Source organism: Sciurus vulgaris, assembly GCF_902686455.1.
Source record: "Sciurus vulgaris genome assembly, chromosome: 19".
Lineage (NCBI taxonomy): Eukaryota > Metazoa > Chordata > Mammalia > Rodentia > Sciuridae > Sciurus > Sciurus vulgaris.
In genome coordinates, this window is record NC_136480.1 from 5,006,155 (window position 1) to 5,078,243 (window position 72,089).

The window sequence follows — 72,089 nt, forward strand, 5'->3', positions numbered from 1 at the left end:
ACATGCCATTTTTGTTACTATTGGTTTATAGTACAGTTGAATGTCTGGTATTGCAATATCCCCTGCTTCGCTCTTCTTGCTAAGGATTGCTTTAGCTATTCTGGGTTTCTTATTCCTCCAGATGAATTTCATGATTTCTTGCTCTATTTCTGTAAGGTATGTCATTGGAGTATTAATTGCAATTGCATTGAATTTGTATAGCACTTTTGGTAGTAAAGCCATTTTGACAATATTAATTCTGCCTATTTAAGATCATGGGAGATCTTTCCTCTTCTAAGGTTTTCTTTAATTTTTTTTCTTTAGTGTTCAGTAGTTCTTGTTGTAGACATTTTTCTATTTTTCTATTTTTAGTATTTCTCTCACTCTACTTAATCTTATCTATTTCCTTAGAGTCTCTTTCTCTCTTTTCTCATGCTAACAACTAACATCTTTTGACTCCAATTTCACTCCTCCTGTGAACTAGTAAATCACTTCTTACCTCATCAACATTACTTCCTAAACTCTCCCCATCCCATTTGTCAACCATTAGAAAATGTGGACTTTATTGCAAACCTATTGTCTATGCTGCAGTTAATATTCAAACTCATCATCTCTGTCTATTATGACAATACCATTAATATCTTAATAGGGGCTATTTGGGTTAAGACTGCATATTGTTTGCATTGTGTGCTGCTAATATTGATTTCCCCCTTGAAGGTGAGATATTGGAAACCTGCAGGGACACCATGAGCCTATATGGGAGAAACTACAATTCCTCAAATCCACAGTGTGAGACAGGAAGTCACATGATCAACATGAAAAAACAAGTGATGAAATTGTCCCAAACAAACCAAGATGCTTTATTAATAGAATCCAATGACAGCATGGTAGAGAAAATGTCAGAAAAAGTGTTCAGAATGTACACAATTGAAATGATCTGAGAATCGATTGATGTGATAAGAGAGCAAATGCAGGCAATGAATGATCGCACCAATAAACAGTTAAAAGGGCAGATGCAGAAAGCAAAAGATCATTTCAATAAGGAGATAGAGAATCTGAAAAAAGGAACAAATGGAAATCCTTGAAACAAAGAAAACAATAAACCAAATTAAAACTCAAAACAAAGCATCACCAACAGAATATCAGGTGGAAGACACAACATCAGACAATGAAGGAAAAATATTTACTCTTGAAACAAAGTTGACCAGACAGAAAAGAGGGTAAGAAATCATGAAGGAACCTCCAAGAATTATGGGATATCATGAAAAGACCAACTTTAAGAATTATTGGAATTGAGGAAGGCACAGAGATACAAACCAAAGCAATGAACAATCTATTCAATGAAATATCAGAAAATTTACCAAACCTGAAGAATGAAATGGAAAATCAAATACAAGAGGCTTACAGAACACCAAATTTACAAAATTATAGAAGGACCACACCAAAACATATTAAAATGAAAATACCTAACATTCAAAATCAAGATAGAATCTTAAAAACTGTGAGATAAAAGCACCAGATTACATTTAGGAGGAATCAAATACAGAAATCAGCAGATTTCTCTACCTAGACCCTAAAAGCAATAATGGCCTAGGACATCACTTTTCAAGCTCTGAAAGAAAATGGAGGCCAACCAAGAATCATATCCAGCAACCTTACCTTCAGGTTTATATTTTACTTATAGATTGAAATATGGAAATTCAAGTTTGGAAATGATGGCATACAGAACTCACAGCACCAAGAAACCAAGTGCTGCAAATGAAAACAAAATATGGAAGGAGCCCAGCACACACGGTAGGAAGAGGACCCTCAGAGCTATGGGGAAGCCATGGGTGGTGCCAAGAATCCCTCACAATGGGCAGCTGTGGACTGGTTTGGACTAGTTTGACTTTAGGGTCAGGATGAAAGTAACTGGAATTGTCAACAGGATTGGGACATGACCACAATGAAGATCCCTCTCCAGATGGGTCCACAAAACTTAGAGAAAAGTTTAGAGCCCAGTTCTCCCAGGAATGCTGTTATCCACCAGAGAAGAAAGTCAAATTAGGAGACAGGAGACCTGTTCCAGTGGGGAAGTCACAGTCCTGTGTTCTCCAGGGGGATCTTGTCACCTTTCTATAGACATTAAAATTAGAGGTCTAGAGATATAGGATTTACAAACATCCTTTCCTTAAAACTTACAACTGTTTGACCTCTTCTCAGCTGCCTGGAGGCCTCCACTGTCTCAATCACCTGGGTAAGTGCCTCTGTGTCCTCTGATGCAGAATTAGAGTGCAGGTTGGTGCTAGAAGGCTGTGGAAGGAGAGAATTTGAGCTACTAGTGAAGGTTGTGGTAGGTACAGAGGAAGTATCAGATTCAACATTCCTGCTGAGCTCAGGGGACTGTATTCTGCATGGTGAAATGAGGATATTTTCTTCTACTTTAATTTAGATCTTCCTAAAATTAATAATTTTTTCATAGGAAATATCAATTAATTTCTATTTTCCATTCATTTTATAAAATTTAGTAACTTCTAATTATACAACTTACATATGATAACTATTCTAGAGATGATATACCTTACTTATTTGGATACATATTATCAGAAAAGTCATACATTTTAATTGAATATTTTTATTATTTATAAATATTTTACTTCTCTCATCTTCATAAATCAAACAAAGTTATCTTTCATGTAAGAGACTTGTATAATTTGAATAATTGTAAGTATTCCAACTTTTAGAAGTACATGACATTTTATGTTCAAAACCTCATTTTCTAGAGGGGAAACTCACACTGATAAAAATATCTACTTGCATTTTCTCAAGAAGATTTTGTATCCAATTTAATTTTACAAATAAAAATTCCCTTGCACTGCACTATATCACTTGGGAAATGTCAAATGAGAGAACCAAGATGAAAAGGTTTGGGAGTACACTAAACATTTTTTAAAAATCAAATGAACTTGCTGGTAGTTTTCCATTCCTGGCTCCAAAACACCCAGGAATATACCTCATAATAGTTTGGAAGGAGAATATTTATGTTCACTAGTCCTTTATATTTTAGTCCCTAAAAAGAAATACTTCTTTTGATTTCTGTCAGGGGGAAATGTTTGAATCTGATTTTTTTACGGAGTAATTAGGTCAGTGAAATCCCATCCTGCCCTTGTAATCATATCCGAATTTCAGATTTTTCTTCAAACTCTATTTTACAAATCTTTAACATGAATAGATAAATGTCAACCTCTCCCCTTTTCTTGTCACTGAGACACAAAGAACAAGATGGCACAGGAAAGCCAAACCTACTGGGCAGGAAACAGGACTTGTGTCTTCCATCACTGCCTCAGTCAGGGAGACAGACTCTCCTGAAGGACGGTTTGCATTCCCCAGTAATAAAAGCTGAGGGCCTGTGAAGAACCTCTGGGGCTTCTTGTTTCTTTTTTAAAGGAACATTGTCTCTTCTAATAACTTTTCTCAGGAGAAATTTAAAATAGTGGAAATATGAATATTATAGTGGGAAGTGTGACTCCTGAGCTGTAGTTTACAACCCTGACAATTCACAAAATCAAACCGAAAATTCTCACCTCAATTTCTCACAAATAGCTGCCATTCATTTGCCAACAATTTGTCCAGGGTTTTGCTCATTGTATTGCTGCAATTTTTCACACCAGATGTGCTAACAGGACTGACATTGCTGGGTGATGATTTTACCTGCCTGTCATTTCTCATTGTGTTCGTCATAGATTTCCAACACAAGTAGTTCCACAAGGTAGAAAATGCTGCCTACATTGACCTCAATCCCAAGCCCCCTCACTTGAAGCCAGATCTATCTCCCCGCCAGATGCTTTTTGTCCATTTTTACCTTAGTGAATACAAAGGGTGGACAGGAGGACTGGCAAGAGTGGTGAAGCTGAACTGTGATAATGACAATCAAAGTATGTGAGTCTGCCCATGCATAGCTCAGTGGTGAGTAAGTAACACTATTCATCTGTCCTCTCACCTCTCAGAGGCAGATTGATGCTCACAGTATAGATGACAGAACACATGTGTGGTTCCTACAGTCCTTTACCATGGAATCTGCTCACACGGAAGGTCCTAAGAACACAAACTTGCATAAGAATCTGCAGAGGGGTGTCCTCCTGTAACTCTCCTCCTGTACTTCTGTCCTGACCTCCAGCTCATGTCCACTTCCTCAGCAGTTGTCACTAGTTTGGGAAAAATGTATGATGATGCATGTATCATCCAGCCACCCATGATTTTGGTGATTGCAGGATGGCACACTGTCCAACAAGACCACATTTTAAAGGGACTCTTAACCATGAGGATCCGCCAGGCTTCACTATCAGCTCTAACCAATGAAAGATCTGACATTTTTGGACATTTTCTTTTTTTCATGTGTGATCTCTGTTGCACTCATCTACTTACTTACCAGAAGTGGATTTTTCAAAAATGACCTATTTCAGAAACTGATGTTAGATTCACTTTTATTTACACATCCTTACACACAGAATGTCGAGTCTGGGGGAAGCTTAATTTCTCCAGTTCAGAAAGGACAATATTAGTGCCTGGTACAAGAGGGCATCCAGGTACCAATTTGGTAGCATCACCCCTAACGCCCTTATTTGAGGAGTGTTTCCCAGATCACCCCATTGATGGCAAAGAGCTTGTGCTCTGTCCCCTGATATTCTAGACTCTGCAATGCTAGGTGTGAGTGTAATTGGCAACTGGTAAGGGACACACCACAGGATATCCCTTAGTTCCTTTATGAGTGGTTCCCATTCCCCAGGATGCTTTCTAAAAATGGTGGTGCGTATGCATGTATATTAGTATAGAACATTTTTTACAGTATCACTATGATACATGTATATAATGTAATCATATATACTAGGTGTGCAGCATTTACTGACATGAAAATGATTTTCTTGGGCTATCTCTGGGCACTACGTGGAAAAAGTATAGTTTGGCTTAGGATTAAATCAAATTGTTTCCCTTTCTTTCATGTTTATATCAGGAAAGAGTTTAAGGTTTTACTCTTATTAATACAGAAAGTCACTTGGAGAAAATAATTTTCCATCAGTTTTAAGCCATGACCAAATGACTCCATGAATTCCTAATTATTGCAAATTCATGGCATCTATACACTCCTACTTTTCATTACTCCTGTTTACAGGACTGCAGATTCTTCCACCACAGTGAACTTATTGTCATCCAACAGCCTTTGGACACAGGTGATTAAAACATCTCATTCAATGAGTTTTTTAATGCTTGTTTTTGTAAGACTCAAATATTAAAAATGTATTAAAGCAGATCCTGTATTTCACTCTGATGACTTTTATTTTTCAATGTATGGCTGGAAATGACTTAAAATACATACCTATGATTTGAATTAAAGCAAAACATGGCTTGTACAGGAAATAGTCCATTAGCATATCAACATCAAATTTTCTGTATCAAGTATACATTTGTGCCTCTGAACTGAAAAATTGCTTGCTTCCTGGAGATGAAAATTGGAACTCTTTTGGAGGTACATCCTTCAGATATGGGTCAAATTCTTGTTCTGTATTTATACCCTTACAATGATAAAACTCAGATTATATATTAACTGTGACTTCTACTACTACCCTAATTCCAGATGACTGAGTAGAAAACATTAGAATATGTTTTTACTAATATGTGATAATTGGATTTGGCTCACTTAGGACAGTTATTCCGGTGATGATAATAACATGTACACAAGATGAATAGCTACACTTGGGATTCAAAAATAATCCTAAAATACCACCAAAGATCTTAGCAGAGATAGAGAGAAATATTCCAAAATTATGGAAATATTTTTGAGGCAATAAGAGAGATAGTTATTATTTAAAAAATATTGAAGTAAATCTCCCAGGTCACATGTATGAGGAACTGCATAATTAAAAAATAATTGCCAATATTTCCCAATGTCATTATATATTAGAAGCATCTTCATATGTGGTATTTCATCTTCTTCCACACATAATAGTTCCAGAATTCAGGTAATATTACTGAACATATTTTAGAGATAAGAAAATGAGAGGTTAGAATCTTAGACTGATTAAGATCACACTTGAACTCAATGGGAAATCACAGATACAAATTTGAACAATGTGTCTTAGAGTGTGTAATTTTCAATGTTGGTTCATTTAATGTATTAAAGATATTATGTCTGTTAATAAACCATAACAAGGATAGTAGAGAAATAATACACCCAGGTATACAACTACTCCATCAAGATTCATTTCTGAGAGAGAATTCGCTCTTATGCAATACTGCCTTTTGAATTCCTCAAAATTTGCAGAATTTTCAGTATGTACTTGAGGCTGATGTGAGAGAAAGATGAAAAGCAAGTAAGGCACTAGTCCAGAAAACCTCACAATGAGATTATAATCAATAACTATTTTCAATAGCATGGGGTAATTCTGAATGGACAGGAATCCAATATACAGTGGGAGTCCCACAAATGTAATATAATCCAGGTATGTTTTGGTGATAATAGGAAAATTCTATCTGGAGCATGTCAGAGACACTTGACTGGGGAAGTGGGAAGGGGAGTGGTGGGGTGAATTCACACATTTCCTGATGGTAATAGTATAGGCTGAAATTCATGAAGGTGGTACTACTTGAAATATAAAGTCTTTTTCTTCATTTTCTTCTAAAATAGACACTATTTGACCTTCCCCAAAAGATGAAAAAGAACAACCAACTGCATGATTATAGTAGCGTAAGAAATGCGTTTTTCTCTGAAGTGGGCATTGGGATCTCAGCCAACACCATCCTTCTTTTATTCCACACCTTCACATTCCTTCTCCAGCACAGGCTCAAACCCACTGACTTGATCATTGGTCTCTTGGCTCTAATCCACCTAGGAATGATGATAATTTTGCTCTACATAGTTACAAATAAGTTTTTGTCTCAGGACTTTTGGGATGACATCAAATGTAAATCAATCATCTACTTGTACAGGTTTTTGAGGGGCTTCTCCATTTGTGCCACCTGCCTGCTGAGTGTCCTCCAGGCCATCATCCTTAGCCCCAGAAGCTCCTGCTTGGCAAAGTTCAAACATAAATCTCCACATCAGATCCTGTGTTCCCTTGCTTTCTTGTGGGTCTTCTATGTGACCTTCAGTACTCATTACTCATTCTCTGCTACTGCCATCTCCAATGTGACCTCAGATGGCATTGTACCTATTACCGAACCCTGTAAAATTGTACAAATGAGTTACTTCCTCAGACATTTATTTTCTGTATTAGGTGCATTCAGGGATGTCTTTCTTATAGGACTCATGGCCCTCTCAAGTGCATACATGGTGGCTCTCTTATGCAGGCATAAGAGGCATTTCCAGCACCTTCAAAGCACCAACCTTTCTCCAAAAGCATCCCCTCTACAAAAGGCCACCTCAACCATCCTGCTGCTCATGAGCTTCTTCGTGCTCATGTACTGTTTGGACAGCATCTTCTCCTCCTCAAGGACTATGTGGAACAATGACCCTGTTTGTCACTATATCCATTTAATTGTTTCAAATGGCTATGCCACAATCAGTCCTTTGCTACTGATCTGTACTGACAAACACATTATTAACTTCTTCAAATATTATTTGGTGAAGATACCACATACTTAACTACTGGTGATAGATAAGTTCTCAATGTGCCAATACACTGGCTTCTGAACAGTAAATCATGGCATAGAATATATGCTGTCTGCATTAAGTGAATATGGACATATCCATGTTTGGTTAAATCTGCTACTTTGGGACATGAACAACAAATAGTTTATAAAATAGTCAATCCTTTTCATTTTGGACATAATGCAAAGGCCCAACATATCTTCTTGGTGCCTACAACAAGTTCCTATGAGGTGGGTTTCACCTTCATGGCTTGGGTTAGCCATTAGAAACATCTGGAGAGTGTACAGTACATTTTAACTAGTATTTCAATGAGCTGTATTTTTCCTTCAATAAATACATCAATATTTAATGCCATAAATTACCACCTGAACCATCAATTGACCTTTTAGCAATCTGTTCAAAAGAACTCAATGTAAGAACTCAAGTTACCATTTGTACACCAGTGCTCATAGTAGCATTATTAGCAAGAGCCCATGTTGGAAACATCTCAATGTCCAAAAGCCTATGAATGCATAAGCAAAACATTGCCTGGGCATACCATGGAATACTATTCAGCCTGGAACAAAACAATAAATGCCTAAAGATGGAATTTGTGAATTTTGAAAACATTCTTTCAAGTGACCTGTCAGAAATTATCAAATGTTCTAAGATTCTAATATATAAGGTGGAAATGAGAATAGAAAATCATACAGACAGAATATAGAACAGTTAGCATGAACTGAGGAAGAGGGTCAGTGAGTTCCTATTCGATAGCCACACAGTGATAGTTTGGGGAAAAGAAAAAATGCTGGAGATGGATGGTGAATGTTTTCACAATAGTATAAATGTGCTTGCTGCCTCTGACTGCACTCTTAGACAGCATCAAACTGTTCAACCAGAAGAATGGGACCAAAATTGTAATGGGTTGCACTCCATGTACTTATAACATGTCAAAATACATCTGGTGCCAGATATCTAAAACCAACACATGAAACAGAGCTGATGGAATGAAAAGATAAAGCATCAAAATGATAACTTTCTGTTATGTGCACCTTACCATAGCAAAAAGTGTACAATGACTTCCATTATGTTAAGTGAGATATGCCTGATACCGAAGGACAAACACCACATATTCTCATTCATTTGTAGAAAGTACTAAGTGAAATTAATAGAAGAGATTGGAATGGTGGTCACCAGAGAATGGCAAAAGCAGGGAGAATAATGTGGAAATAGTGTGGAGAGGGGGACCAGGAACTGTATGGAGGAATCACTTTAGAGACATCTTTAGCACACTTGGATACTTATAGGTTAAAATGACCAAAATTGTGCTTCAAAGTGAAATTCCAAACATATTAAAAAATTAAGAGTTGAAGAGATGAAAACGCTTATTAAGATGATCTGATTACTGCAACATCTATAAATGTACTCAGTTACCATAAGATATACCATAAAAATGCATGTATAAAAATATCTCTTTTAAAAGAGTTACCAGTAACCTTATAAAAAACTGTGAAAAAATCTGTAAGATAAAAGGAATTTCATATGTCATGATTCTCAAGATGCAAACAATACAATTGATGAATGGATAAAGAAACGATGGTGTGTATATATATATATATATATATATATATATATAATGGAATATATATTAATATATAATGGTATATATATTACCATTATATATATATTATATATATAAAACCATTATATATATATCTTATATATATATATAAATGGAATATTATTCACCCAAGAAGAATAACATTATGACATTTGCAGTCAAATGGATGAAACTGGAGAATATGATGCTAAGTGAGGTACGCCAATCTCAAAAAACCAAGGGATGAATGATCTCACTGATAAGCAGATGATGACACAAAATGGGGGTAGGAGGGGGCAAAAATGCAGGAGGAGGGACTCTATGAAGGGAAAAGTTGGTTGGGAGGGGTGGCGGGAAGGAAAATTAACAGAATGAATCAAGCACTACTACCCTATGTAAATGTATGATTGCACGAATGGTATGCCTACTTCATGTACAGAGAAACGACATGTATCTCATTTGTTTATGTTAAAAAGAAACTTAAAAAATAAATAAATACAAAATAAAAAAGACAATTCTTAGAGTTTTCTAATAGTTTAAAGACACTTTAGTGAATTGGGCCCATATCGGTTTTTTGTTTGTATGATTGTTTAGGTTTTCTTTTGATTGTTTGTTTGTTTGGTTTTTGGTTTGGCCAGGAAGTGAACCCAGCAGTGATTTAACACTGAGCCACATCCCCAGAACCTTTTATTTTTTTTTAAGCAGTGTCTCACTAAGTTGCTTAGACCCTTGTTAAGTTATTCAAGACTGGCCTCAAACTTGTGATCCTCCTGCCTCAACCTCCCGAGTACCTGGGATTACAGGTGTGTGACACCTTGCAATTTATCCAAATGAGGAGGCTTATTGTTATGGATTCAGTTCAGGAGCAGTCTGTGCTGTTCAATCTTTCAAGGGTACATTGCCTTAGGTAGCAATAGTTTCTTCAAATTCTACATAACGTTTCTCACGTGAGGTCAAAATGTCAGATCCAGATTGTAGAGGAACATGTGGAAAATGACTGGCCTTGGTAATTCATGCCATGAAAATCATGGATTTGTAGTATTGTTTAATCAGAAAAGGAAAAAATATTAGTGGTAATTTTCTAAATAGAAGTCAGTATTTTATGTCACTGAATATTTCAAATGATGAACTGTGGGAAATGCTGCAATGTCACATATCTTCTATTCTACTGCCTCATACTATCATTGCACTTACTTGGTAATTTTGCCCTTAAAATTAGGACCTAAGAAACAATTGAAAATTGAGGACTGGTTCAGGTAACTTGTAGACAGGTTGTATATGTATACCTTCTAAAAAATGAAATAATCAAAATGTGCATTAGCAGTACTTTAAATAATGGTCATATCCAACTAGTTAAAATGATGGAATATAATAAAGGGAATTAGCAAAGATGGCAGATTAGAGGGAGATTTCATTCCTTTTCCCTCCATATTTCGATTTTCAAGCAGAGGATATCTGTTTCTCAGTGAGGAAGTCTTTGCTGCTTATCGATTCCATGCTGTTTGCCCATTTTTCTAGTGGGAGCACCTGCAGTCTGCCAGCATATCTACTATTTTTTGAGTGCAGATTGCTCACTAACTGGTGCTTATCATCTGCTATCTTGCTGCTTGCCTCTTGCCTGTCTCTTGCTACCATTCAACTACCCATCACCCACTGTCGGAGTTTCACCTGCCCATCATCTGACAGCAGCTGGTAGACCAACCACACATGGCCGGTGGTGTGCCAGCTGCTTGCTGTTGCCTGGAAGTCCATTGTCACAGTGCCTGCAGGTTTGGTTACACAAGGCTGCCACCATTTTGAGACAATAGCCAGGACCTGTAGGACCCCTGGCCAGACTGACCAAGTCCCACCTCCAGGACCCCACAGTATGACCAACCACTCCCTGCCTCCAGGACCTCCAAACCAACTGACTGCTCCCCACCACCAGGAACCCTAGACTGACTGTGCCCCACATCCAGAATCCCACTACCAGACCCACCACACACCATCTCCAGGACCACTGCACAACTAACCACACTCTGATTCCAGGACCTTGATCCAATCATGCCCACACTGATATGCCGCTCCCCATTTGCCAAGATATTTGGAAGCCAGAGTGGCCATCTTGGATTATCCTGGAAGTCATAGCTCCCATCATTAGGTGGGGCAAATCTCATCCTGGGATACCTGCTGGAGCCTGAAAGCACACTGTCAAAAAAGGTTTTGGAAACCTGCAGGGTCACTACATGCCTATAGGGGAATCTGCAATACCCCAGATCTGCAATGCTAGCAGAGAAGATATGTGAACAACACACAAAAATAATATTAAAAGGGAAGAAAATGATCCAAACAAATCTAGATTCTATATTAATAGAATCCAGTAACAACATGGCAGAAAAAATGTCAGAAAAGGAGTTCAGAATATACATAATTAAAATTATTTTTGAAGCAAAGTATGAGATAAGAGAGCAAATGAAGCAATGAATGATAACTCCAATAAACAGTTGAAAGAGAAACTGCAGGAAACAAAAGATCATTTCAACAAAGAGATAGAGATTCTCAAAAAATACAAAAGGAAATCCTTCAAATGAAGGAAACAATATACCAAATACTAAACTCAATGGAAAGTATCACCAACAGACTAGACCACTTGGAAGACAGAACGTCAGACAATGAAGACAAAATATTTCAACTTGAAAATAAAGTTTCCCAAACAGAGAAGAAAATAAGAAATCAGGAAAAGAACCTCCAACAACTATGGGGCATCATGAAAAGACCAAATTTGAGAATTATTGGGATTGAGGAAGGCACAGAGTTACAAACCAATGGAATGAACAACTTATTCCATGAAATAAAATCAGAAAATTTCCCAAGTCTGAAGAATAAAATGAAAAGTCGAATACAAGAATCATACAGAACACAAAATTCACAAATCACAACAGATCCACACCAAGGCATATTGTAAGGAAAATGCCTAATATACAAACTAAAGATACAATCTTAAAGGTTGTCAGAGAAAAGCATCAGGTTACAAATAGCAGGAAACCAATACAGATATCAGCAGATTTCTCAGCCCAGACTCTAAAATCTAGAAGGCCCTGGAACAACATATTTCAAGCTCTGTAAGAACATGGTTGCCAACCAAGAATCCTATGCCCAGAAAAACTAACCTTCAAGTTTGAGGATGAAATAAAATCCTTCCATGATAAACAAAAGTTAAAGAACTTACTAATAGAAAGCCTGCACTACAGAATGTTCTCAACAAAACATTCCATGAGGAGGAAATGAAAAACAACAATGTAGGTAGGAAAAGGGAAGGACAACCTTAAAGGTAAAACCAAAGGAGAAACCAAGTCTAGTTAAAAACCAAAAATAATCCCAAGTGACTGGGAATACAAATCATATCTCAATAATAACCCTGAACATTAATGACCTAAACTCATCAATCAAAAGACATAGACTGGCAGAATGGATTAAAAAGAAAGACCCAACTATATGCTGCCTTCAAGAGACTCATCTCATAGATAAGGACATCCACAGACTAAAGGTGAAAGGATGGGGAAAAAACCTACTACACACACAAACACAGTAAAAAGCAGGGGTTTCAATCCTTATTTGACATGAAGTGGACTTCAAGCCAAAGTTATTCAGAAAGGATAAAGAAAGCCATTTCATACTGCTTATGGGAATCACAAATCATGAAGACCTAATGATCATAATAAATATTTGGCCCCAAACACGGTGCATCCCTGTATATCAAATAAATTCTTCTCAATTCCAGGAATCAAATAGACCACAACTCAATAATTCTGTGTGACTGCTGTCACCACTGGATAAATCTTTTAAATAAAAACTAAGCAAAGAAACCATAGATTTCAATAACACAATCAATAACTTAGACTTAATAGACATATATACAATATTCCATCCATCAATGAGCAAATACAATTTCTTCTCAGCAGCACATGGAACCTTCTTGAAAATGAGCCATATGTTATGCTTCGAAGCAGCCCTTAGGTAATACCAAAAAATAGAGATAATGCCTTGTGTTCTACCTCATCATAATGGTACTGAAGCCTAGGAGGTAAGTAACTGGAAATCTACAGAGACAAAATGAACAATATATTCAATGAAATCATATCAGAAAATCTCGCACATCTGAAGAATGAAATGGAAAATCTAGTACAAGAGGCTTATAGAACTCCAATATACAAAATTACAATAGACACACACCAAGGCACATCAAAATGAAAATACCTAACATACAAAATAAAGACAGAATTTTAAAGGCTACGAGAGAAAAAAAATTAAATAACATTCAGGGGGAAATCAATATGGATATCAGCAGATTTTCAATCCAGACCCTAAAAGCTAGAAGGGCCTGGAACAACATTTTTCAAGCTCTGAAAGAAAATGAATGCCAACCAAGAATCTTATACCCAACAAAACTTAAATTCAGATTGGACAACCAAAAAAAAAAATCCTTCCATGATAAACAAAAGCTAAAAGAATTTACAAAACGAAAACCTGCACTACAGAACATTCTCAGCAAACTATTCCATGAGGGAGAGATGAAAAACAACAATGTCAATCACCAAAGGGAGGAACTACCCTAAAGGAATACCCAAATAAATGAGAAACCAAGTTGTGTCAAAAAAAAAAAAAGCCAAATGACAGGGAATACAAACTGAATCTCAATAATAACCCTGTATGTTAATGGCCTGAACTCATCAATCAAAAGACATAGACTGGCACATTGGATTAAAAAGGAAGATCCAACAATATGCTGTCTGCAAGAGACTCATCTCATAGAAAGAGACACCTACAGAATAAAGGTGAAAGAATGGGAAAGAACATACCATGCACATGGACACAATAAAAAAAGCCAGAGCATCCATCCTCATATCAGATAATGTGGACTTCAAGCCAAAGTTAGTCAGGAGGGATAAAGAAAGACATTTCATTCTGCTTCAGGAAAGCATAAATCAGCAAGACATAACAATCATAAATATCTATGCCCCAAACAGAGGCTCATCCATGTATGTCAAACAAATCCTTCTCAATACCAGGAATCAAATAGACCACAACACAATAATACTAGGTGATTTTAACACACCTCTCTCACCACTGGACGGATCCTTCAAACAAAAATTGAACAAAGAAACTGTAGATCTCAAAACACAATCAATAATTTAGACTTAACAGACATATATAGAATATACCATCCAACAAAGAGGGAATACACTTTCTTCTCAGCAGCACATGGATCCTTCTCTAAAATAGACCGTATTTTATGCCACAAAGCTACTGTGAAAAAATACAAGAAGATAGAGATACTACCTTGTATTCTATCTGATCATAATGAATTGAAATGGACAGAATAAAAAACAGAAATTACTCCGTCACCTGGAGATTAAATAATACACTATTGAATGATGAATGGACAGAAGAAGACATCAGGGGGAATAAAATTTTCTTAGAGGTAAACAAGAACAAAGATATATCATATCAAAATCTCTGGGACACTATAAAAGCAGTACTTCAAGGAAAATTTATTTCATGGAGCACATTCAATAAAGAAGAAACAATCAACAAATAAATGACCTAACGCTAAGGTCAAAGCACTCAGCAGTGCTTAATGACTGAGCCACACTCACAGCAGTTTTTAGTTTCATTTTGAGACAGGGTCTCAATTATGTCCTTAGACTCTTGCTGAGTTGTTTGAGGCTGGTCTCAAATTAGCAATCTTCCTGCCCAGCCTCCTAATTCACTGGTAATACAGGTGTGTGCCACCTTGAAATCTACACAAAGGAGGTGGAGAAATTCTTGTTATGGATTAACTTAAGCAACATTCTGTGTGGCTGAGCCTTTCATTGGTCTGTTTCATTAGGTGTAACAGTGTTCTACTTTTCCTTTTCAATATACGTTTACTGCTTATTTTTAAAAGGACATGTTTCTCTTTTCCTCTTCCTTCTCTTCCCCTCCCTAACTGGGGACAGAGAACATTACCTTGAGTTATCTGTGCTCCCCAGGAAGATGTCATCAGAAGATCTAGGAAGTGACTATCACCCAAAGTAAAAAGTTCACTTCAGCACACCTTCAGGACTCACCTGAGACCCCCTGTCAGTTCACACCAAGAATATAGCCTTTAAATATGTTCTTTAAAAGCCCTCTGTTCTCCCTGATGGGAAGAATCACAGCTCTGTGACAGGAGTCCCCTGTGTTTCTCCTTGGCTAGCAAAGCAGTAAAATTTCCTTTTCCTTTTCCTCATAACTGTGTCCTCATTATTAAATTGGCATAAATTGGCATCAGGAAGACCTACTGATCATTTGGTAATGGAATTGGTGACCACACAGGGACACAATAGCAGTACCCGCTCTGGTTTCTTGGGGTGGGCTGGCACTCCAAACAATCTCATTTCCATGCTGAGGATGTGAGGCCAATATATTTTGGTAACTAACCACTACAAAGTTAGTAGCCAGGTGAGTGCGCCTCAGGTGGAACATAAGAAGCTATTTCTTCTCAGGGACGGACTGAGGGCTTCGCTAAGCTGTTGCCAAAACCTGTTTTGCTACAGGGAACTGCAAACTTTCTTCCATGAACAATATGACTTGCACCATCTTGGTCTACTTTGAGAAAAAGGAAATGGAAGGCAATAAATTCATGACCTTGTCCATTTTGTAAGTTCCCCAGGTATGCACACTGAGACCATTGATTCTACATAGCTAGTTCCTCTTTGTGGGGACATATGATCTCTCTTCATTGGGACATCTGTGGTGCCACTCATTTAGAAGTCACAGGGAGTTGGGGACTTGGGGAGATTTTCCCCTAGGGGGTCAGTTTTAAATATTCCCATCTGTCAGCCATGGTTTGGGAATCCTGGCTCTAGTTTTTTTTGTTGTTGTTTTTGTTTTTGTTTTCTTGTCCCTTAAAAAGGGCATTATTGTATCAATCCTATAAATTCTTTTGTTAGAAAGATCTTGGTGGAATGGGCCACCAACAAAGGTAAACCTAAGAAAAAGATGATGTTTTACTCTAACACTCGGCTCTCCAAATGGTTTTCTGAATTACTGCAAAATCTTGCTGTTCTGAGTTGATCTCTCAGAGATTAAATGAGTGAAAGTTTCTGTATGTATATGCATGTATGTAATTACAGAGTAAGGAGTCTAAAAAGTCAAAAACTAATTTGGATGCAAAAAGGAGCTGCCATTAATGCGCAAGTATAGTGGGATATAAAAAAAGGGATTTGAAAAAATTTTAATCCTTTCAACCAAGTACTGACGGTCACAGTACTGCTTCTCACCTTGGACCCAGGTAGCTGCAAATCATCCTGCTCTGAGTTAGGGAAACAAATTCTGTCATGAAGCAAAAGAAAAATCCCAAGAAATTCTCCTGATCTATAGAGAACAAGGCAAAGAGAAAGGGACCCCTACTGTGATTTACAGCCACTATTTTTATGTGGGAATAAAATCAGACTTTGAGAATACAGCTCAGTTTGCCACTTCTGCAGGCAAATGAAACCTTGTGGGCTGTTGTCCTCCCTGATTTTCTTGCTGGGTTCTCATCCCATGGGTTCAAAGAATGAAATCCATGGATGGTGGCAGAGGACAAAAATGAAAGAAACAAAATGAGGATTGAATCAGAGGAGAAAAGATGGAACTCCTGGCATTGTGTGGGGACAATGGCAGAAAGATTTCTACTTGAGTATACTAGTTTGGGAACTCAAGGCTTTGGGATAAAGGCATTGATCAGAATCCATACTTAACAAACATTCGAAAGCACTGGGGATAATTGTTAAAATCTATACTGTTCAGATGTTGGCAAGGTACCAATGAAACTGACATGGCTCATGACTTTCTATTTGGCTGCACCCTTTTAGTCTTTAAGTTTTAATTGTATGCATCCTCCATTTGTATCCACCCCATTTACATTTTCCTGACACTGGGACTAATGAGTTGAATACAATGCTTAATCACACAGGGATGCTCTTACATTTGAAAAAATCTTATTTGGGGCCCATTACACTCCTCACCTGACAATTAACTAGCCTATCATAATGGGAGTTAGGGAAAACAAACTGTCAATCACAATAAAAGGGGAATGGGTTTCAGTACTATGAAATTATCACATGGCAACAAAAGAGCCTCCCATTTTAAGATCTGACAGGATGAGTTTCAAGATGGTGAAGTAGAGGGTGACTGCATTCCATGTTGCTCCAGGACTCAGGATTCAAGAAGAGGAGATACTGAGAGACTCAGGACCAGCTCAAAGCTGCTGGGTGTGTCCTCCCTGCTGGGCAAGGCTCCCCAGCTGGGGCAGTAGTTCCAGAGGGCAGGAAACTTTGAGGAGCAGAGCTGCCTGGTGAGACTTCCCTACCAGGTGAGTCTTTCCAGCTGGGTGAGTCTTCCCTGCCCAGCAAGCCTTCCCTGCCAGGGCAGTAGAACAAAAGACCCAGGCCCAGACAAGCCAGGCCCCAGTCTGCAGTCAAATGCCCCTTCAGCTGGCCATCAATCACCACGTGGTGGCACCTCTGCCCACTAGTAGGAAATATACCCAACCTGGAGGCCACCACACCTAGACGGGCAGCTTCCTTGTGGATCACTGCATTATCAATTTTCTCCAAGAATTCAGGCTACTGAAGGCTAGGAGGTGCGTTATTGGAAAACTACAGGGACACTATAAGTCAATAGGGGAAAACTGCAATATCTCAGAATATTGCTACTAGAGGCGAAGATACCTGAGCGATATGAGAAAACAAGTGAAGAAAATGTCACAAACAAACCTAGATGCTACATCAATAAAATCCAAAGACAGCAGAAGAATGTCAGAAAGGCAGTTCAGAACGTACGTAATGAAAATGATCATAATGAAAATGAGATGATACAGCAAATGCAAGCATTGAATGATCTCACCAATCGCAATTGAAAGAACAAATGAAGGAAGCAAAAGATCATTTCAACAAAGGACAGAGATTCTGAAAAACCAGAAATCCTTGAAATGTTGGAAACAATAAACGACATTAAAACTCTATAGAAAGCATAGCAAATAGAACACCTGGAAGACAGAACCTCAGATATTGAAGAGAAAATATTTAATCTTGAAAACAAAGTTGACGAAGCAGAGAAGATGGTAAGAAATCATGAACACAACCTCCAAGAATTATGGGATATCATGAAAAGGACACATTTAAGAATTATTTGTATTGAGGAAGGCACAGAGAATCAATCCAGAGGAATGAACAATCTATTCAAAGAAATAATATCAGAAAATTTCCCAAATTTGAAGAATGAAATAGAAAATGAAGTACAAGAGGCCTATAGGACTTCAAAGGCACAAAAGCACACTAGACATACAACAAGGCACATTATAATGAAAATACCTAACAAACAAAATAAACATAGAATTTTAAAGACTGTGAGTGAAAAAAATCAAATTACATTCAGGGGGAAACCAACACAGGTATCAGCAGATTTCTTAACCCAGATCCTAAAAGCTAAAAGGTCTGGGAATTGCATTTTTCAAACTCTGAAAGAAAATAGATGCCAATCAAGAATTACATACTCAGAAAAACTTATCTTCAGATTTGATGATGAAATAAAATCCTTCCTTGATAAACAAAATCTAAAAGAATTTACAAATAGAAAGCTGGCACTTGAGAACATTTTCAGAAAAATATTCTGTGAGGAAGATATGAGAAACAATGATGTAAATCAGCAAAGGGAGGAACTAACCTAAAGGAATAGCCAAATAAAGGAGAAACCAAGTCATGTTAAAAAACAAATTAAGTCAAATTACCAAGAATACTAATCATATCTCAATAATAATTCAGAATGTTAATGGCCTGAACTCATCAATAGAAAGACATAGACTGGCAAAATGGATTAAAAACAGAGACCCAAAACTATGCTGCCTTCAAGAGATTCATCTCACAAAAAGTGCAAAAAAAAGAATCAAATGATTATTTTGATAGATGCAGGAAAAGCATTTGACAAAATACAGCACGCTTTCATGCTCAAAACACTGGGAAAAAATAGGAATAGTGGGAACATTCCTCAACATTGCAAAAGCTATCTATGCTAAGCCCATGGCCAATATCAATTCTAAATGTGGAAAAACTGAAATCATTTCCCCTAAAATCTGAAACAAGGCAGGGATGCCCTCTTTCACCACTTCTATTAAACATCATCCCTGATATCCTGGGCAAATAAATTAGGCAGACCAAAGAAATTAAAGGGATAGAAATAGGAAAATAAGATCTCAAACTATCCCTATTTGTTGTTGACATGATTCTATATTTAGAGGAGCCAGAAAATTCCACCAGAAAACTTCTAGAACTCATAATTTTAATTTAGTAAAGTAGCAGGATATAAAATCAATACTCATAAATCTAATGTATTTTTATTCATAATTCATGAACCCAGAAAGAGAAGTTAGTAAAACTACCCCATTCACAATAGTCCAAAAAAGGCAAAGAACTTGAGAATCAATCTAGCTAAAGAGGTGAAAGATCTCTACAATGAGAACTACAGAACACTAAGGAAAGAAATTAAAGAAAACCTTAGAAGATAGAAAGATCTCTCATGTTCTTGGATAGGCAGAATTAATTTTGACAAAATGGCCATACTACCAAAATTGCTATACAGATTCAGTGCAATTCCAATTAAAATCCCAATGATGCACCTCACAGAAACAGAGCAAGCAATCGTGAAACTTATTTGGAAAAGTAAGAGACCCAGAATAGCTGAAGCAGTCCTTAGCAGGAAGAGTGAAGCAGGTGATATTGCAATACCGAAACTTCAACTATACTACAGAGCATTGGTAACAAAAACAGCATGGTACTAGTATCAAAATAGAAAGGAAGATCAAAGGTACAGAACAGAGGACACAGAGACAAAACCAAACAAATACAGTTGTTTCATACTAGACAAAGGTGCCAAAAACGTACAATAGAGAAAAGTAGCCAATTCAACAAATTGTGCTGCGAATACTGGAAATCCATATGGAGCAGAATGAAACTAAACCCCTATCTCTCACTCTCCCCAAATCTCAACTCGAAATGGATTAAGGACCTTGGATTCAGATCAGAGACACTACACCTTATAGAAGAAAAAGTAGGTCCAAATCTTCATCATCTTGGCTTAGGAATAGAATTCTTTTACATGACTCCCAAAGCTTAAGACATAGAAGCAGGAATCAATAACTGGGATAGATTCAAATTACAATGTTTTTCTCAGCAATGGAAACTATCTGCAATGTGAAGAGAGAGCCCACAGAAAAGTCTGGGACCAGACGGGTTCTGAGACAAGTTCTACAAAACCTTTGAAGGAGAGCTTATTCCAATACTTCTCAAAGTATTCCATGAAAAGGAAGAGGAGGGAACCCTTCCAGACTCATTCTATGAAGCCAATATCACCCTGATAATTAAACCAGAGACAGACATATCAAGGAAACGAAATTTCAGACCAATATCCTTAATGAACATCGACGCAAAAATTCTAAACAAAATTTTAGCAAATTGCATACAAAAATATATCAAAAAGATAGTGCACATCAATGAAGTGGGTTTTATCCCAAGGATGCAAGGTTGGTTTAACATCCAGATATCAATAAATGTAATACACCATGTCAACACCATTAAAGTCAAGAATCACATGATTATTGTGATAGATGCAGAAAACAATATTTGATAGAATGCAACATTCCTTCATACTCAAAACACTAGAAAATATAGGAATACTGAGAACATTCCTTAACATTGCAAAAGGCTTCTACGCTAAGCCCATGGCCAATATCATTCTAAATGGTAAAAAACTGAAAGCATTCTACCTAAAATCTAGAACAAGGCAGGTATGCTGGCTTTCACCACTTCTATTCAACATGATCCTTGAAACTCTAGCCAGAGCAAATAGACGGACCAAAAAAATTAAAGGGATATTAATAGGAAAAGAAGGACTCAAACTATCTCTATTTGCTGATCACATGATTATACCTTTGGAGGAACTGGGAAATTCCACAATAAAACTTTGAGAACTCATAAGTGAATTCAGTAAAGTAGCAGGATATAAGATCAATGCTCATGAATCTAGTGCATTTATATACATAAGTCATGAATCCTCAGAAAGACAAGTTAGAAAAACTACCCCATTCACAATACCCTTGAAAAAAATACTTGTGAATCAATCTAACAAAAGAGGTGAAAGACCTCTACAATGAGAACTGCAGAACACTAAAGAAAGAAATTAAAGAAAACCTTACAAGATGGAAATATCTCCCATGTTCTTGGATAGGCAGAATTAATATTGTCAAAATGGCCATACTACCAAAAGTGCTATACAGATTCAATGCCATTCCAATTAAAATCCCAATGATGTACCTCACAGAAATAGAGCAAGCAATTATGAAATTCATCTGGAAGAATAAGAAACCCAGAATACCTAAAGCAATCCTCAGCAGAAAGAGCGAAGCAGGGGGTATCGCAATACCAGATCTTCAACTCTATTACAAAGCAATAGTAACAAAAACGGCATGGTATTGGTACCAAAATAGACAGGTAGATCAATGGTAAAGAATAGAGGACATGGACACAAATGCAAATAAATAAAATTTTCTCATTCTAGACAAAGGGGCCAAAAATATGCAATGGAGAAAAGATAGCCTCTTCAACAAATGGTGCTGGGAAAACTGGAAATCCATATGCAACAGAATGAAACTAAACCCCTATGTCTCACCCTGCACAAAACTCAAAATGGATCAAGGACCTTGGAATCAGATCAGGAGACCCTGCATCTTATACAAGAAAAAGTAGGTCCAAATCTTCAACATGTCATCTTTGAATCAGACTTCCTTAATATGATTCCCATAGCACAAGAAATAAAAGAATCAATAACTGGGACAGATTCAAACTAAAAACTTTCTCTCAGTAAAGGATACTATCAGCAATGTGAAGAAGAGAAAACAGGGTAAGAGAAAATTTTTGCCACTCATACCTCAGATAGAGCACTGATTTCCAGAATCTATAAAGAACTCAAAAATCTTTACACCAAGAATACAAATAATCCAATCAACAAATGGGCTAAGGAAAATAACACACACTTCACAGAAGAAGATGTACAAGCAATCAACAGATACATGAAAAAAATGTTCAAGATTTCTAGTAATAAAAGAAATGCAAATCAAAACTACCCTCAGATTCCATCTCACTCCTGTTAGAAGAACAATAGTCAAGAACACAGGCAACAATCGGTGTTGGCAAGGATGTGGGGGAAAAGTACATTCATACATTGCTTGGGGGGGCTTGCAAATTAATACAGCCACTCTGGAAAGCAGTGTGGTGATTCATTAGAAAACTTGGAATGGTACCATCATTTGACACAGCTATCCCACTCCTCAGTCTGTACCCAAAGGAATTAAAACCAGCATACTAGAGAGATACAGAAACATCAATGTTCATACCTGCTCAATTCACGATAGCCAGATTGTGGAAACAACCTAGATGCCCTTCCACAGATGAATGTATAAACTGCGGCATATATATATATATATATATATATATATATATATATATATATGAGAAATTACTCAACCATAAATAATAATAAAATTATGGTATTTGCAGGCAAATGGGTAAAGTTGGAAAATATCATGCTAAGTTAGATAAGTCAACCTCAAAAAACCAAAAGACGAATGATCTCACTGATAAGCAGATGATGATACATAAGGGGGGGTTGAAGTAGGCAATAACGGAGGAAGGAGGGACTGTATAGATGAAAAAGAGGGATGGGAGGGGTGGGAGGGAAGGAAAAATAACAGAATGAATCAAACACCATTACTCTATATAAATGTATGGTTACACAAATGGCATGCCTCTACATCATGTACAAACAGACACAAGTTGTACCCCATTTGTTTACAATAAAAAGAAAATTTTAAATGATGAGATACTGTTCCACACAAGTTGCAGAAAATGACAAGTGGAGGAGAAAAGGAGACCTGAAAAGATCCTTCACAAAACAAGCTCTACAAACAGTATGAAGACATCTGAACGGATGCTTCACAGCACATGTCACCAGGAAATAAAATTCAAAATACAAGAAAATCCTACTAAGCATTCATAAAATGCTCACACTCACACAAAACCCCATAGTGACAAATACTCATTGGATGCAGTGACCAGGAACTCTCCTTGATTGTTGCTGGGATGCCAAATACAGTCTTCTGGGGAAGGAGCACTCTGTTTTTAAACCTTAGTAAAGTTACCATGTGATCCAGCATCACACTTCCAGATTTTGCCCACACTGTTTGTAAATCGATGCCCACAGAAATGGTGTATGTTACTGAAAGCTCAGTCTTTGTCCCTAATGCCCATTTAATAATGAAGACATGTTTTTAAGCATATATATATATATATATATTTATATATGGTTATGAATGATCCTTTTTATTTATTTATTTATGTGTGGTGCTGAGAATCAAAGCCAGGGCCTCACACGTGCTAGGCAAGCCCTCAACCACTGAATCAATCCCCAGACCAGGGGAAATAGTTTTGAGAAATGTGAAAAGCAGGCATATTATTGCTTTACTAAGAAAGTAGAAGCACAGGGGACTCTAGTACCAGAGGCTGTGATTCTACTCATCAAGAGGGAAAAGGTTTTTGGTTTTGATTTATTTATTTATTTATTTATTTATTTTTGGTATTGGGTATTGATCTTAGAGGCATTCAACCACTGAAATATATCCCTATCCCTATTTTTCATTTTTATTTAGAAAGTTTAGAAAATCTGAGTGGCTTAGCACCTTGCTTTTGCTGAGGCTGCTTTTGAATTCAGGGCCCTCCTGCCTCAGTCTTCCAAGTCTCTGGGATCACAGGCATGTGTCACTGCACCTTGCAGAACAAGGGTTTCTGTAAGAAGCTATTCATAGGTTGCCTGCCAGATACCCCTTGTAGGGGAATTTTGATTCACTTATTAATTTTGGAGACAGCCATTCCATAGATCTTCTGGTGCCATCCCTGAAGTCTGAATTACTTGGTTCCTCTGGTGGGTGTGGGCTCAAAACTGTCTAGATCTGGATGGGAAAAGGTAATCTTGTTCCCTGCCCAAGATTAAGGAGTGGAGCGGGAGAAGAGGAAAAGAAAACATGCCTACTTTAAAAGAAGCCTCAGTTGCAGAGTGGCATGGGCTATATTCAAAGCATGAGGTGGACCACTGCTACATACGCAGGCGTGGGAGCAGCTTCATTTGCTGACACTGTAAGTTGGAAGGAATACAGACATTCTTTTGAAATTAATGGAGAAGCATATGCACTTCCAAGAAATTTCCATTCAACAAAAAAAAGAGTAACGTTTTGATTACCTCAACAACAAAAATGAAACAAATGCATCATACTAAGTGAAAGCATTCAGGATGCAAAAGGTACTTCTTCTATTCCAACTAAGAGAAATTCCCGAGGCGAAAATACATAGTAGGTGTGAGACTACTGGTTTTCAGGGTTGGACAGAACAGCAGATCTTGGATAAGAAGTGGATGTGGCATGGCATCCTGTGCCTGATGTCCCAGTTTCCCAGGAGGCTGATGCATGAAGCATAAGCCCACAAGTGTGAGACCAGACTGGATATCTCAGCAAGACTCTGTCTCAAAAGCAAACAAAATCTCCCAATAAGAACAAACAAAAAAATACTGAGCGCACTTTCAAGGTGAAGGAACTTTTCTGTACTATGCTGGAATGACACATCAATGAAAGCATGCCATTTTTCAAAACCATGGAATTCATTTTACAAAGACTGACATCTCACATGAGGAAATGAAGAGAAAAGCTTTAAAAATGCAGTTTGAGGTGGAACTTATAAGACTACAGATAACATCTGAGGTAAAACATACCAAAACTGTATTCTAATCAGTAAGCAAGTTTGTTCCAGAAATATTAAGAATTCATAAACTGCACTTAGAATGAAATAAATATGGATCTGGTGTGTAGTGGGCACTGGGTTGTGTGCTGTTGGACAGCAAAAAAAGGTCAAGAAAGAAAGTCTAGACTGAGCCTGCTGTACTACAACATGGACAGAAACAGCAACAACATGAATTTGCATAGCTTGATAATGTTATACAGAATCAAAGATGCAAGTGTCTAAATGCCACAGCTAGTAATTATACAGATATGGCACCCAGTTCTGTTGAGATGATCCAGAGCAGTGACACCTAGTGCTCATATGTTCCTGCATTATATTCATTGAGAATGATTTAGTGAAAATCTGTTTCAACTAAATTGTCCCTTTTATTTTCAAAATATTGCTATATAATGCCCTCTTTTCACAAATATTTTAGCAACCAGGTGTGTGGTGCCCAACTTGCAATCACAGGTACTTTAGAGGGTATAGTGGGAGAATCACAAGTTGGAGGCTAGCTTTCCAAATATTCAGAGGATGCTTGAAGAAAATACATAAAAAAGATGTGGATTAACTCAGAAGTAGAATAGTGCTGGGGTCACATCTCTGTACAACTGTGTGTTTGTGTGTGTGTGTGTGTGTGTGTGTGTGTGTGTGTGTGTGTTTGTAGTAGAACTCAAAGGGCCAGCAGCATGCTAAACAAGTGCTTTGCCACTGAGCTACATCCTCAGCTCCCCATGTAGCAATGTTTTTTAAATAAATAAAAAGAGATACCAGTTCAAGTCTACTAGAACAGCTCAATTTTGAAAACTGAAAACAAAACAAGAAAAATGGCTAGAGTTGGTGATGAAGTAAAGAAATTGGCATTCCCATAAATTTCTGATAGAAATGTGAAATGGCATACAGAAGTACAGAAAGCAGTCCGATGGTTCCTAAAACGTGCAACATGAATTATCACATGATCCACCAACTGTACTCCCAGCTCTATACCTAAATGACCTGAAAACAGACGCTCAAACACTTGTATGTGAATGTTCATAGCAGCATCATTCACACTATAAAAAGGTGAGGACAACCCAAAAGTCCATTAACAAATGAATGCATAGGTGTGTGCACACACATGACATAAAATCAAAGCAATGCTGACACATGCTACAACATAGATAAATCTCTAAAATATTAAAATAAGCAAATCAGAATGAAGAAAATCATATTTGGTATAATTATATTCATGTGTAACATCCAGGACATGGAAACTCAGCAACTGAAAGTGAAGAGGTTGTCGCCAGGGTCTGGGAGGACGTGTGAGAAAGTGTTTGCTTCATGGAATCTTGGCTTCCTTTTGTAGTGACTAAATGATTAGGAAGAAGATAAATGCAATTACACAGCAATATCTCAGTGTCACTAGATGGTGCATTTTAAATGGTCACTATTATCAGAACTTAACCTAACAATAATCAAAAATATGACCACACACAACACTGAAAGTCTACTTCATTGCAATGGATACCACCTCATCGTGGTGAATGACAGGAAGTGGGGAGCTAGAGATTTCCCCATGTACGCTGCACTCCAGACTCAAATCTTGACAGGTAACTCTGGCTTCTAGGAGTTTTGAGCCTATATGTGTCAAGCCTATTCCAGATTCTTTATATACTTTCATTCTTACATTTCCCCAAGGTTTACACTCTGTGTGGAGGAATCCTGATTTGATTTTTTAAATTTTATTTTGGTAAAAGGGATTGACCCAGGGGAGTTTAACCACAGAGCTACATTCTCAGCTCTTTATAATTTATTTTCCTTATTTTGATAGAGAGTTTTCCTAAGTTGTTTAGGGTCTCACTGAGTTAACAAGGTAGACCTTGAACTTGCAATCCTCCTGCCTCAGCCTCCTGAACCAATGGGAGTACAGACGTGCCAACACAACGGATGAATCTGATTTTACAGATGACCAAATTAAGGCTCAGAGACAGACTGTTCCAAGCTCACCCAACATACAGACCAGGGATATGACTACTCTTTTGAATCCCAAATTTATTCTTTCATCTATGATAATAAACCTGTTAGTGGTTGTTTCTGGATGGAGGAGGCAAGAAGCAGGAATTTCAAAGGGGCACCAGGAACCTATTGGGCGTGAGGTCAGCATTCACTCCCTTGATTGTGGTCATGGTTTTATGAAGATATATATATGGCAAAACAATACATTGTTCATTCAATGTGTATAATTTATTTTAACTGAATAAAGTTGTTTTCTTAAAATTAATGAATGCTCTGAGGAGACATCTCAACCATGGAAATAAATACATAATAAAAAACACAGTAAAGGATGCTCAACATTATGGATCATAGTGAATTTCAATTAATGCATCCATAATCATAGCTAAAATCCAAAAATTAGACAATTTACCAGCCAATGACTGGTAATGACAGAGGAACAACAGGAATACTTCTTCATGTGTGGGATCACAAAACTGTGTAGCCCACTTCACTTAGGAAGAGAGTTTGGCACTTTATTACTAAGCTGTTGTTTAATCATATATCTACCGACCACATCCTAGGTGTTTATCTAATGGAGTTGAAAACTGATCTCCACATACAATCCTGCATGCAATGTTGAATGATAACTTCTTGGGCTGGGGACATGGCTCAGTGGTACAGCACCCACTTAGCAAGCATGAGGACTCAGGATCCATACCCAGCAACACACACACAAATCTTTCTAGCTTTTATATTCATAATTACTGAGAACCCATAAAAGAGTAATGGGCTAACACACATGAAAATTCAAGGAGGTCTCTTACATGCATCTTGCTTAGGGAAATAGTTGAGATGAAATACCATATCTGAGTGATTCTAAGTCTCTGACACCATGGATAAGGCTAAATAACAGACAATAACAAGTTCAATGATTGCCAGGGATTCAGATGGAATAGGAGAGGATGGAGAGGTAAAGATTTGGGGTCTTTGAATGCTTAATGTTCTATAAGATACCATAATGCTGACTGTTTAAGACTGTGCTTTTCCCAGTACTTTAAACAACAGCATAGCCAGGCATGGTGGTACACACCTATAATCCCAGAGGCTTGGAAGGCTGAGAAAGGAGGATCATGATTTTAATTCCAGCCTTGGCATTTTATTGAGCTCCTGAACAATTCAGTGAGACCCTATCTATAAATGAAATATAAAAACGGCTGTGGATTTGTCTCAGTGGTTAAGCATCTGATACACTGACACATCTATACTGATATATTTATTTACACCAAATGTATTGTACCATGCATTATAGATATGCAAGATATAAACCCTAGGGGAAACTGTGTGGGGGAGCAGGCATACAGACACAACATAATAAACCTCATTTTCTGGAAACCTAAAAATGCCTTAAAATATAAAGTCTCTTAATTATAATATACGGAACAGGGTTATGGTTTTCCTTCCTCAACCACACCTAATTGAGGACTGGCCCAAGAAAATCAACAAACATGTCTTTCTTTTTGAATTAATGACCCAGAGAAACCCAATCTTCATTTGATTCTATTTCCCTGTGAGGTCTCACTGGTCCTTTCTTATCATTTGGTCAGCCAAATTCATTTTTGCAATTTTATTTTCTGTTGACACAACAGTGAACAAAGGACTTCAGGAGGATACTGGAACCTTATATCCAAAAGGTGTTCCTAACACTTTCTACCAAAGAGCAGTGACAATACTTCCTTCTGTTTCATGATGAGTGTTTCCTTCAATACTAAGAGATATTTGCTCCCAAGTGAGCTTTATATAATCGCAATTAAAGAGGAAATGATTTCAGATATTTTATTTAAATGTCCACCTCACTTCCACATGTTACCTACACAATGAGACTACTGTCCACTTCTTACTTGAGCAAGGTTTGATGGGAATTCAAGATGACAGAGGTAAAGAGGTGTGCTGATACACATTGAAAGACTAATAAATGGTGGCTCATGATATCATGAACACAAAGTCTTTGACAGAGATTTAGCAGGTATGTGTTATTATGGACAGCTCCACACTGTTTATTTTTATAACAACATAACATCTTTCCTGTTTGGACAATCCATTTCTGGGCTTTGTGAGTGAAGCCAAGATCAGGGCCTGTGAATCAATTCTAACCAACTCAAATTCCTCAATGTCCTCACAGCCATGTTTAGTAGAGGTGGACATGACCAGGGACAGACAGTCAGAAGCTTCCTTTACATTTCTCAACCAGATTTAGCAAGAAAGAGGTTCTCATTTTGGTTGCCAGGGTGGAATGGTGAGGGCCCTGCATGGCTGAAATCCAAGGTTCTCACACTAACTGTGGTTAAGCTGGCATCTGCAGTAGGTGGAGAAGATACCTTCAAACACAGATGTGGCTCATTTACCTTCCATGATGGGTTTTGTCTTTAATGACAACTTACTGCTTCATATTCAAGCATAACGTAGGAGAGAGACATGCAGACATGGACTATAATGGGGTCTAACTGAAGACACACTGATTTTGGTGGGGTAAAAGTTATCACAAAGAGAAAACTGCCTCCTCAGGAAGAAGACTTTTAACCCATCTTTATGACCAAACACACCAACTCCATTAGTCACAAATTATTCCATCCTTCCACATTTCCTTTCCTCCTTCCTCCTTACCTCCCACCATTGCTCCATGTGTGGATTTCTGCCTAGGAAAAACGTCCCACATCATTCTCCATATTTTCTTCTCAAAATCAAGGCTTTTGAATCTAAAAATGTGCTTTTGGGCATGTTCGCTGATATTGGGGTATCATTACTCAGAGCTCTTTCATTAGGCAGATGTGAAGATGTAAATACAACATTAGTTTTCTTAGTTTGCTTTATTTTATGATAAGCCCTGATTATTTGGGGTCAATAGGAGGACACCTACATTAGTTTGCTATGAATCCTATGCAAATAACAAACCAGGCTTCTCTGACTTTGGAAAATGAGAGCTGCACACAGTTTTCATCCAGATGCTTATTGTTTAGCTTGCTCTGAGAAGGGATGAATTACTTTTCCTATACACCTCAAATAACCCTCCTTACTCTCCTTTGGGAGTACTCCCATCCCTGTCAAGGAGCCCTCCTATACATGTCAGATGACCCTCTCTACAAACTCCAGGGAACCCTAACTTCTCAGAAAGCCCTTCCTATGTACCTCAAAGACCTCCTATGTACCTACACACCTAAGAAAGCCCTCCCTCCCTTCTCACATCAATTGCTCAACCTAAACACCTCTGAAACCCTTCCTACACAACTCAGAGAGTGATCACTACCTGAGAGATCCTACATATAAAAAAACAGAGTTCTACCTACAACCGCAGTCCTCATTCCACACCTCAGAGAGCTCTCCCTTTAACAACTAGTTGTTCTCTCTACTCAACTCAGAGAAGTTCACTATCTCAGCGTCCATCCATATGCAACTCACGGAGCCCTCTCTACTCACCTCAATGTGCCCTCCACAGATACCTCAATGAGCATAATTACCTCACCTAATTACCTCACCTAATTACCTCAGGTGGCCCACCCACAGACATCAAGGAGCCCTCTGAAACACCTCATAGAACCCTTCTACATATGTCATAGAGGCCTCACTACATGGCTCAGAGGCCTGCCTTTACAAAGCTCAGAGATCCCATCCAATGCAACTACAAGGTGCCTTCCATACACATCTCAGACAGTGATCACCAATCACCTCAAGAGCAATTTTTACACACCTTAGAAAGAACTCCCTACAATATTCAGTGAATTTTCAATCTACTCTTTGCAAACCCTCACTAGACACCTCAGAGCAACCTATTGCTCACCTCTAAAACCCCTCACTACTCCTTGCAGTGCCTTTCCTACTCAAAACACAGGCCTTCACTATACACCTCAAATAGCCCTCCTAAATTTCCTTAAGGAGCAATCCTATCCACATCAAAGGGCCCTTCTACACACCTCATACAGCTCTCCTACACACTTCAGATGGCCCATTCTACATACCTCTGTGAGCCCTCACTACACACATCAAGAAACACTCCATTCACACCTCAGAGAGCCCTTCCTACATACCACAAAGTCATCTCCCTACATGCTTCAGAAAGTCCTCCCTAATCACATCAACTACTCTTCCCACCATGAGGTGTGTAGTTCTCTCTACACACCTCACAGAACCATCCCTACCCACATAAGACATCCCACATGACAACACAAAGAAAGAACACCCTACTCATCTCAATGAGTCACCGACACACCACAGAGAGGAATCACACCTCAGAGAGCCCTCCCTTTGACATCACTGTCTTCCACATTCATCTCAGAGAATTCTCACTACTCACTGCAGATGACCCTCCACCATCCACTCATTGAGCCCTTTATTCTGTACTCAGATTGCCCTTCTGTACACCTCAGGGGCTTGTCCCTAATAATTGTAGTTGGCACTCCCGCACATTTCAGCCCTTTGACACACCTCATAGAATCCTTCTACACACATCATAGAGCCCTCCCTACTTGACCTAGAGACTCTTCACTACAAAGCAGAAATCCCTCCAAACATGCCTCAGAGTGCCATCCCTACGTATCTCTGAACACCCTCCCTACTCACCCTTGACATGCCCTACACACCTCACTGAATCCTCAACACTTTGCAAGCACTCACTAAATATCCCAGGATGCCCTTCTACTCACCTCAGAGAACCATCACACACCTCAGCGTGCCCTTTCTACTCACCACAGCCCTTCCCTGTACACCTCAAATAACCCTCCCTATGCACCTCAGGGGGCACACACTCTCAAATCAAGGAGCCCTACTACACACCTCATAAAGCCCTCCTGCATACTTCAGATGGCTCTCACAACATACTTCAGTGAGCCCTCCCTATACATCCCAGGGGACCCTACCTTCACAACTCAGAGAACTTAGACCACAATCATCAGAGAGCCCAAACTGTACATCTGAGTAACCTTCCTGAACCCCAGAGAGCACATTCCCTTCACACTTCAGAGAGCCCAATCTTCAGTGAACACTCTCTATACACGTCGGAGATTCTATAGTACAATATACAGGGAGCCATCCATACTCATCTCAGGGACTCCAACCTACACACCACAGATCCCTCCCTTCATATCTCAGAGAGCCCTTTCTACACATCCCACAAGGCCATTCATACATATGCTAGAGATGCTTCCTCTGCACATCATTGTGCAATCCCTACACACCACTGGAAACCCTTCCAACCCACTTCAGAGAGCCCAGTTATACATATAAAAGAAGCCTTCTTTCACACCTCAGTTTGTCCTCTTTACTTAACTCAGAAATTTCTCACTATTCACACTGGATGGTTGTATCTACACACCAGGCTGAGCCCTTTCTACTCACCACAGAGGCCTTGCCCATGAATCCCAAATAGTCCTCCTTAATCACCTTAGGGAACATTCCCACTCACATCATGGAGCCCTCCTACACGTTTTAGATAGGCCCCCATACACACTTCACAGCATCTCTAATGCATACCTCAAACTCAACGCCCTACAACCCTCAAGAGCCCTTTCTATTCTTTACAGAGTACATCCATATACACCTCATTTAGCCCTCCTTACTCACTGAAGGTTGCACTCCCACTTAGGTGCCCTCCTTCACACCTCAAAAAGACCTCCTGCAGACTTCAGAGAACACTCCATACACATCTCAGAGAAGCCTCACTGCAACATCTGTGTGTCCTCCTTACACATCTCAGAGAACATTCACTACTCACCTCAGAAGTCCCTTTGAACACAACTCACTGGGCCATTTATTCACACTTCAGTGCATCCTCCATATACACCTCAGTGAACCATTCCTAATAAATTGTCAGAGCCCACCCACACATGTCAAGGAGCCCTGGGACACACCCCATAGTACCCTACTACATGTCATAAAGCCCTCCCTACACTGCTAAGAGACCACTCCCTTCAAAACTCAATGTTCCCTGCCTACACACCTCAGAGTGCTCTCCCTACACATTCCAGAAAGCCCTCACTACTCCCCTCAAGACCAGTCTATATCCATCTCACAAAGATGTCCCTACACACCTCAGTAAGTCCTCAATTGATTCATTTGCATCCCCTCCTGACACACCTCACAGAGCTCTCCCTTCACAATTCAAGAGTGTCCTTCCTACATACTTTAAGGAAACCTGCCTACACAACTTAGGTAGACCACTCTACTCACAAGTGCCATCCCTACACACCTCAGAAACCCCCCCACTCTCTCCTAGCACTCGTCCTCAGAGAATCTTAAAAAATACACAACAAACTTGCTTTACAACTCATTGAGCAATTCTAAACACCTTGAATTGCCCACCCAATACACACCAGCAAGTCCTTCTTTCACAATCTCAGAAAATCTTCCACAAAAAAACTCAGAATGTCCATCCTATAAAACTAAGAAAACACTAACTACATGTCTCAGATGGATAACACTACTTACCACAAATCCCTTCCTGCACACCACCAAGGCACTTACTGACACAGACCAGAGAGTGATTGCAGTACCCCTTTGAGTGCCCTCCCTGTGATCCTCAGAGATTCCTTCTACTCTCTTCAAAGAACCCTCCCATCTCACCAGAGTGTGATTTACCTACTAATCTCAGAGAGGTCTCATGACTGTATTCAGGGGCTCTTTCTACACAACTGACATGGCACTCTTACTTAGTCAGAACACCCTCCTACACCCAGCATAGATTTCTCCCACACGCCTCACAGAGACCTTCTTGAGTACCTCTGATATTCTACACTACAAATCTCACGGTGCCCACCCTAACTTATCTTGGGGAGACCTACTACACACCATAGAGAGCCCTCCATTTAACATCTGTGTCTCCCTACTCATGTCAAGAACTTTCACTACTCACCTCAGAAGTCTCATTACACAACTGAGCACTTTCTTTTCACCTTAAACAACTCTTGCTATACACCTCAGTGAGCACTCCTTAGTCACAAAAGCTCACCTACACACACCATAGAGCCCTCCCTACACAACGCAGAGGCTCCTCACTACAAACCACAGAAATCCCTCACTACTCACCCCACGAGCAGTCCACAAACACCTCAGAAATGTCCTGACACACCTCAGTGAGTTCTACTTTTACTCCTTTGCCTGTCCCAAGAACACCTCAGAGTGCTCTTCTCACCTCAGACAACACAAACTACATACAACTCAGAGAGCCACAGCGGCCTTCCTTATGCACTCACGTCCCTCCTTACTCACTTTAGAGAGCACTCCCAATCACTTTATAAATTTAAAACCCTCAGAGCACACCACACACAGCCTCTCTACACACCTCAGGAGGCCCTCCCACTCACTTGAAGAAGCCCTCCAACACACCTTATAGAGCCCTTGTAAACACATCATTGAGCCCTCCCTCCACAGCTCAGAGAGTGCTTGTCCACAGCATAGAGCCTTCTCAACCCAACTCATTGACCCTACACTACAAAGCTCAGAGAGCTCTCCATACTCATCTCAAAGACTCCCAACTATAAACTACAGAGCCTGCTTCACACTTTAGAGAGCCCTTCCTATGTACCTCACAAGGCCATCCAGATACACCCTAGAGAGGCTTTCTCTATACCTCCTTCAACAATCTCTACACACTTCAGAAAGTCCTTCATGAACATCTCAAAGACACCTCCATACACACCTCAGAAATACCTGCCTACTCTCCTCAGTCACCATTGCTACACACATCTGGAGACCTTAGACAGCCCTTTTGTCTCACCACACAGGGCTTCCCTTCATATTATAAAAACCCCCCTTACTCACTTTAGGGAACACTCCCACAGACTTTGAGAACTTCTCCTATACACTTCATAATGCCCTGAATCACACTTCAAGGTGCCCTCCATACAGACCTCAGAGAGCCCCACTGCACACCTCAGAAAATCCTAAATTCACATCTCAGATAACACTACTCAGCACAATTCCCTCTCTGTACCAAACAAGAGCTGGAGGCACAGCTCAGAGAACCCTCGTGATAGCCTTCCCTGAACAAATCAGAGATTTCTTCTACTATCCACAAAATCTCTCCCATCACAACTCAGTATATTCTCCCTACTCACCTCAGAGTGACCTCATTGATCACATCACTGGGCCCTTTCTATAAAACTCAGATAGCAATTTTAGTCAAAAAACCCTGCCAACCCAAAACACGCCTCCTACACACCTCAGAGAACCTACAGTACAAAGCTCACTCAGCCTTCCCAACTCAGCTCAGAGATTCCTAAAAACAAAAAACAGTGCCCTCCCTTCACACATCAGAGAGCCCATCCTACACACAATGCACATCCATACACATCCTAGGGATTCTTCCTACACACCTCATTGAGCAATCCTTACACTCCTCATAAGGTCATTCCTACACACCTCAGATAAACCTCACTGCAAGTCACCACAGCGTCTCTAAAAACCTCACAATGTCGTCCCTTCACATTTCAGATAGCCATGCTACACACCTCATACAACACTTTTTTTTCACATCTCAGTATATCACATTTAATCATCTCATACATCTCTCACTACTCACTTTAGAGGGCAGTACCTACATACACGAATGGGTCCTTTCTACTACTTCAAAGTGCCCTCCCTACACAACTGAGAGAGCCCTTTCTACTCACCCCTGAGGTCTTCCCAGTACACCTCAAATAGCACTCACCTAAAAGTGCACTCTCACTTACATCAATGAGTCCTCATGCACCCCTCATAAACCCCTCCTAAGCACTTCAGTGGGCCCTCCCTATGTACCCAGTGAACCCTAACTTTACACCTCATACAGCCAATCATACACACCTCAAAGCCACCTCTGTACACACCTCAGAAAGCCCTCCCTACTCACATAAAGCACCTCCATACATACTGCAGAATGCCATCCATACACACCTTAGAGACAATTTATCCACACCACAACCATCCCTCTAACCTCACAAAGCCCTCCCCACACACCTCAGAGAATCCTCACTACACATCCCACACAACCTCTCAACACAACTCAGAAAACACTCATTTCACACTTCAGAGATCCCTCTTATGTACCTCATAGAGTCCTCCTTTCACGCTGAAGTGTGTTCTCCTGACTAATCTCAAAATTGTCTCAGTCTTCACATTAGATTGCTGTCCCTACACACTTTGTATGTCCTTTACAGTCATCTTTCATTGCCCACACTATACAACATGAGTTCTCCTTTTACACCTCATATAACCTTCAATAAAATCTCATGATGCCCTTTCTACACACTTCAGAAAAACCTAAGTACACATTTCAGTTAGCCCTCCCTACTCCCCAATAACACCACTCTGCCTATCACTCTGAGCTGTATCTATACTTCTCAGAGAGCACTTCTCATAGTCCTTTGAATGCCCTTCTTGAACATCTAAGAGATTTCCTCTACTCTCCTCAGTGTCCTCCCATCACAATTCAGGGTGTTCTTCATGCTCATCTGAGAGATATCCCACTACTCACTTCAGAGGGCCCTTTCTGCACAACAGAGTCAGCACCCTCACTTCCTCAAATACCCTCTGACACCCCTCAGGTTCTCCCTGTACACCTCATTCAGAGCTCCATACAAACCTCAGAGAGCCTACCCTCCCCACCTCAGAGAACCTATCCACAAATCTCAGGGGGCTCTCCTTACTCACCTCAGAGGGGTCTACCTACACACCACAGAAAGACCTCCCTCCACATCTCAGGGAGCTTTCCCATCAACATCTAAATGTCCTCCCTACTCATCTCAGAGAACTCACGACTCACCTCACATTTCCCTCCATAAACAACTCACTGAGTCTTTTCTACCCTCCTAAGACAGCCATCAATACACACCTCAGGGAGTCCTCCCTAATAACTCCAGGTGACCCTGCGACACATCCAGAAGCCCTCTGACACACCTCATATAGACCTCTGACCCGTGTCATAGAGCCCACCCTACACATCCCAGAGCCCCATCCCTAGGAATCTCAGAGATGACTCCTGTCACACCTCAGGCGGCCCTCCATAAAAATCTCAGAGAGCCCTCACTACCCACTCTAGAGCAGTCCCTGAATGCCTCAGGCTGATATCCCCACATAACTCAATGAGTTCTCACTCTTCTCTTTTACACGTCTTCCTAAATACCTCAGAGTACCCTACAAACACTTAATCTAAGAGAACCCTCACTACACCTCAGAGATCCCTTTCTACTCACCAGAGGCCTTTCCTGTATACCAAAAATACCCCTCTTTTGACAACTTAGGGAGCACACCCACTCACATCTAGGAGCCTTTTACACACCTCATATAGCCCTCCTACACACTTCAGATGCTCTCCCTACATAACTAGGCAAGTCATCCCTACACGCTTCATGAGACTGTCCCTTCACACCTCAGATAGCCTTTCCTAGACACCCCAAAAACATCTCCCTACACATCTCAGAAAACCCTCCCTATTCACATCAATCACTATTTCTGCACACCTCAGAAGCACTCCCTGCACACCTAAGAGAAACATCCACACCCATCTCAGAGATCCTACACTACAAGACAGAACCAGACTATTAATCACACAGAGTCCTCCCCCCACAGCTCAGAAAGGACCTTCTACAAAATTTGTGTGTCCTCCTTCCTGTTATCAAGAGACCTTCCTATACACACACAAGACCTTCCATATAATCTTTGAGATGCTTCCACTGCACCATATCGAGCCATCCCTACACACCTAAGAAGGCCTTTTGTACAGACCTCAGAGAATCCTAAGTATCCATCACACAGAACCTCTCTACACACCTCAGAATCCTTCCCTTCAGAAAACCCTGTAACACAACTCGTAGAACCTTTCTTGCAAACCTTAATGTGTTCTCCATACACATCTCAGTTCTCTCACTATTCACACTAGTGGGTGATCCCTATGCAGCTCATTCTTCCTTTCTACCACCCTGCATGCCTGCTCTGGTGAACCCTTTCTTCACACTTCACACTGTCCTCCCTATTCATCTCAGAGACTTATCCCTACAAAAATATGTGAAAAAAAAACGTACCATCAAAAAATTCAACACTCAGGAAATTAAAATCAAAATGACACCAAGATTTCATCTCCAATTATACTTCATTAATATAAATAAGAACCAATGAGGGTGTATTATTCAGAGTTCTCTAGAGGAACAAAATCAACAGGGAGTATGATTTTAAAAAGGGTATATATAAGATTGGCTTGTAGAACCAGAAGCTGGATAGTCCACAATGACCATCTTCAGGCTAGAGAGCTAGAAGAATGAGTAACTCTGCAGTCTAAGATGTAGAAGTCCCAGAATAAGAAGGATCAACAGTACTACCCTACTCCAAGACCAAAGCTTCTGGAAACTCCCTGGAGAACCACTGGCAGAGTCTGCTTTGGGAGAATGAAGAAACAAGAGTCCAAGATCCTCAGGAGATTGAAGCAGAGTTGACCTTGCATTTGCATCTGCTTCCTTGTTCTTCCAACTTTTATTCTGCCCAAGCCACCATCTTTTTGGGCAGTGCTGCCCATGCTTATGGAGGGTCTCCACTTTGGTTCACATCCCACATGCCAATCATTCCTAGACACACCCTCATTGACACAACCAGAAGTTTCTTAATCATTGGCATCTTTTAATCAGACCAAGTTGACAATTCAAATTAACCATTACAGAGGGCAAACATACAGATAAAAGGGAATATAATATGCTCTTGTCAATAAGTATGTTCACTATGGAAATCAGTATAGTGATTTCTCAAAAGACTAGGAGTGGAATTACCACATCACCCTGCTACATCCCTACTGGTATTTACCCAAAAGATCTAAAGTCAGCAAGACATATACATTAACATTTTTATAACAATGTCATTGACAACAGCCCTGTTATGGAATCAGCCTGATCGTTGATCCACTGCAGATCTTAGGACACTAACATTTATTGTATATTAGTCACTACATCTGATAATGTCCATTAAAGCTTTTATAAAGCCAATAACTGAGACCTACTCCACAGAGATTCTTGTTGAACTGAATGGAGCTACAGCCTGGGTATCAGTATATCTGTCATGAATCTTTAACGTTAAAGATGACATCATTTTTTAATTAAAAATTAGGGAAAGGTAAAGAGATATTGGACTAACCTGCCAAAAGTCACACACACAGTCCACATTAGATCCAGTGTGTGTGTCTACATCTCTCTATCTCTCCAAAGAACTCTTCTTGTCCACAAAAAAAAAAAAAGACTCCAAAAAGTTGAGGGGAAAGGTGCTAACCTTCTGTCATGGCTCAACCCACAAGCTTCCCAGGGAATAATTGTCCATGACGGTCAGGATTCCAGGAGGCACCTTGGTGATCAATGGACCAAACAATCCCAAGGAGTAAGGCAGAGCCCAAGTCACCAAAGTCAGAGGAGTGGCTGGGCCAGGATGGGGACTGCATATGGGGACAAACTTTCAACAGCACATAAAGCCTTGGGCTTCCTCCTCCCCAGATGAGTCTTGCCTAATTGTGCCTATGCTGAAATGCTTGTTCAACTACTTAGGCTCCTCTCCTACTTTATATTTTTCTCTCACATGCTTTAAAATCCTCATGCTTTGGCATTTGTTTTAAACTTCTGTGGTTTTTAAACTTCCCCAGGTCCACCTATGTGGAATTTTAGCATGCAGAGGTTTCAGTTTTCATTGCATACATTTCCACTTAGTTCAACTTTTCAATTATCTCTAGAAAATCTATTTTTTTCTTTGATCACATCTGTATTAACCCTTCACATATTGAAAATGATTGAGATAAAGAAATAACTTTTAATTCAAACATCCAGAACATCAGTGGCTATTCTTGAAATTATTGTACTTTCTTTTGATATCAGGTCACAGGGCTCCATTTGGTCTTTGATGCTTTATAAAACTTCATATGAAGTACACAGGAATCTGGGTCTAATTTTAAATGGATTCTCTCAAAGAAGGTTCAGGTCTCCCCCTACCTACATTCATGAGGAGGAGGGCTGATCATGCAGATTCCTTACAACAGACTCCAAGCTCAGATCCTGCCTCAGCTCTAAATCCAACCTGCCTGTGATCTCCTCAACCTGTGACCTTCAGCTCTGCCCCTACTTTTTATTTTCCATTTTATGTTAGATTGATTTTAATATATTACTCTGGGCTTGAAACATGAATCTACCAGTTTGGAATTGGTGGCATATGGAACAAGCACTACCCAGAAACCAGGTGATCCATATGAGAAAAACATTGTAAGTAGGGCCCATCACACACTGTGTGGTGAGGATTCTCATAGACACTGTGTAACCATGGGGTCTGTGTGCCAGGAACCCCTCATCCCAAATTAGAGGCAAATAGTTGTGGAATGGGTTTGGATGAACTTGATCTGAGGATCAGAATGAGAGTAACTGGAGCTGTCAACCTGATGGGGACATGATCCCCACCAAAATTCCTCTCCAGATGTGTCCAGGGAACTTAGAGAAAAGTTTGAAGCCCAGGTCTCCCAGGACTGCTCTTATCCACCAGAGAAGAATGTAAAATTAAGAGACAAGTGATGTGCTCCACTGGGGAACTAGAATTCTCTGTTGTACAGTGGGATCTTGTCATCTTTTTACAGGCATTATAATTACAGGGCTGCAGAGACAGGACTTAAAGACATCCTTTCCTTAAAACATACAGCAGTTTGGACTCCTCTCTATGCACAGAGTCCTCCCCTGCCTTAGCCATCTGGGTAAGTGTCTCTGTGTCTTCAGATGCAGAATTAGTGTGTGTGTGGTTCCTAGAAAGGCTATGGAAGGAGGGTATTTGAGGATACTATTAAGGTTTCCTCTAGATGTGAAGGAGACATGAGTTCCAACAGTCCTCCTCACTCCTGAGGACTGTACTCAGTACAGTACAATGAGGATATATTCTCTAAGAATGTTTGCTTCTTTAATTCAGATTCTCCTAAAATTAGTCAATTTTTCATTGTAAAAATCAATTTTAGTTTTTCATTGTTTTAAATGTGATGACTTCTACTGACAAAACTTACATATGAAATGTCACTTACAGGTTTTAAACAATACTTATTTGTATATATATTATCAGGGAAGTCATCAGTTTTAATGTTACCTAAAATTTTGCTTCTGTCAAATTCATAACCCAAATGGAACTATTATGTGACTTGTACAGTTTGAGTGATTATAAGTTTTAATATCTTTAGAAGGAAATGAAGTTCCATGTTCAAAACCTCATTTTATAAAAGGGACAATCACTTTGCTATAAACTATCTGCTTATATTTTCTTGTGAATTCTTAGGATTCAACTTAAATTTACAAATGAAAAATTCCCTGATCCTGCACTCTATCAGTTAGGAAATATAAAATGAGAGGATCATGATGACAGGCTTTTGAAGTACATTAATCATTTTTAAAAATCAAATGAACGTGCTGATAGTTTCTGATTCCTGGATCTAAAATACACAGGAATATAATTCCCAGGTTTGGAGAACTTTTTCATTAGTCCTTTATGTTTTGGTTTCTAAAATAAATATATATACCCTTTCCAATTTCTGTCACAATGCCTGAATCTGGTTTCAATTAGACAAACATTTATGTCAGTCGAATTCCTTCCTTCCCTGGTCATTGGACTTAACTTTCACATTTTTTCCCAAACTCAAATTTTCATATCTTTAGCATGAACAGATATGTGTGAACCTATCTCCTTTTCTTGTCACTAAAACACAAAAAACAAGATGACACAGAAAAGCCAAAGCTGTTGAGCAGAAAATCAGGATTTGAATTGTACATCACTATATCAATCAGGGAGATGGACTTCCCTGCAGGACTATTTGGGTTTCCCAGCATTGAATGCTTGGGGTCTACAAAGAAGCCCCTCTGAGGTTTCCTGATTCTTTACTTTAAAAGAACACTTTCTTTTCTAGTAGATTTTTTTCAGGAGAAATGTAAATAGTGGTAATATATCATAGCTGTAAGTGTGAACCCTGAAACGTACATTACAACCTCAAAAATTTACAAACACAACCTATACTTCTCGCCTCTATTTCTCACACATGGCTGCCATTCATTTGCCCAAATATTTCCAGGGTTTTCTTCATGATATTGCTGGAGGTTTTGTACTTTGCAGCAGATGTTCCACAAGACTGACAGCCGCTGGGTGAAGGTTTTGCCTTCCTTGAGGTGCCAGCCATTTCTCCCTAAAGCTCTCCATAGAGTCCCAGCATAAGTAGTGCCACAAGGTAGAGGGTGCTGCCTCCATGAACCTCAGACCCAAACTCATTTCCTTGAACCTTGAGTCTTTCATAAAGACTCACAAGTTATAATAATTTAAAGGCCACAATTTCTAGCATTACATTATTTTCCAACTTAGAATGTTTCAAAACATCTTTTGAATTACTGAGCTCACAGACTCACCCAATCAAAACTCTACCTTATCTTACCTTATGTTGAGTAATAACTTCAAATATAATGTGTAGTGTGTATTTATATGAAAGTAAAGATATTATATTCTTTCAAACAATCCTTGGCACACTATATCAGGTTTCCTTTATCTTCCTCTTTAGTACATCATAGATATTCAATGGAGATGCATTTATGATTTTTAAAATATCCTAAAGATGCAGAGAGACCAGAAACTAGTAGAAGAAACTTAAGTTTGTAATAAAATAAAACATACTATTTTTCATGGGTTGGGATGGTGATATTAGAATACACAACCACAGGCTCCTTTTTCTGGTGATGGTTTGTTACTCTTTATGTCAGAAAATATTGCTTCTTCATATCTGGTGGATCTGGAATTTCAATATTCTCCTAGTTGATTTTGTACCTTTAGAATTCTTTAATTATAATCATTGATAAAGCACTACAGCACTAGAATTTTCCATAACTAGTTTCTTCTTTTATGTAGATACACTGTTTTGCAATTTTAAAAATATATCACTGATGCAAAGAGACAGAAAACTAGTAGAATAAGTTTAAATTTGTGATCAAGTAAAAGATACTTTTTATGACATGGCTGAGTCCTATTATAGACAACTGTAGACTCACTTAAATGGACACAGCTCACATCTACCTCTGTTATACAACTTTGTTTTTGATACCTAAGAATTCTCTAGAACTCCGTATTTCTCTCACCTATTCTATGAGCATTACAATTATTGTTATAATGAATAACCATAGTGAAATTGCATATAATTTGAGAATTTTCAATAAGTAGAATGAATCTGACATAACTTTCCTCATACATATATGAGAACACCACAATAAATTTCACCATCAAGTACATCCAAAAGAATTGTGTCCTAATTAGTATAAGTTATATTCTTTGCTTGAATAACTATATCAAAATGGATTCTACTGTTATGTATATCTATAAAGAACTAATAGTAAAAGTTTTTGCTTAAATATATTAATGTTTCTAAAGTGACAAGTTCCTTTGTTATAAGTTCACTGAATTTTCTGCAGTAAAGAAGAGCAGTTTACAATAGTCAAGAGAAAAAATGTGGTTTTTTTTCATAAAAAATATATTCCAAAATATTTTCAACCACTCCTTTCACCCAAATCTTGAATGATAATGTTATGAGTTGAAAACTTCCATCACAAAAACATTTTGCAAGCAGTTTCAATCCAGTCAATGGATGATCACAGAGTTCACATTTGCATGTTTATAAAGGTAAATAAAGCAATGTCTTCAGGAATCTGTGTGATTTAGAAGGAGGAGAAACTGGTAATTAGATATAATAGTGGAATATTTTGTGCCCTGCTTTGCAAATATCTAAATACAGCAATTGACAGGAAGATGACTTTAAGTTGGAAGCATGAGGACATATCCTACGGGAAACTCAAAGACCTGGGTGTTTCTGGGTCTGAGTGTAAATACTGTAAGAGGAGTCACATAAGGAAAGTTATATGAAGACTATTCCAATATCCCCAAACAGAAGTCTTCCACTTGTTGTTAAACTTGTTCATGGGGGACAAGCGTTGGGTCATGGATATATTGTTGCAGTGTGACAGTCTGTATTTGACAGGTCCTGATACAAAAGCATTGATTATAGGCTTATGATATTTAATTAACCTCAAAGTAAATGTTTCCTTGCATTTAACATAAGAGTTTGTGTGATATTTTCCTTTGTGTGTCCCCTGAGAAGTCAAGTGACTGGTTAGTTTTCAGCTAAAAGCCCCATTTCCTGTTTTCTGCATAAAGCAACCTAGATTTCATATTACTTTTCCAGCTAACTTCAGGCTGGTGTTTTCACAGTGACCAACCTAGCTTTTCATCTTCTAACCCTTCAACAATGTTTTCTGCATAATGATGCATGATTTTCTGATCAATATTATTTACTCCACAAAACACACAAGCTCCTTGGGTAGTAAATATCCAAATAGCAAAAAAATAATGTTAGCTCCACCTGTCTGTGGATTTAACTTTTCAATGAAAAGTATCTGAAGACCTCATCCTGATGATATTTTATTGGTACATTCAAAAATGGGCTATTTGTATTTCCCTAACTGAAACTCTGTGCTTCTGATTTTGGGAGGGTTTTTTGTATTGTTCTGTTTTTTGTGGTGCTGGGGATAGAACTCAGGGATTTGTACATGTAAGGCAAGCACTTTGCCAACTGAGGTATTTCCTCAACCCTATTGTGTTTCTCAGTATTAATGTTTATGATTTTGCCTTGGCTTTATAAGCATATGTTTAGATTATGGACTTAATAATTCTGCCATTCATCAGAAAGGTATTTGGATAAAATTTGAGAGTATAATAAACCACTAAATCATTTATTATATCATTCTTAGAATTGATATGGAGATTCAGAAGGGATTTATAAGTACGTTCACAGTGTTGTACAGATCAAAAATTTCAAGTCCTGAGTTAAAGAGATTCAACACAATGCCAGAATTAGACCCATGACCACGTTATTTAATGTGATATTTACCAGGTACCCACAGAACTCTGGATACATCAAAGATTAGCTGAAGGACACTTGATGCAAGTTCTCATTTCTGAGCAAATAGATTTAATTTGCGGCATTACCACCACCAAGAGGTGGAAGAAATTTTCCATTTTCCACAAATAATGCATGTTGGCACTCATGCATTCAAACTGAAAAAGTCAATCACACAGAAGTTGAGAGCAAAAAAGCTTCCTAGATCTATGATTAGAAAGGGAATGAGACAAATGGTGGGTAAGGAGTACCAAAGAGAGTGTACAGGGGAAAGAATCTCTTAGGTTTTATAGCATAATAGGATGATTACTGTGTATAAAAATTACTTACAAATTTCATAATGACCACAGAAGAGTTTTCAAGTTTCAAATGTAAAAATGATAATATTTCAGAGAATGGGAATTGCCTTGATTTGTTCACTATATATTGAATACCCATGTTAAAATATAATGCTGGGTCCCATATCCAAGAACAGTTAGTATATTCCAAGTAAAAATTAAAATTGACAAAAATGAACATTTCAGTGTTTTAATCAAGTATGTATATCACCTGAGATTTTTAAAACATATCTCATGCTCATGAATATTTAACTTTCTGGTTTCTCTTAATAGCTTGCTTTAGAGATGTACATTTCCAAGAGAGTCATGAAATGATTTAGCCTCACATGCAAGATTTTCTGATTACTATTGTTTTTCAATATGTAATTGTGATTTAAAATGTGTTTACTCTTTCAGACACTTGAATTAAAGCATGAAAAGTCCCCATTGAGGAAATATTTCATCAGTATATCAACATCAAAGTTTCTGTATCAAGTTTGTTCTTGGGACACTGAACTGGAGAGCTGCTTATTTAAAGGAGGAGAAAATTGGGACTCGTTAGGAGGCCAATCTTTGAGTAGTTGATCAAATGTTTTTTTCTTTCATGAAAACCTTACAATAGAATGATTCTGAAGCTTTTGAACTGTTACTTTAATTACCACTCAGATTCCAGATGACTGAGGAGAAAACATTAGGATACATTCCTAGGAATATTTGATAACTGGACGTGGCTCACTTAGGATAGTTATTGTGGTGAACATAATAACAGGAATCTAAGATGTAAAGCTGCAGTGATTTAAACACGGTCCTAAAATACCACCAAAGGCCTTTCTACACATATTGCTAAGATGTTCTAACATGATGGAGATGAACTGAAGCAGCAACACAGGAAGTCATTATTAAAATAATTAAATTAAATCTCCCAAGTCAAAGGTATGAAGTGTATGATTTAAACAAATGGTCAACCTGTCCATAGATGTTCTTATATGCCAAGAACACTTCTATATATCTTTCACACACAATAGGTCTAGAAGATTGGTAATATGACTGCCATATTTTATAGATGAGATGATCAGATTTAGCATCAAGGTCACATTTGAACTCAATGGAAGATCATGAAGGAAAATTCAAACAATGTCTTAGAGGGCATGCTTCTCAATGCTGGATCAGTTGATGTATTAAAGATATTACATCTGCTCATAAACTGGAACAAATGGACTACTAAAATGATATACCTATGTGTACACCTACATCATTGAGATCCATTTCTTGAGAGGGTTAGAATTCTCTGCAATTGGGCAATCCTCCCTATTACATTCACCAAAATTGTAGTGATTTCAATATGTACCTGGTGCTTAATCAAGAAGAGAAAGATGAAAACCTCAAGATGAGATTATACCCCAGAAAGATTTTCAATGGAAAAAAGGTCATTCTGAGTGAATAAGAAAGCTGAGGCCCAGTGAGAGCCCAATAATCATTACATCCTCCAGAAATGATTTGGTGAAAATAGGAAAGTAGTGCCTCAAGAGTATCAGAGAGCCTTGAGTGCTGAAGTGAGGAAAGGTGTGTCAGGGGGAATCCTCACATTTCCTGTTGGTAAGACTAGAGACTGAGATTGATGAAGATGATACTATTTGAAATAAAGACTTTCTCTTCCTTTTCTCCAAAGATATAATGTGATTCTTTATGCAAAAGATGAAAAGGACCAAACAACTATATGATTTTATTAGCATAAGAAATGCATTTTTCTCCGAAGTGGGCATTGGGATCTCAGCCAACACCATCCTTCTTCTCTTTCACAACTTCACATTCCTTCTCCAGCACAGGATAAAAGCCACTGACCTCATCATTGGTCTCTTGGCCCTAATACACCTAGGGATGCTGATAATTATGGGGTTCATAGCTACAGATGTTTTTGAGTCTCAGAATGTTTGGGATGACATAAAATGTCAATCATTAATCTACTTGTACAAGTTTTTGAGGGGCCTCTCGATTTGTGCCACCTGTCTACTTTGTGTCCTCCAGGCCATCACCCTGAGCCCCAGAAGCTCCTGCTTGGCAAAGTTTAAACACAAATCTCCACATCAGATCCTGTGTTCCCTTGGGTTCCTGTGGGTCTTCTACATGTCCTTTAGCGCTCACTTCTCATTCTCTTCTACTGCCATGCACAATGTGACTTCACATGGTGTTGTATTTATTACTGAATCCTGCATGATTTTACCAATGAGTTTCTTCCTCAGGGATTTATTTTCCATATTAGGTGCATTGCGGGATGTCTTTCTTATAGGGCTCATGGGCCTCTCAAGCGGGTACATGGTGACCCTCTTAACCAGGCATAAGAGGCAGTGCCAGCACCTTAACAGTACCTGTCTTTCTCCAAAAGCATCCCCTGTACAGAGGGCCACCTGGACCATCCTGCTGCTCATGAGTCTCTTTGTGCTCATGTACTGTTTGGACTGCATCTTCTCCTCCTCAAGATCTATGTGGAACAACGACCCTGTTTGTAATTCTATCCAGATAATGGTTGCCAATGGCTATGCCATGACAAGTCCCTTCCTACTCCTCTTTAATGAAAAACAAATTCTTAACTTATTGAAATCCTTTTGGGGGAAGATAGCACATATTTAACTGAGTGATGGATAAGAACTCCTAATGTGCCAATATGCTGACTTCTGAATCACAGCATAAAATAAATGCTCTCTGGAAAGTCAATATGGAGATATGCATGTTTTCTTAAATCTGTTTACCTGGAGACATGTGAATAATAAATATGTCAGAAAAATATCAACCATGTAACTTTTTGTATAACACAAGGACACAACATATCTGCTTGGTGTCAGTGATTTCTTTGAAGTGGGTGTCATTTTAAGGCTAGGGTTAGCCACTTATAAACATATTGAGAGTATACAACTCTTTTAAATAAGTGCTTCAATGAGATGTATTATATGCAGCTAAATATGTCAATTTTTATTACCACCAATTGCCACCTGATCCTTCAAAAATCCTTTATATTGATCTGATAAAATAATCAAATGCAGGGACTCAAGTTATCTTATGTACACCAGTGTTTATAGTAGCGTTACTAACAATAGCCCATGTTGGAAACAGCTCAATGCCCAAAAGCATATGAATGTGTATACAAAATGTGGTCTCATCACACCATGGAATATTATTCAGCCTGTAACAGAAAAATATAAGACTGAGGGAGTACCTCCTGAACCTTGAAGACATCATTGCAACTAAACTGTCAGTCACAAAAGAACCAATGCTGCGGTTGTGATAGTGGCTCAGTGGTCGAGCACTTGCCTACCACATGAAAATAAATAAAATAAATGTATGTCTCCATCTACAACTAAAAATATTTTTACGAAAGAGCCCACATTGTAAGACTCTAATGTAAAACGTTAAAATTAGAGTAGAAACTTTTACAGACTGAAAATAAAATAGCAGTTACAAGGGGATGAGAAAGGGGATCAATGAGTTCATATTTGAGAGCTGCACAGGATTAGTTTGGGAAGAAGAAAAAGTATTGGAGATGGATGAAAATTGTTTTCACAATAGGATGAATGTGTTTTCTGCCTCTGACCTGTAAACTTAGAAATGATCAAAATGGTGAATTTTCAGTTATGTGCACCTTGCCATAATAAAACATGCCCAGTCCTTCAATATATTAAAGAAAATATGATGATAGAAGGGCAATCACCACATGTTCTCATTCATTTGTATAAAGCAGTAAGTGGATCTAGTAGAACAAATGGAATAGTGGTCACTAGGGAAGGTGAAGAGCAGGGAGAGTATTGGAACAAAGAGTTCAGTGAGGGGGCCCCAGAACAGAGCAGAGGGATCACTTCTGGTAATTCTTCAGCACATGAAGGGAACTATGGGTCAAAATGACATAAAATGTGTTTCCAAATGAAATTCCTGATACTTAAGAATAATTAACATGGGATTGAATGGGTTGTAAAGTCTTGTACTCTGCAGCTGACATAGCTGTGGTAATTTGAATTAACTATTATCCTAATGATTTGTTCAAAGTTTTTAAATGGTATCCTTATAAGTGTGGTTGTGATAATTTTGGAGTATTGCATCCAAAATAATAGAACCTTTAAAAATTTGTCAGATTGCTTATTTTTTTTCCCTAAGCTTTTGAATTTTTGTGAAGTGAATATTATTGTTTGTTTTGGTGCACTATATCAGTTAATTGGGCCAGTAAAATCTTTTCTTAAACTGAAAAAAAATAATTTTAAAAAATCTTAAAAAAGAATAACAGTTGAGGAGATAGAAATACTTATTACTCTAATCTGATTACTACAACATATATATGCACTGAATTACCATAATGTACCCCCTAAAAATGCTCATAAAAATAGAATGTAAATAATATTTTCTTAAAGATAAAATATAAAGTCTTGAAAAAGAGTTTTCAATAGCCTTATAAACTGCTCTGAAAACAAACTTGCTAAAATAAAAAGAAATATACATGTCCTGATTCCAGGATGCCAAAATACATTTTTCTAACGGTTTTAAGGCATTTCATTGAATTTTATCCAAAACTTTATTTATTTACTCATTTTTTTGACCAGGGAAGGAACTCAGCAGTGCTTAATGACTGAGTCACATTCCCAGCAGTTTTCATTATTCATTTTGAGACAGGGTCTCAATAACTTGCTTAGACTCTGGTTGAGTTGTTTGAGGTTGGTCTCAAGTTTGCAATCTTCCTGCCCAGCCTCCTAATTCACTGGTAGTACAGGTGTGTACCACCTTGAAATCTACCCAAAAAAGGAGGAGAAATTCTTCTTATGGATTAACTTAAACAGCAGTCTGCGTGGCTCAGTCTCTCAAGGGTGTGTTACCTTAGGTGTAAGAGTGGTCCACTTTACCTTTTAAATATATACCTTACTGCTTATTTTTTTCTTTCTTTTTTATTTTAATTTATATTTATTGTAAACAAATGGGATATATGTTGTTTCTGTTTGTACATGGAGTAACAGCATACTATTTGAATAGTCATACATTTACATAGGGTAATGATGTTTGATTCATTGTTATTTTTTCCTTCCTTCCCACCCCTCCCATCCCTCTTTTCCCTCTATACATTACCTACTTCCTCCATTCTTGCTCACCTCCCACCCCTAATTATGTATCATCATCCACTTATCAGTGAGATCATTCGACTTTTGGATTTTTGAGATTGGTTTATCTCACTTAGCATGATATTCTCCAATTTCATCCACTTGCCTGCAAATGACATCATTTTATCATTCTTTATGGCTGAGTAATATTCCATTGTATATATATACCACAGTTTCTTTATCCATTCATCAATTGAAGGACATCTAGGTTGGTTCCACAGTCTGGCTATTGTGAATTGAGCAGCTATGAACATTGATGTGGCTGCATCTCTGCAGTATGCTGATTTTAAGTCCGTTGGGTATAGGCCAAGGAGTCGGATAGCTGAGTCAAATGGGGGTTCCATTCCAAGTTTTCTAAGGAATATCCACACTGCTTTCCAGAGTGGCTGCACTAATTTGCAGCCCCACCAGAAATGTATGAGTGTACCTTTTTCCCACATCCTCGCCAACACCTATTGTTGCTTGTGTTCTTGATAATCGCCATTCTAATTGGGGTGAGATGGAAGTTAATGTGTAGTTTTGATTTGCATTTCTCTTATTACTAAAGATGGTGAACATTTTTTCATATGTTTGTTGATTGCTTGTAGATCTTCTGTGAAGCGTCTGTTCATATCCTCAGCCCATTTGTTGATTGGGTTATTTGTATTCTTGGTGTAGAGTTTTTTGAGTTCTTTATAGATTCTGGAAATTAGTGCTCTATCTGAAGTATGAGTGGCAAAGATTTTCTCCTACTCTGTAGGATCTCTCTTCGCATTGCTGATAGTTTCCTTTGCTGGGAGATAGCTTTTTAGTTTGAATCTATCCCAGTTGTTGATTCTTGCTTTTATTTCTTGTGCTATGGGAGTCCTCTTAAGGAAGTCTTATCCTAAGCCAACTAGTTGAAGGTTTGGACCTACTTTTTCTTCTATAAGATGCAGGGTCTCTGATCTGATTCTGAGGTTCTTGATCCATTGTGAGTTGAGTTTTGTGCAGGGTGAGAGATAGGGGTTTAGTTTCATTCTGTTGCATATGGATTTCCAGTTTTCCCAGCACCATTTGTTGAAGAGGCTATCTTTTCTCCATTGCATATTTTTGGCACCTTTGTCTAATATGATAAAATTGTATTTATTTGGGTTTGTGTCCATATCCTCTATTCTGTACCATTGATCTACCTGTCTATTTTGGTACCAATACCATGCCATTTTTGTTACTATTGCTTTGTAGTATAGTTAAAGTTTTGGTATTGCGATACCACCTGATTCATTGTTCCTGCTAAGGATTGCTTTAGTTATTCTGGGTTTCTTATTCTTCCAGATGAATTTCATAATAGCTTGCTCTATTTCTGTATGGTACGTCATTGGGATTTTAATTGGAATTGCATTGAATCTGTATATGGTAGTATGGTCATTTGGACAATATTAATTCTGCCTATCCAAGAACATGGGAGATCTTTCCATCTTATAACGTCTTCCTCAATTTCTTTCTTCAGTGTTTTGTAGTTTTCATTGTAGAGATCTTTGGTTAGATTGATGCCCAAGTATTTTTTTTTTTTTTTGAGACTATTGCAAATGGAGTTGTTTTACTAGTTTCCCTTTCAGATTTTTCATCACTTGCATATAAAAATGCCTTCAGGTTTTCTCCATTAAGAATGATGTTGGCCATGGGCTTAGCATAAATAGCCTTTACAATGTTCAGGTATGTTCCTACTATCCCTATTTTTTCTAGTATTTTCAGCATGAAGAGGTGTTGTATTTTTTCAAATGCTTTTTCTGCGTCAAATGAAATAACCATATGATTCTTATCCTTAAGTCTACTGACAGGATGGATTATGTTTATTGATTTACGGATGTTAAACCATCCTTGAATTCCAGGGATGAACCCCACTTGATCATGGTGCATGATTTTCTTAATATGCTTTTGGATACGGTTTGCCAATATTTTGTTAAGGATCTTTGCATTTATATTCATCAAGGATATTGGTCTGAAATATTCTTTCCTTGATGTGTCTTTTGCTGGTTTTGGAATGAGGGTGATATTAGCTTCATAGAATTGAGTTCAGTAGGGTACCCTCCTTTTCTATTTCCTGGAATAGAGAAGTATTGAAATGAGGTCTTCTTTGAAGGTCTTCTAGAACTCGGCTGAGAATCCATCTGGTCCTGGGCTTTTCTTAGATGGTAGGTTTTTAATGGCTTCTTATGTTTTATTGCTTGATATTGATCTGTTTAAATTGTGTATGTCCTCCTGGTTCATTGTGGGAGGAGCATATCTCTAGAAATTTGTCAATGTCTTCAGTAGATTCTATTTTGTTGGAATACAGATTTTCAAAGTAACTTCTAATTATGTTATGTATATCAGTGGTGTCTGTCATGATATTTAGTTTTTCATCACAAATTTTAATAATTTGAGTTTTCTCTCTCCTTCTCTTTGTTAGTGTGGCTAAGGGTTTGTCTATTTTGTTTACTTTCTCAAAGAGCCAACTTTTCGTTTTGTCAATTTTTTGAATAGTTTCTTTTATTTCAATTTCGTTGATTTCAGCTCTGATTTTATTTATTTCCTGTCCTCTACTACTTTTGCTGTTATTCTGTTCTTCTTTTTCTAGGGCTTTGAGCTGTAATGTGAGGTCCTTTAGTTGCTGACTTTTCATTCTTTTCTGGAATGCGCTCCATGCAATGAATTTTCCTCTTACTACCACTTTCATAGTGTCCCAGAGATTTTGATATGTTGTATCGTCATTCTCATTGACCTCTAAGATATTTTTTTACCTCCTCCCTGATGCTTTCTGTTATTCATGTTTCATTCAATAGCATATTATTTAGTTTCCAGGTGTTGGAGTAATTTCTGTTTTTTATTTTGTCATTGATTTCTACTCTCAGTCCATTATGATCTGACAGAACACAAGGCAGTATCTCTATTTTTTCTATGTGATCCCTGAAATTGAGAAAAATTTGTTTGATGTACAGGGATGCACCATTGTTTGGGGCATATATACTATCATTATGTCTTCCTGATTTATGGTTCCCTTAAGCAGTATGAAATGTCCTTCTTTATCCCTTCTGACTAACTTTGGCTTGAAGTCCACTTTATCTGATATAAGGATGGAAACCCCTGCTTTTTTACTGAGTCCATGTGCGTGGTAGGTTTTTTCCCATCCTTTCACCTTTAGTCTGTAGATGTCTTTTTCTATGAGATGAGTCTCTTGCAGGCAGCATATTGTCAGGTCTTTCTTTTTAATCCATTCTGCCAGTCGATGTCTTCTGATTGATGAGTTTATGCCACTAACATTCAGGGTTATTATTGAGATATGATTTGTATTCCCAGTCATTTGAGCTTATTTTTTGGTTTCTCCTTTGAGTGGTTTTTCTCTAAGGTAGTTCCTCCCTTTGCTGACCTCCATTGTTGTTTTTCATTTCCTCCTCATGGAATATTTTGTTGAGAACATTCTGTAGTGCAGGCTTTCTATTTGTAAATTCTTTTAACTTTTGTTTATCATGGAAGGATTTTATTTCATCTTCAAATCTGAAGGTTAGTTTTGCTGGGTATAGGATTCTTGGTTGGCAACCATGTTCTTTCAGAGCTTGAAATATGTTGTTCCAGGCCCTTCTAGCTTTTAGAGTCTGGGATGAGAAGTTGACTGCTATCTTTATTGGTCTCCCCCTATATATAATCTGATGCTTTTCTCTCATGGCCTTCGAAATCCTATCTTGATTTTGAATGTTAGGCATTGTCATTATAATGTGCCTTGGTGAGGGTCTGTTGTGATTTTGTGCATTTGGTGTTCTGTAAGCCTCTTGTATTTCATTTTCCATTTCGTTCTTCAGGTTTGGGAAATTTTCTGCTATTATTTCATTGAATAGGTTGTTTATTCCTTTGGTTTGTATCTCTGTGCCTTCCTCAATCCCAATAATTCTTAATTTGGTCTTTTCATGACGTCCCATAGTTCTTGGAGATTCTGTTCATGATTTCTTACTATCTTCTCTGTTTGAGCAACTTTATTTTCAAGATTAAATATTTTGTCTTCATTGTCTGAGGTTCTGTCTTCCAAGTGGTCTAATATTTTGGTGATGTTTTCCATTGAGTTTTTTATTTGGTTTTTTGTTTCCTTCATTTCAAGGATTTCCATTTGGCTTTTTTTGAGAATCTCTATCTCTTTGTTGAAATGATCTTTTGCTTCCTGCAGGTGCTCTTTCAGCTTATTGGTATTATCATTCATTGCCTGCATTTGCTCTATCATCTCATCCTTTGCTTCGCGAATCATCTTAATCATGTATAATCTGAAGTCCTTTTCTGATATTTCTTCTAACATACTGTCATTGGATTCTATTAATATAGAATCTAGATTTGTTTGGATCATTTTCTTCCCTTGTTTTTTCATGTTGTTCATGTATCTTCCCCTCTAGCAATGCAGATCTGAGGTATTGCAGATTTCCCCCTATAGGCTTATAATGGCCCTATAGGTGTCCAAAATCCTTTCTTTAAGGGGAGATGAATATTAGCAGTGCCCAATTCAGTCACTATGCAATCCTAGACCAAATAGCCCCTATGAGGACAATAACAAAATTGTCATAATAAACAGAATGAGTTCAAATATTATCTTCAATAAAACAAACAGATTTGCAATAAGGTCTGCAGTTTCTAATGGAGGACAAAGAGGATGCAGAGGGATGTAGAATGTGGCTATTAATGGGATAAGAAAAGATTATACAGAAGTTCTGGATAATAGAAAGGGTGAGAGTGCAATCAAAGAAATTGAATGTTAGCATGAAAAAAAGGGAGAGAGAGACTCTGAGGGAACAGGTAAACAAAAGGAAAAGAGAGCAAGAAACGTAAAGAATTAAAAACTTAATTTTTTTATAAGGAGAAAAAAGAAAATCTACAGTATAACAGTCATATAGTGATGAAACCTTCCGGTGTTCAGTAGCCTGATGCATGAGAGGTACCTGACAATGAGCTTCAAGTCTCCAGCAGGTGTCTCAGGATGGGATTTGCCCCACCTAAAGATCGGAGCTCCGGCTTCCAGGATTATCCAAGATGGGTGCTCTGGCTTCCAAAAATGTTGGCAAATGGGGAGCTGCAGTTCAGGGTGTGGCTGTGGTCAGCTGGAGGTCCTGGCGGCGGGATGTGGTTGGTCAGGCAGGGGTCCTGGAGGTCGGTATCTTTGGTGTGGTTATGGGATCCTGGAGGGTGGGTGCAATCCATCAGTCTGGGGTTCCAGTGATAGGGCGCAGTCAGTTGGTCTGGGGGTCCTGGGGTCAGGGAGCAGTCAGTTGATGTGAGGGCCCCAGAGGCAGGGAGTGATCGGTTGGGCTGAGGGATCCTGGAGATGGGGCTCAGTCAGTTCGGCCAGGGATCCTAGTGGGGCCTAGTTGTTGTCTCAAAATGGTGGCAGCCGTGTGTAATCAAACCTGCAGGTACTGTAACAGTGAACTTCCAGGCAACAGCAGGCAGCTGGTGCTCCACTGGCAGTGGGTGATCAGTTTGCTGATTGTTGTTGGATGATCGGGAGGTGAATCTCATGCGTTGGGTGATGGAAAGGTGTAAGCCACTCATATAGAAGTCAAGGGGAGTTGGGAGATTTCCCCCTCTGTGGCCATCTTTAAATATTTCCATCTGTCAGCCATGGTTTGGGAATCGTTTCTCTAGTTTTTTTTTTTTTTTGTTTTGTTTTTTTTGGTATTTTTTTCTGGCCCCTTAAGTAGGGCAATATTACGTCAATCCTGTAAGTTCTTTCTTGGGAAAGATCTTAGCTAAGTGGGCCACCAACAGATGTAAACCTAAGAAAAAGGTGTTTTATTTTAGCAATCTGCTCCTTGAATGGCTTTCTGAATTACTGCAAAATCTTGCAGTTCTGAGTTGAGCTCTCAGAGATTAATGAGTGAACGATTCTGCATGTATATGCATGTATGCAATTACAGAGTAACGAGTCTGAAGTGTCAAAAACTAACTTGGATGCAAAAAGGAGCTGCCATTAATCTGCAAGTAGAGCATGACACCAAAAAAGGGATTTAAATTTTTTTTCCTTTGAAGCCACTACTGACAGTCACAGTACTGCTTCTCTCTCAGCCCAAGGCAGCTACAAATCATCCTGCTCTGAGTCATGGAAACAAATACTGGCATGGAGGAAAAGAAATATCCCAAGAAAGTACCTTGATCTATAGAGAACTAGGCAAAGAGGACGTGAGCTCTACTGTGCTTTATGGTCACTATTTGCCTTTGGAAATAAAAATCAGACTTTGTGAACAGGGTTCAGTTTGCCACTACTGCACACAAATGAAATCTATCTGGGCTGTTGTCCTCCCTATTTTATTGCTGGGTTTTTATCCCAAGGTTTCAAAGAATGAAATCCATGGATGGTGGCACAGGACAAAAAATGAAAGAAATAAAATTAGGTTTGAATCAGAGGAGAAAAGATGGAACTCCTGGTGATGTGTGGGGGGAAATGGCAGAAAGATTTCTGCTTCAGTATACTACTTTGGGCTTCAGGGTAAAGGAATTCATCAGAATCCATGCTGAACAGACATTCAAAAGCACTGCGGTTAATTGTCAAAATCTATACTGTTCAGATGTTGGCCAAGTACCAATGAAATTGACATGGCCCATGGCTTTCTATTTGGCTGTACGCTTTGAGTCCTTAAGTCTGAATTGTATGTATCCTCCATTTGTGCCCACCCCATTTCCATTTTCCTGCCCCTCTAGGATTAATGAGTGGACAAGAATGCCTAATCACACAGGGATGCTCTTACATTGGAACAAATCTTATATGGGTCCCATTACACACCTCGCCTGACAATTAACTAGCCTATCATAATGGGGGTGAGGCAGAAAACCTGTCAATCACAAAGAAAAGAGGAGTGGGTTCCGGTACTATTAAATTATCACCTGGCAATGAAACAGTCTCCCCTTTTAAGATCTGACAGGATGAGTTTCAAGAAGCTGCACTAGAGGGTGACAGCATTCCATGTCGCTCCAGGACTCAGGATTCAAGAAGAGCAGTTCTCAGAGACTGGGGACCAGCTCAGAGCTGCTGGGTGAGGCTTCCCCAGTGGGCGAGGCTCCCAGCCAGGGCGGTAGTTCCAGGTGGTAGGGAACTATGAGGAGCAGAGCTCCCCACCAAGACTTCCCGACCAGGTTGGTGGATCCAGAAACCCGGAAACTTCTCAGAGGAGAACTGCCTGGTGAGGTTTCCCCACCAGGTAAGGCTTTCCTGCTGGGGCGGTAGAACCAGAGACCCAGGCCAAGACCAGCTGGGCCCCAGCCCACACTCTAGTGCCCCTTCGGCTGACCATCAGTCAACACATGTAGGCACCTCTGAGCACTAGCAGGGAATAAAACAAACTGGAGGCCACCACTCCTAGAGGGGCATCTTCCTTTGTGGGTCACTGCATTATCAAGTTCCTCTAAGGCTTCAGTCTACTGAAGGCTAGGACATGAGTTATTGGAAAAATACAGGGGCACCATAAGTCAATAGGGGGAAAACTGAAATATCTCAGATTTTCACTACTAGAGGGGAAGATACCTGAGCAATATGAGAAAATGAGGGAAGAAAATCTCCCAAACAAACCTATATGCTACATCAATAAAATCCAAAGACAGCATGGCAGAAGAAATGTCAGATATGGAGTTCAGAATGTACACAATTTAAATGATCAGAGAAGCAAATGATGAGATGAAAGAGCAAAAGCAGGCACTGAATGATCACAAAACTCACAGTTAAAAGAGCAAATGCAGGAAGCAAAAGATTATTTTAATAAAGAGATAGAGATTCTGAAAAATAAAAACAGAAATCCTTAAATGAAGTAAACAATAAACCAAATTAAAAACTCCACAGAAAGCATAACCAATAGGATAGAACACCTGGAAGAGAGAACCTCAGACATTGAAGACAAAATATTTAATATTGAAAACAAAGTTGACCAAGGAGAGAAGAGGGTAAGAAATCATAAACAATCTATAAGAATTATGGGATATCATGCAAAGGCCAAATATAAGAATTATTGGGATTGACAAAGGCACAGAAACAAACCAAAGGAATGACAACCTATTCAATGAAATAATATCAGAAAATTTCCCAAATCTGAAGAATGAAATGGAAAATCAAATACAAGAATCTTATAGGACTCCAAGTATACAAAATTACGACAGACCCACACCAACGCACATTATAATGAAAATACCTAACATACAAAATAAAGATAGAATTTTAAAGGCTGGGAGGGAAAAAAAAACAAATTACATGAGGGGGAAACCAATATGGGCATCAGCAGATTTCTCAAAATCCTTCCATGATAAACAAAAGCTAAACAAATTTACAAATAGAAGGCCAGCACTGCAGAACATTCTCAGCAAAATATTCCATGAGAAAGAGATGAAAAACAACGATGTAAATCAGCAAAGGGAGGAACTACCCTAAAGGAATAGTCAAATAAAGGAGAAACCAAGTCATGTTAAAAAACAAAAAGTAAGCCAAATAACCAGGAATACAAATCATATCTCAATAATAATCCTGCATGTTAATGGCCTGAACTCATCAATCAAAAGACGTAGACAGGAAGATTAGATAAAAGAGACACCCAACGATATGCTGCCTCCAGGAGATTTATCTCATAGAAAGAGATACCTACACACTAAAGGTGAAAGGATGGGAAAAAATATACCATGCACATGGACTCAGAAAAAAGCTGGAGTATCTATCCTCATATCAGATAATGTGGACGTCAAGCCAAATTTAGTCAGAATGGATCAAGAAGGACATTTCATACTGTTTAAGGGAACCATAAATCAGCAAGACATAACAATCATAAATATCTGTTTCCCAAACAGTGGCTCATGCATGTACGTCCAACAAATACTTCTCAATTCCAGGAACAAAAGAGACCATAACACCATAATACTAGGTGCCATTAACAGACCTCTCTCACCACTGGACAGATCTTCCAAACAAAAACTGAACAACAAACTATAGATCTCAATAACACAATCGATAATTTAGACTTAACAGACATATAAATATGACATATAGAATATTTCATTCAATGAAGATCAAATAAGCTTTCTGCTCAGAAGCATATGCACCCTTCTTTCAAATAGGCCATATATTATGCCACAAAGCTACTATTAGCAAATACAAGAAGATAGCGATACTACCTTGTATTCTATTGGATCATAATGGATTGAAAATAGAAATAAATTACAAATAAAATTACAAATAAATAAATTCCAAAACCCTTATATCACCAGCCTTTCTAAAAAAGCATCATCAGAAACGAAGGACAGCAGAACCATCCTGCTATTTATGAGTTTGTTTATGCATGTGCTCTTTGAACTGCATCTTCTCCTCAAGGACTATGTGAAACAATGACCCTGATTGTAATTCTATCCAGATGATCGTGGCCAATGGCTATGTCTTCAAAAGTACCTTGCTGATGACTGTACTGAAAAATGAATTATTAACTTCTTGGAATCACTTTTGGGGAATATAGCACATGTTTAACAACTGAGTGATGGATAAGTTCTTGGAACGAACTCATACACTGCCTTCTGAACAATAAATTATGAAATAGAATATATGCTCTCTGGGTTAAGTGAATAAGGAGATATGCATGTTTTCTTAAATCTATTTATGTTGAGAATGTGAATAACAAACATGTTGTAGAAATTTTAATCATGTACCTTTTTGAGATAATATAAGGATCCAACATTTCTATTTGGTGGGAGCAAGTAATTCCTACTAAGTGCATCTCAACTTCGTGGCCTGGATTAGCCACCTATTAACACTTTGAGAGTGCACAGCACTTATTAACAAGTGCTTTAATGAGATGTATTTTGCCCAACTAAATATGTCAATACTGATTGCCATGAATTACCACATGATCCATCAAATTGTCCTTTTATTGATCTACTAAAAAGAATTGAATGCAGGCACTCAAGTGATCATACGAACACCAGTGCTAACAGTAGCATTATTAACAACAGAACCCAGTGGTAAAAATTCAATGTCCAAAAGCATATGGATGTGTCCTGGGCACAGCATGGAATATTATTCAGCCTGGAACATAAAAAATATGAATGAATAACTTGTAAACCTTGAAGACATTGTTCATGTGAACTGTCATCACCAAATAATGTTTTGAGACTCAAAAGTTGAAGGTGAAGCTGAGAGTACAAATAGACACAGACAGAAAATACGATGGCAGGGGCTGAGGAAGGGGCACAGTGCGGTTCATATTTGATATACACAAAGGAATAGTTTAGGAAGAAGAAAAAGTGCTGGATATGGATGTTGACTGTTTTCACAATAATATGAACATGCTTACTGCCTCTGACATGCAGTCTTAGAAAGAATCAAAGTGCTAAATTTTGTTACATGCACCATAGCAAAACGAAAAGTCCCCTGTGTGGGGCTATTTCATCTTTTATGGGTCATCTGTGGTGTCACTGGTGTAGGAGTCAAATTTATTTGGCATTTGGGAACTTGGGGAGATTTCCCCCTTATCTGGTCTATTTTAGAAGTTCTCATCTATTCACCATGGTTGGGGAATCCTCTCAATCTCTATGTTTTTTGTTTGTTTGTTTGTACCTGTTACTGCCCCTTTAAGACATGAGCAGTACTGTGTGATCCTGTATACTGTTTTCCAGGAAAGATCTTGACAGATAGTGATGGTTTGAGTTCTTCTTTACCTATTTGTATTCATTTAAGTTATTTCTTTGATCTCATTGCTCTGGCTAGAGTTTCAGGGGCAATATTTAATAAAAGTCATAAAAGAGGTCATTCTTGCCTTGTTACAGTTTTTAGAGGAAATGCTTTTAAATTGTCTCTGCTTAGACTTCTATTGGCCTTGGCTTTAGCAAGTATAGCTTTTGCAATGTTGAGGTATGCTCCTACTATCCCTAGTTTTTCTAGTGTTTTGAACATGAAGGGGTGCTGCATCTTATCAAATGCTTTCTGTATCTTTTGAGATGATCATATGGTTCTTCTTTTTGTCTATTGTTATGATTAATTACATTTATTGAAGCAACCCTGTATCACTTGGATAAACCATACTTGATCATGGTGCACCCTTTTTAATACACATTTGTATCCCTGTTCACTGATGACATGATTATATATTTAGAGGAACCTGGAAATTTCACCAGAAAACTCTTAGAACTCATAAGTGAATTCAGTAAAGAAGCAGATTACAAGATCAATGCTCATAAATCCAATGCATTTTTATACATAAGTGATGAATCTTCAGAAAGAGAAATTAGGAAAACTACCCCATTCACAATTGCATTGAAAAAAATAAAACACCTGAGAATCAATCTCACAAAAGAGGTGAAAGACCTCTACAATGAGAACTACAGAACACTATAGAAAGAAATTAAAGAAAACCTTAGAAGATGGAAAGATCTCCCATGTTCTTGGATAGGCAGAATTAATATTGTCAAAATGGCCATACTACCAAAAGTGCTATACAGATTCAATGCAATTCCAATTAAAATTCCAATGATGTACCTCACAGAAATAGAGCAAGCAATTATGAAATTCATCTGGAAGAATAAGAAACCCAGAATAGCTAAAGCAATCCTCAGTAGAAAGAACGAAGCAGGGGGTATCGCAATACCAGAACCTCAGCTCTATTAGAAAGCAATAGTAACAAAAATGGCATGGTATTGGTACCAAAGTAGACAGGTAGATCAATGGTACAGAATAGAGGACATAGACACAAACCCAAATAAATACAATTTTCTCATACTAGACAAAGCTGCCAAAAATATGCAACGGAGAAAGGATAGCCTCTTCAACAAACGGTGCTGGGAAAACTGGAAAACCACATGCAACAGAATGAAAATAAACCCCTATCTCTCACCATGCACAAAACTCAACTCAAAATGGATCAAGAACCTCGGAATCAGACCAGAGACCCTACATCTTATAGAAGAAAAAGTAGGTCCAAACCTTCAACATGTTGGCTTAGGATCAGACTTCCTTAACAAGACTCCCATAGCACAAGAAATAAAAGCTAGAATCAACCACTGGGATAGATTCAAACTAAAAAGCTTTCTCTCAGCAAAGGAAACTATCAGTAATGTGATGAAAGAGCCTACTGAATGGGAGAAAATCTTTGCCATGCATACTTCACATAGAGCACTAATCTCCAGAATCTATAAGGAACTCAAAGATCTCTGCACCAAGAATACAAATAACCCAATTGACAAATGGGCTAAGGAAATGAACAGACACCTCACAGAAGGAGATCTAAAAAAGTCAACAGACATATGAAAAAATGAAAAACATCTCTAGTAATAAGAGAAATGCAAATCAAAACTACCCTAAAATTCCATCTCACCCCAATAAGAATGGCGATTATGAAGAATACAAGCAACAATAGGTGGTGGAGAGGATGTGGGGGAAAAGGTACATTCATACATTGCTGGTGGGGTTACAAACTAGTGCAGCCACTCTGGAAAGCAGTGTGGAGATTCCTTAGAAAACTTGGAATGGAACCACCATTTGACCCAACTATCCCACTCCTTGGCTTATACCCAAATGACTCAAAATCAGCATACTACAGAGATACAGCCACAACAATGTTCATAGCTGCTCAATTCACAATAGCCAAATTGTGGAACCAACCTAGATGCCCTTCAGTTGATGAATGGATAAAGAAACTGTGGTATATATATACAATGGAATATTATTCAGCCATAAAAAATGATAAAATTATGGCATCTGCAGGCAACTGGATGAAATTGGAGAATATCATGCTAAGTGAGATAAGCCTATCTCAAAAATACAAAGGAGGAATGATCTTTCTGATCAGTAGATGATGACCCACAGTGGGTGGGTGTGAAGTAGGTAAGAATGGAGGAAAGAGGAACTGTGTAGAGGGAAGAGGGTTGTGGGAGGGGTGGGGGGAGGAAAAATTAACAAAATGAATCACACACTCTTATCCTCTGTAAAAGTATGATTACACAAATGGTATACGTTTACTTCATGTACAAACAGAGAAACGGTATGTATCCCATTTGTGTACAATAAATATAAATTTAAAAAAATAAAGTCACACGAAGGACAAAAAGTAGTTTTACTCACAGTAACTAATATTAATTTATCACGTTTATGTATACAACAATAATAGCTGCACTTGTTCACATACAGATATTTCTGAAATGCTAATCCTGGGAGATATGAAGCTACCGCTGTGTGTTCCACCAGTGAAGTGAAGAAAGGGACAACTCACTGTGCATCAAATTCCTACTATCTATGACATCAGCCCCACCTTCCACAGAATAAACAGAGCTTCTGAGAGGTTTAAAATGTATTCGAGGCTCTATAAATATATAAAAAGCCAGAATTCAAATGCATGTTGATCCACTCCAGATCATAGTCCACTAACATTTATTCTACATTAGTCACTACATGTGAAAACCTCCATGAAGGCTTTTATAAAGCCAATAACTGAGACCTACTCCCCAGAGTTTCTTGTTTAACTTAATGGAGCTACAGCCTGGGTATCAGTGTATCAGTCACTAATCTTTAAAATTAGAGATGACATCATTTTTTAATTAAAAATTAGGGAAAGTTAAAGAGAGACTGGGCTCACCTCCCAAAAGTCACACACAGAGCCCATGTTAGATCAAGGGTGTGGATCTGCACCTCTCTATTCCTCCAAAGAACTATTCATGTCTCCACAAAGACTCCAAAAAGTTGAGGGGAAAAGAGCTAACCCTCTGTCATGGCTCAACCCACAAGCTTCCCAGGGAATAAGTGTCTATCAGAGACAGGAATCCAGGAGACACCTTGGTGATCAATGGGACATGCCATGCCAAGGAGTAAGGCAGAGCCCAGGTCACCAAAGGCAGAGGAGTGGCTGGGCCAGGATGGGGTCTGCATGTGGGGACAAACGTTCAACAGCACATGAAGCCCTGGTCTTCCTCCTCCCCAGATGATTCTTGCCTAATTATGCCTATGCTGGAATGCTTGTTCAACTACTTAGACTCCTCTCCTACTATTATATATTTCTCTCACATGATTTAAAGTCCTCATGCTTTGGCAAATGTTGTAAACTTCTGTGGTTTTTAAGCATTCCCAGTTCCACTCATATGGAATATTAGCATGTAGAGGTTTCAGTTTCCATTGTATACATTCCACTTACTTCAACTTTTCAATTACATCTAGAAAACATATTATTTCATTGATCACATCTGTATTAATCCTTCACAATTTGAAAATGATTGAGATAAAGAAATATCTTCTGATTCAAACATCCAGAACATCAGTGGGTCTTCTTGAAATTATTCTACTTTCTTTTGCTATCAGGTCACAGGGATCTAGTTGGACTTTAATGGTTAATAAAACTTCATATGAAGTACACAGGAATCTGGGACTAATTTTACATGGATTCTCTCAGAGAAGGTGCAGGCCTCCCCCTACCTACATTCATGAGGAGGAGGGCTGATCATGCAGGTTTCTTACAACAGACTCCCAGCTCAGCTCCTGCCTCAGCTCTAAGTCCAACCTGCCTGGGATCTCCTCAACCTGTGACCTTCAGCTCTGGCCCTACTTTTTTATTTTCCACTTTATATTAGATTAATTTTAATATTTGACTCAGGGCTTGAAACATGAATCTACCAGTTTGGAATTGGTAGCATATGGAACAAGCACTACCCAGAAACCATGTGATCCATATGAGAAAAACTTTGTAAGTAGGGCCCATCACACACTGTGTAGCAAGGATTCTCAAAGACACTAGGAACACATGGGAGCAGTGTGCCAGGAAACCCTCATTCCAAAGGAGAGACAAAGTGTTGTGCAATGGGTTTTGATAAATTTGATCTGAGGATAAGAATGAGAGTAACTGGAGCTGTCAACCTGATGGGGACATGATCCCAATCAAGATACCTCTCCAGATGTGTTCAGGGAACTTAGAGAAACGTTTGGAGGCCAGGTCTCCCAGGACTGCTCTTATCCACCAGAGAAGAAAGTAAAATTAAGAGACAAGTGATGTGCTCCACTGGGGAACTAGAGTTCTCTGTTGTACAGTGGGATCTTGTCATCTTTTTACAGGCATTATCATTACAGGGCTGCAGAGACAGAACTTAAAGACATCCTTTCCTTAAAACTTATAGCACTTTGGATTACTCTAGCTGCACACAGTCCTGCCCTGCCTCAGCCATCTGGGTAAGTGTCTCTGTGTCCTCAGATGCAGAATTAGTGTGTGGGTAGGTTCTAGAAAGGTTATGGAAGTAGACATTTTGAGGATACTAGTAATGTGGAAGAGACATCAGCTCCAACAGTCCTCCTCAGTCCACAGGACTGTACTCAGTACAGTACAATGAGGATATATTCTCTAAGAATGTTTGCTTCTTTAATTCAGATCCTCCTAAAATGAGTCAACTTTTTCATAGAAAAAATCAATTTTATTTTTCCATTTGTTTTAAATGTAATGACTTCTACTGACATAACTTACATATGAAATGTCACTCAGAGGTTTTAAACAATATGTATTTGGATATATATTATCAGGGAAGACATCAGTTTTAACATTACCTAGAACTTTGCTTTGTCAAATTCATAACACTAATGGAACTATAAAGTGACTTCTATACTTTGAGTAATTATGTTTTAAAATCTTTAGAAGGAAATGAAGTTCTATGTTCAAAAGCTCATTTCATGGAAGAGAATATCACTTTGCTATAAACTATCTACTTACCTTTTCTCATGAATTCTTAGGATTTGACTTAAATTCACAAATTAAAAATTCCCAGATCCTGCACTCTATCAGTTAGAAAATATCAAATGGGAGGATCATGATGACAGGGTTTTGAAGTACACTAATCACTTTTAAAAAATCAAATGAACTTTCTAGTAGTCTCTGTTTCCTAGATCTAAAACACCCAGGAATATAATTCCCAAGTTTAGAGAACTTGTTCATTAGTCCTTTATGTTTTAGTCGCTAAAATAAATATGTATACCCTTTCCAATTTCTGTCACAATGCCTAAATCTGATTTTGCTTACAGAAACATTTATGTCAGTAGAATCCCTTCCTTCCCTGGTCATTGGATATAACTTTCACATTTTTCCCAACCTTGAATTTTCATGTTTTCAGCATGAACAGATATATATGAACAATCTCCTTTTCTTGTCACTAAAACACAAAGAATAAGATGATACAGAAAAGCCAAAACTGTTCAGCAGAAAAGCAGGACTTGGGGGTTTTTCAAGATGGCGGCCTAGAGGGTGGCTGCATTACGTGTTGCTCCAGAACTCAGGATTCAAGAGAGGAGATATTGAGACGCTTGGGACCAACTCAAAGTAGCCGGGTGACTCTCACCCCCTGGGGGGGCATCCCGGATGGGACGGGGGTCCCGGAACGCAGGAAACTTTGTGAAGTAGAACTGCCGGCGAGACGCCCCTCCCCCTGCTGGAGCGCCATAGAGGAGGCAGCTCGGCACAGCGCTGGGACTCGGAGCAGCCACTGGGGCTCCGGCGGCTGCCCGGGGGAGGAGTGGCGGGGAGAACTGTGTGGACTCAGGACACCGGGGCCTGCCCTGAGGAGGAGGAGAGGAGCGTGGCCACTTGGATTCCGAGAGACTGCGCCAGAGCTGCAGGCGGTTGCCAGAGGAGAAACCGCGCGGCGAGCTGTTTGGACTCAGAACGACGCTTCTGAACCCCGGGGCCTGCCCTGAGGACGAGGAGGAAGAGGAGCGGCCGCTTGGATTCGGGTGACTATACGGGAACTACAGGCGGTTGCCAGAGAAGGGGCTGCGTGGCGAGCTGTTTGGACTCTGACTACTTCTGAACCCCGGGGCCTGCCCGGAGGAGTAGGAGAAGGAGGAGAAGGAGCTCGGCGGGTCCTTTGGACTCGCAGTGACTGCATTAGCGCTCCAGGCGGCTGCTCAGAGGAGAAGGCGAGTGGTGAGTTGTTTGGTCTTAAAGTGACAGCTCCTGAACACAGGGGGGCTGCCTGGAGGAGAAGCGTGATGGATCGCTTGGTCTTGAGTGGCCGCACCAGAGCTCCTGGCGGTTGCCCAGAGGACCCGTGCAGCGGGTCACGTGGATTCAGAGCCACTCAGAGGGACTGCTCCTGAACACCCGGGGGGTTATCTGGAGAAGGAGGAGGAACGGGCAGGGTCACTTCGACTCGGAGTGATTGATTGCCCCGGGCTACGGGTGGTTGGTGGGAGGAGGAGGCACAAAGTGAGTTTCTTGGACTCCTAGTGACCGCACCGGCATACTGGGCGGCTGTCTGGAGGAAGAGACCTGTGGCGGGTCTCTGGGACTCAGAGCGATTGTTCGGGGCCACAGGTGGCTGCTCAGAGGAGGGGCCACGCAGCCAGGCGATTAGGTGCAGAACAGGGTCCCAGGATCTAGGAGGCTTCTGGGTGGAAGAGCCACACAGAGACAGGCTTAGGGCGGAGCGAAGGTTCCAGGCCTATGGGCAAATTCTCTGAGGAGGGGCAGCCTAAGGAGATTCATCTGCGAAGGGTGAGGCTCCCAGGCCCAGGAGGTAGGGCCGGGCCCCTGGAAACTTTGCAGAGGAAGGCAGCCCAGCCCAGGCAGTAGCTGTAAATTGAGGGGAACCTCTAGGAGGAAACTGACCAGCGAGACCTCCCCACCGGGTGAGTCTTCCCTGCTGGGTGAGGTTTCCCACAAGGACGGTAAAACCAGAGGCTCAGGCCCAAACAGGCCTTGCCTCAGCCCACAGCCTAGGTCCCCTTTGGATGACCATAGGTCAACAAGTGGAGGCACCTCTGCCCACTAGCAGGGAATATACCCCACCTGAAGGCCACCACTCCTAGAGAGGCAGCTTCCTTGTGGAGCACCGCATTATCAACCTCCTCCAAGACTTCAGCCTACTGAAGGCTAAGAGGGGATATATATATAGAAATCTTCAGGGTCATTGTAAATCAACAGAGGAAATCTGCAATATCTCAGCGGTCCACTGATATCTGAACAACATGAGAAAACAAGGAAAGAAAATGCTGCAAACAAATCTAGATGTTACATCAATAAAACCCAATGACAGCATGGCAGAAGAAATGACAGAAAAGGAGTTCAGAATGTACATAATTAAAATGATCAGAGAAGCAAACGAGGAGATGAAAGAGCAAATGCAAGCATTGAATGATGAGATGAAAGAGCAAATGCAAGCATTGATAGATCGCACCAATCGACAGTTAAAAGAGCAAATACAGGAAGCAAAAGATCATTTCAATAAAGAGTTAGAGATATTGAAAAAAAACCAAACAGAAATCCTTGACATGAAGGAAACAATAAACCAAATTAAGAACTCCATAGAAAGCATATCCAATAGGATAGAACACCTGGAAGACAGAACCTCAGACATTGAAGACAAAATATTTAACCTTGAAAACAAAGCTGAACAAACAGAGAAGATGGTAAGAAATCATGAACAGAATCTACAAGAACTATGGGATATCATGAAAAGGCCAAATTTAAGAATTATTGGAATTGAGGAAGGCCTAGAGAAACAAGCCAAAGGAATGAACAACCTATTCAATGAAATAATATCAGAAAATTTCCCAAATCTGAAGAATGAAATGGAAAATCAAGTTCAAGAGGCTTATAGGACTCCAAATACACAAAATTACAACAGACCCACACCAAGGCACATTATAATGAAAATACCTAACATACAAAATAAAGACAGAATTTTAAAGGCTGTGAGAGAAAAGAACCAAATTACATTCAGGGGGAAACCAATACGCATATCAGCAGATTTTTCAATCCAGACCCTAAAAGCTAGAAGGTCCTGGAACAACATTTTTCAAGCCCTGAAAGAAAATGGATGCCAACCAAGAATCTTATACCCAGCAAAACTTACCTTCAAATTTGACGATGAAATAAAATCCTTCCATGATAAACAAAAGCTAAAAGAATTTACAAAAAGAAAGCCAGCATTACAGAACATTCTCAACAAAATATTCCATGAGGAAGAGATGAAAAACAAAGAAGCAAATCAGCAAAGGGAGGAACTATCCTAAAGGAATTGTCAAATAAAGGAGGAAACAAGTTGGGTCAAACAAATAAATAAACAAAATTTTAAAAATGAACCAAATGACCGGGAAACCAAATCATTTCTCTATAATAACCCTGAACGTTAATGGCCTGAATTCATCAATCAAAAGACATAGACTGGCAGACTGGATTAAAAAGAAAGATCCAACAATATGTTGCCTGCAAGAGACTCACCTCATAGAAAAAGATACCCATAGATTAAAGGTGAAAGGATGGGGAAAAACATACCATGCACATGGACTCAGCAAAAAAGCTGGAGTATCCATCCTCATTTCCGATAATGTGGACTTCAAGCCAAAGTTAGTCAGAAGGGATAAAGAAGGTCATTTCATACTGCTTAAGGGAAGCATAAATCAGCAAGATATAACAATCATAAACATCTATGCCCCAAACAGTGGCTCATCTATGTATGTCAAACAAATCCTTCTCAATTTCAGAAACCAAATAGACCACAACACAATAATACTAGGTGATTTTAACACGCCGCTCTCACCACTGGACAGATCTTCCAGACAAAAATGAGCAAAGAAACCATAGATCTCAACAACACAATCAATAATTTAGACTTAACGGACATTTATAGAATATTCCATCCAACCAAGAGTGAATACACTTTCTTCTCAGCAGCACATGGATCCTTCTCTAAAATAGACCATATATTATGCCACAAAGCTAATGTTAGCAAATACAAGAAGATAGAGACACTACCATGTATTCTATCAGATCATAATGGATTGAAGTTAGAAATAAATGAAAGAGTAAAACACAGAAACTATTCCAACATCTGGAGATTAAACAATATGCTATTATATGATGAATGGATAACAGAAGATATTAGGAAGGAAATTAAAAAATTCTTAGAGGTAAATGAGAACAAAGAAACATCATATCAAAACCTCTGGGACACTATGAAAGCAGTACTTAGAGGGAAATTTATTTCATGGAGCGCATTTAATAAAAGAAGAAAAACTCAACAAATAAACAACCTAACACTACAGCTCAAAGCCTTAGAAAAAGAAGAACAGAACAGCACCAAAAGTAGTAGAAGACAGGAAATTGTTAAACTCAGAGCTGAAATCAATGAAATTGAAACAAAAGAAACAATACAAAAAATTGACAAAATAAATAGTTGGTTCTTCGAAAAAATAAACAAAATTGATAAACCTTTAGCCACACTAACAAAGAGAAGACGAGAGAAAACCCAAATCACTAAACTTCGGAATGAACAAGGAAATATCACTACAGACAGGATGGAAATACAAAACATAATTAGAAGCTATTTTGAAAATCTATACTCCAACAAAATAGAAAATTTCGAAGACATCAACAGGTTTCTAGAGACATATGAATTGCCTAAACTGAACGAGGAGGACATAAACAATTTAAATAGACCAATTTCAAGTACTGAAATAGAAGAAGTCATCAAAAGCCTACCAACAAAGAAAAGTCCTGGACCAGATGGGTTCTCAGCCGAGTTCTACAAAACCTTTAAGGAAGAGCTCATTCCAATACTTCTCAAAGTATTCCATAAAATAGAAGAGGAGGGAACCCTCCCAAACTCATTCTATGAAGCCAATATCACACTGATACCTAAACCAGACAGAGACTCATCAAGGAAAGAAAATTTCAGACCAATATCCTTAATGAACATCGACGCAAAAATTCTCAACAAAATTTTAGCAAATCGCATACAAAAACATATTAAAAAGATAGTGCACCATGATCAAGTGGGTTTCATCCCAGGGATGCAAGGTTGGTTCAACATCAGGAAATCAATAAACGTAATTCACCATATTAATAGACTTAAAGTCAAGAATCACATGATTATTTCAATAGATGCAGAAAAAGCATTTGATAAAATACAGCACCCCTTCATGCTCAAAACACTAGAAAAAATAGGGATAGTGGGAACATTCCTTAATATTGTAAAGGCCATTTATGCTAAGCCCATGGCTAATATCATTCTAAATGGTGAAAAACTGAAAGCATTCCCCCTAAAAACTGGAACAAGGCAGGGATGCCCTCTTTCACCACTTCTATTCAACATCGTTCTTGAGACTCTGGCCAGAGCAATTAGACAAACCAAAGAAATTAAAGGGATACGAATTGGAAAAGAAGAACTCAAACTATCCCTGTTCGCTGATGACATGATTATATATTTAGAGGAACCTGGAAATTCCACCAGAAAACTCTTAGAACTCATAAGTGATTTCAGTAAAGTAGCAGGTTACAAGATCAATGCCCATAAATCCAACGCATTTTTATACATAAGTGATGAATCTTCAGAAAGAGAAATTAGGAAAACTACCCCATTCACAATAGCCTCAAAAAAAATAAAATACTTGGGAATCAATCTCACAAAAGAGGTGAAAGACCTCTACAATGAGAACTATACAACACTAAAGAAAGAAATTAAAGAACACCTTAGAAGATGGAAAGATCTTCCATGTTCTTGGATAGGAAGAATTAATATTGTCAAAATGGCCATACTACCTAAAGTGCTATACAAATTCAATGCAATTCCAATTAAAATCCCAATGACGTACCTTACAGAAATAGAGCAGGCAATTATGAAATTCATCTGGAAGAATAAGAAACCCAGAATAGCTAAAGCAATCCTTAGCAGGAAGAGTGAAACAGGGGGTATTGCAATACCAGATCTTCAACTCTACTACAAAGCAA

At 38.7% G+C, this 72,089-nt stretch overlaps 2 protein-coding genes across 2 annotated transcripts; both read left to right on the forward strand.

The window, feature by feature from the left end:
• Nucleotides 1-6,661: 6,661 nt before the first annotated feature.
• Nucleotides 6,662-7,909, forward strand: LOC306650325 (vomeronasal type-1 receptor 90-like). Its single transcript, XM_079122218.1, has one exon. It carries the CDS (start codon nt 6,665-6,667, stop codon nt 7,595-7,597), a length of 933 nt encoding a protein of 310 aa, XP_078978344.1. The 5' UTR covers nt 6,662-6,664; the 3' UTR covers nt 7,598-7,909.
• A 39,070-nt stretch (nt 7,910-46,979) lies between these two features.
• Nucleotides 46,980-47,953, forward strand: LOC306650351 (vomeronasal type-1 receptor 90-like). Its single transcript, XM_079122278.1, has one exon. It carries the CDS (start codon nt 47,153-47,155, stop codon nt 47,900-47,902), a length of 750 nt encoding a protein of 249 aa, XP_078978404.1. The 5' UTR covers nt 46,980-47,152; the 3' UTR covers nt 47,903-47,953.
• The last annotated feature ends 24,136 nt before the right edge of the window (nt 47,954-72,089 follow it).

Coding starts and splice junctions, on each gene's coding strand:
- LOC306650325 (XM_079122218.1), top strand. CDS start 6,665: ATGAAAAAGAACAACCAACTGCATGATTATAGTAGCGTAAGAAATGCG.
- LOC306650351 (XM_079122278.1), top strand. CDS start 47,153: ATGCTGATAATTATGGGGTTCATAGCTACAGATGTTTTTGAGTCTCAG.